Raw genomic sequence first — 72,089 nt, forward strand, 5'->3', positions numbered from 1 at the left:
AAATTGCATGAAAAAACAAGAACACCTTGACATATTTTCGTACATGCATCTAGGGTGATTTTTAAAGCATGGGTTTTGATCCAAAAATCATGAAAAACATGTATCTAAGGGGCCGCCATGATTAGGGTATGTATTAAGGGTTGTTTTATATAATTTTAAGGGCCTAAACATGCACAATAAGTTGCACAAAAAAAAAATACAGAAGCTGGAAATCCATTCACGTATATGTCGGTCTTTAGGGCTCGGTTGATGGGTGCTTGTGGCTTGGCTTGGCTGGGGCTGGACCAGGCTGGGCTAGGGGCATGTGTGGGTCAGGAGAAGAGTCCTAGCCATGCTAGGACTCGAGACCAGGGCTGGGGAGGAGTCCTAGCAAGCTAGGACTCCCACCCGAGAGGTGATCGAGGGGCTGCACATGGTGTTCAGCTTGTGCAGGGTTAAAAGGCTCGGCCACGGGGCTCTGGGCTGGGCTAGGTCCACTCTTTAGGGTCCTAGGAAGGTGCAAAGGGGGCTGGTTCAGGGTCTGGTGCGGTTGGCTAAGTCCTAGCAACAGAAACGTGGAGTTCATGGTAGGTGGGTTTCTCGGCCATAATATGCTTACTGCTGGTGGAGCTTTGGTTTTGGAGCTTTGGGGTCGAGTCCTTAGGTTCTAAGGGTGCAAGAGGGTTCCTAGAAGGGCTGGTGCGGCTTGGGTGGCTGCTGGTTCGAGAGAAAACAGAAAACGTGGGGAGGCACTATGGAAGCAGCATGCGCGCAGGTTGTGCTTCTGAATTCAGGTTGCTCGCTGCTGCGTCCAGGGGTTTGGGCTGGTCCGGGCTGAGTTTAGGAGTGGTCCAAGGTTGGTTAGGGTCAGGTTGGGTCGGTGGTTAACCAGCTGGAATTGTCCTAGTTGGCTAGGAGTCTTGGTGAAGGTTAGAAGAGACACACACACATGTGCAGAATTTTGGGGCAAGTTCCAGCAAGTTTTTGGTCAGGCCAGGGCTGGTTTTACGGGCTGGGCTTGGTTAGTAGGGTCCCTAGATGGGTTGGCTAGGTTTTGGCTCAAGGTGGCTCGGGCGTGGCTCGAGTAAATTGGGAGCTGGCTCGGTGGGTTCGTTAGTGTGTCAAAAGCGAAAATATTAAAGCTAAAATTGAATCCATGGGTCCACGGGGGTGGCTCATGACTTGGAAGGATAGAATAAATACTAAAAATGTTATGTTTAAAATTTGGGATCAAAATAATGAGTTTTGGAATTTTCGGGATTTAATCGCCGCACGAAACGTTAATTAACGAATTAATATAAACGCCTAGTTTTAAACTTTATAAAATTATGGAAAATTATATTTAAGCTCAAATAATTATTAAAAGTCTAATTTTTTAATTTGGGGAATTTTATATTAATTTTTGGTTTAATTCGGGATTAAAACGCAGTAATACGTCTTATTTAAATATTAAATTAAAAGTCCTCGATTTAAGCTAAATAAAAATATGAGAAAATTCATGTAAACTTAAATAATTATTTGGGACATGTTAGAGTCGATGAAATTAAGAATAATGTCAAAAACGGGAAATTTTACGTCTAGGGGTAAAACGGTCATTTTACACCTAAAAATTAGTTAACGTCATGGCAGTGCCCTGAATGTTGTTTTATGTGCTAATATGATTATTTCAAATGTTTATGAATTTTTATGACATGGATTTTAAATGTTTACGATTTATTATGTCAAAATGTTATTTTATATGGTTATGAGTTAATATGTTAAAATGTTTATTTTAAATGTTTGAGATTTAAATGCATATTTTAAATGTTTATGATGTTGAAATGTTTATTTAAAAAGATTTATGGATTTTTATATGTTGAAAGGTTTCTCTTAAAATATTTATGGATTTTTATGAGGAAACGATAACGTTAAAATTAAGATATGTTGCATGCTTGTTTTTGAAAAGAAAAGGATATTAAATGCATGACTTTTATAAAGTGATGATAATATGAAACGTTGAAGGAAGTGAAGTTATTGTGACTAATACGATGATATGTTGGAAATGTCGTGAGGGTTATGGTCCCAGTGGGGGCCCGACGATCGTGTTTCCTTGGATACGGATATGTATATGTATACGATAATATGTTAATACGTAAGGCCAAGGCCCAGTTGACCGGTGAGAGAGTTGCTGGTGTTCCCGCCGCCCAGTACTGTGGGTACATGTAGATGGATCCATCGCCCAACACGTAGACGTAGACGTAGACGAACACGAAAGTCACAATTAACGATCTGAATTCAACGAAAAGAAAATGAAATACGTATATGTTGATGATAATATGTATATGAATATGTTGAGGATGAAATGAATATGTTTATGAAAATTTTTATGGAAAAGGATCATGAAAATGTTGTTAAAGTTTATGCATCATGAAAAGGTTTACGAAAATGTTCATGTTTAAAGTTTATGCATCTTCATGAAAACGATATTTTAAGTACAAGTATTTTTCACTGTTGCGTGTGGTTTTATATGTATTACTTGTTATCAAGAATATGACGTGTTGAGTCTTTAGACTCACTAGGTGTGGTTGATGCAGGTGATTATGATAATAATGTTTATGGAGGTCTTGATGGTTGACCTGACTGGACTGAAGGTGCACACGACCCGAGGACCAGCGCTTCTAGCTTTCCGCAATTATGTTTATGATTTATGTTAAAGATTTTTACGATTTTTTATTTATGCTTCTAAGTGATTTTTGAGAGATTATAGTATGGGCTGTATTTCTCAAATATATAGTTGGTTATGTTTATTTTAAAATGATGTCCAAATATATTTTATGTAATTTTTGTGGTTCGGCCGATGCTAGGGGGGTTTTAAAAAAAAAATTTCTAGCAGATTTTAAGAAAAAAAAGGCAGACGTTTCAATAAGTGAATCAGAATCGGAGAAAATTCCGTCTCCCCAGGTTGTCAAGAACCCTAGAACTCAAAAGACAAATCCAATAGCTTCCCTGGAATCTATTCCTACTGAAAGGTTGAAATCATCGGACGCTCAACAACCTATTCAGGCTATTCCATTAAAAACCGTTTCAACTGAAGCTTCAGCAAATATATCAGTTACCTCAAACAACTGACCCATCAAAGAAGGAGTCAGTTAGGGTCATGTCCTCTCTAAAACAGTTCATCGCCCTATTTTCTTTGCTCCTGCTCGACCAAAGGGAATCTCTATTCAGGAGTCAGTGGAAACTACTCATTCAGGATTGAACATTCCACACATTCTTACCGACAAGAAAGGGAAGGGCAAGTTGATTGAAGAGCCCAGACCAACAAATGCAGTTCAAACCTATATCGACCTCATTTGGGAACAGGTAAATGCATTTGCCACAACCAAACTGAAAACTTATGACGCTTGGACTATGTACAGAACTCATACTTTAGCAAAACAATTGAAGAGAAAGTCCCAGCTGAAGAAGTTTATCAGGTTGGAAGAAATTGTCCTGAGGATAGTCAAAGTTGCCACTATCGTGCAGGCTTTGCAAAGAAAAAATTATTTCTTCGATCTAATGAGAGCCAAAAAGTTGGCACAACTGGTTGAAGAGCTGAAGACCAACTACATTCCTACAAATCCAACTGCCTACAATGATCGAGCAGTGCTTACTCAATTGGATTCAGATCTTACCTTTTTGCACTTACAGATAAAATTTTGGGAAAGAGATCAGGAATTGGTTATTCATGGAGGGCCTTCCGAAGAAGAAGAAGAAGAATCCACATCACCTAATAAAGAACAAGCTGAGGATATGCCTCGATCCTCTGTTGCTGATCCTCAAATGTACTCAGAAGCTGACTTGACACTCACCAATATTGATGAAATTATTCAGTCAGTAATTCAAGAATCTCAAACAGAGGAACTTGTTTCTGTATCAGTTGATCACTCAACTGATCGAGCAGTTCGAGAGGATCCCGTCTTACCTGAAGAGCTTGTTCAGCCTACTGATGTGCAAGCTCAGTCACCTGGTCAAGAAACTACTAAAAATGTAGAGGCTCAGTGTCTAAATTCTGAAAATATTCCAACTAACGAGCCAGTCCTCATTTCAACTTAATCTCCAGCAGAAGCACCAGTTCTTGATGCTCCGACTAAAGATACCACAAATTTGCCTATTCAGCCGGACAATTCAGTTGCTACTCAGGATCCATCTTCTCCTCCTCCAGATCAAATTGGAGTTGCTGAAATAATTGTTCCAGAACAGACTATTGCAGAGACAGTTATAACTGAGAGGACTTTAGTGGTCTTTAATCCAGTCTCCGAAGAACAAGCACCTGGAACTTCTGGACAATCACCACCTCATTCATCTAATGATCTTGAATTAGTTCTTGAAGAAATTCAAGATATTCAGAATAATATGCATAAAATGCTCTCTGCCATCTCCAACATTCAGCATACTCAACTCGCCCATTCTCTGAAACTGGAACATGCAGAAGTATTTAACTCAGAGAAACTGAAGGCAGTTCAAGCTACCATGACCGCTATTTCCTTTGCAATTGCTGAAATCCAAAAGAATAGAGGTATAGCTGAAAGTCTATCAGTGACTCAAGACACTATCAGCAAAAGAGTTGATGTTGTGGAGACACTCGTATCAAGAAAGATAGACTTCATGCAAACCACTGTGCTCAATGCAGTCGCAGACGTAGCCACTTCTATCAAGATTCTTTCAACCGATGTTAAGAGATTATCTGTCAAAATGGAGGCGTTTGACAAAAAGGGGGAATAGATAATCAGATCTGCAGTTTAATGGAGATCAGCTCAATGGATTTGACACAATGCAGCTACAGATTATTTCATTCAGATTATTTCATTCTTTCATTGTACGAATCTGTACACAACAGTTGATTATTTTATCTACAACGGACTTAAAGATCATATAAGCTTCATTGATCAGGTATTAGTTGTTTAGTTTTGTCAAACACCAAAAAGGGGAAAATTGTTGGAAACTTAATTTCGGATGTTTGACAAACCGATCATTTATTGGAATTAACTAATCAAATAGTCGATTTATACATCTTGCCTAACTGAAGAGTATCACGCATATTATCTAAGGCAACCGAACCCAGCTGAACTGAACTTTCGAAGAAAACCAACTGATCAGTTGGAAACTAATCAGTTGAACTTAATTGAATTCTCGAAGACAGCTGACTGATCAGTTGGAAATCGATCAGCTGATATATTCAGCCGTATGCTTCCTTCAACTAAACATGTCTCGGGAAAGAACATTCAACCGACAAAGAGACATAGCAGATTGCAACTAAATACGAAACGCCGCACTTCAATCAATACAGCTTAGAACAACGCATTTCGGCTAAAGCAATTAAGACGCCGCATTACAATAAACGAAGCAAACAATGCCCAAGGAATGATGAAATGGCAATCAACGGATACAAAGATTCGAATATATCTTAAGTTACCGTTGGAAGGAAAGATTATAAATATGACAGAAGATCAGCTGAAAAAGCAGACGCGCACAGACTCTCTATTCAAAGCTTGCTATTACTCTGTCAAAATTTTAGCTCACACTCACTTGATTTATTCGTAGCAGTGAAGGCTACAATTTGAGCTCACTAGCACTTTGTAATAATCGTTAAATTCGATAGTGCTAAGATCAGTTACGCACATAGAACATTCTGTAATACTAAGAGTTTCAGTTTTTGGCAGTGATAAGTCCAAACTGAAGTGGGCTAGTACAAATCTTGTATTCGATCAAAGTCTTTTAATGGAAATCATATCCTTGAGATATAAGGGGTGACGTAGGAGTAATTGAAATCTCCGAACATCCAGAAACAATTCCTGTGTCTTTTATTTCAGTTTTGTATTCTATCTTTCAGTCAGTTAATTTCCGCAACTACTTTAGTTTAACTGATTGTCATTGACCAACAAGATTCCGAGAATCAGTTTCTCACCAAACTGAACTCAAAACTCGAAAAGATCAGTTTTAATTGTGAGTGTTTATTCAACCTCCCTTCTAAACACTCTTGTTTCGTTAATCTATCCTATCAGAATTATTTAAATAATTTGAGATTAAGTAGTAAATAAAGTTCAATAATTAATTTCTTAATTACTAAAATATTTAATGTGTAGATAAAACTTTAAAGAATTGAATACAAGAGTTAAGAAATATTTTTCCCTTTATTTTACTTAAAATTTTCGGCCCTCTTTATTTAATTTAAAAATAGTTGTCAATCCAATTATTTAATATCTTTCCTTAACCTTTTCTTGGAGATAACCCTTCACCATTTTTAATCCTCATTTAATTAATAAATAAGCAACATTTCTCCTCCCATCATCTTATAATTTCGGCCATTGCACTATAAAGAATTTAAATTTTTGGCAACACTCCATTTTGATGTCTTTCCTTATCTCTTCATGGTAGAATAATTCCCACAATTTTAATTCCCCAATAATTAATAAATTAAGCAATATTCTCCCATGATTTGGTAGATAAAAATCGGCCCTCCCCTTATTTTAAAAGATTTAAATTAGTTTAACAACTCATTCTTTATTATCTTTCCTTAATCTTTCTTGGTAGATAATTTTTCCCCACTTTTAAATCACCAACAAATAAATTAATTAAGCTATTTTCTCCCTTGTTCCTAGACACTATGACCGACCAAGTGCACTCCTAAATTATCCCACAAATCTCTTGATATCATTATTGTTTCATTATCTCTCAAATTCAAAAGATTTCAAGACTTATTCTCTCCCTTTATCTAGCAAACTTTCCCTTCATTCCTAGCCATTTTCCTCCCTCCTAATCTCAAAATTTGAGAGCATTATACAGCAGGAAATCGTGAGTCCTAGGGAGGAAAACCGAGAGAAAATTTGTGAGAAACAAGAGGGAAGAACAAGATAGTAAAGAGCACTCCGTCTCCGCCGCACCGCGCCATCGTTTTTGTTTGTTTTTCTTTCAAAAACAAAATATCCAGGCGTGCATATACCATACCTTGCTCTTCAATCAAGTTGTATTTATATTTTTATAAACCATTATGTGAGCATGAAACAGGAAAAACGAAATATGGACAGCAACCTTTGAAAAAAAGAAATTCTGCACAAATTTTCATTCCCTTTGCGCTTCACGTTTCTGTTGTTTTTGATGGTTCAGGGTTTGGCTCGGGTCCAAGCTCCCAAGGCTGCTCCTAGGCATGTACTAGGATGTATTAGGACCATATTGGCAAATTCGTTCAAGTCCCATACCCGCTGGAAATCAGAAATGACAGCAACACCCCGAACAAGCCCCTTTAAGTCTCGATTTTTATTGTTGCTGTCAAGGGAGAAAGTTCTTGATCTTGGCTGCCCTAGGGGCCTATAGCTTTGGTTAGAACCCCTCCCTATCATGTCTAAGACGTGACCAAGTCGCCTTTCCGAGGCTTGGTCCATGGTGTAATCGGTTTTTAAATCAAAATGCCAGAACAGCCCCTCGACCCTTCCCCTTACTGCATGTGATGTTTCGGTTTTGGGAAGTGGTGTGGATCTTGGTTGGCCTCTGGCCCTTAGCCACGGTTCATACCATACCCCTTGATGTCTAGATTGTGCCAAGGTCAATCAAATGGCCACTGGGATGATCCATGACAGCAAAACAATAGCAATACCCCACGCGCGCAGGTTTGCTCTCGGCTGGGAGTATTGTCACATTTTTGGTGTGGTGCGAATTGTGGCTGGCCTAGGGCCATTAGCCATGGTTCAAACCATTCTTTAGGATGTTGGGAAGAGACTTTGGTTGGTGGTTCAAGCCCCAATGGCCAGTAGCCTCGCAAACGACGCAAAGGAAACGCAAGCATGCTGCTGTAATTTTTGACATCAAGTGTGCTGCGGTTCAGAGATGAATTTCGGGTTTTTGGTACGCTTTTAGCCTATGGCCTTGGACTGGACAGTACCCCATCAAGTTAGAAAGGCCGTGCTTTTGGCCGTTTGTAATTCGGATCAGTTTAGAGGTCGTACGAGAATTTACGGTGCAATGTGCCAAAATGACTCTCGAAAGAGCGTTTCATGTTTTTGGCCTTATTCACTAAATTTCGAGTACTGTAATTTTAGGAGCACTATTTCATCATTTTAGGAGTATTTTAATCATGAATAAATGATGGTTCGGTGTTAATTCAGGTTGGCACGGGGTCATGATTAAATACTAAGTCATTGGGCGTAATGGTCTCGTTTCTGGATTGAATTACGAAGTTTTGGTCAAGTTAGAATATTTGCATGTCACTCATGATTAGGTAAAGTTGCAGCGAGCCTGGGAGCGATCCAACCCATATGGAAAAATTAATACATGATATTTAATTACGCTATTTAATTATATTACGTGCATAAAATATTCATTTTTGAGATTCATGCGATATTGCTTGTGGCCACTTCACTGTCATGGCATTATTACTTCACCCGGTGGTCACTTATCTGTTCAGTTCAGTTCATCCCGGTGGTCACTTACCGGTCCCACCCAGTATACTGTGGCATTAGTCTGATCAGACGATTATTACTTCACCCGGTGGTCACTTACCGGTCAGTCCAGTTCAGTTCAGTGTAGTTCATGGGGCCACTTGCGTAGAACATACTCTCAGCAAAATTATGACAGGCTATTTTATTACAGAGCTCTATTGAGCAAACAGTTCACTTATGATTTCCAGTTCAGTTATGCACGTATTTATAATTATCCATGATAAGATATTTATAGTTCAGTTATGCAAGTACTATAATTCCTCATGACATGATATTTTTACTTCGCATGCAATTTTATTATTATCTATTTACTTGTTATTTACGATATATGCATGCTTAGTCTTTAGACTCACTAGACTTGATTGTTGTAGGTACTGATGATGTCGGGATCGAGGGCGGGGACCAATGAACCAGCTCGAGTCGGCAGTAGTGGGACCCGAGGACCTCATTTATCAGTTTATTTATTATTTTTGCGAAAATTCATTTTATTACAATGAATTATTTTAAGCTGTCGTTGTGAAACATTATTTACTTCCGCTGCTATTTTGAATATTAAACTTTATTTATCAGTTTATCTTATGAATGAGACATTTTAATTATTTAAAAAGAAAAATTTTAAATTTTTCCGCAAATTTTCAAACACGGATCCAGAGGCCATTATAGGTGGTATCAGAGCAATGAATCTGTAAAAGGTTGTACTACTACTGACCTCGAGAAGCTCACGAAGCCACGTCTTCGGTCTGAAAGTTTCACTTTTACGCATTTCGTTTACAGCATGAAATATTTTAACAGCATGTTTCCACAAAATATTTTATGTCAAGCTTTTATTTATGCAGTATTTATTTAAAATATAAATAAATTATGGAATTATGCATGTTAGTTACGTATGGGTTATATGTATGGAACAGTATGCCTCCTAGACACCTTGTTGAGCGAGTGAGAGATGATGAGCCTCGTCATGAGGACAGGGAGGAGCAGAGACAGGAGGGGAACGGACCTCCACCCCCTCCACCTGACATGAATGCCCAGATGCTAGCTGGGATGACTAGTTTCTTCGCACAGTTTGCGGGGAACAATGATGGAGCAGCCAGGCCGACAGGGCCCGAGGCTACTTATGAGAGATTTATGAAGATTCGTCCTAAGGAGTTTTCAAGGACCTCAGACCCCATGATTGCAGAGGGCTGGATCAAGTCCCTCGAGGTTATCTTTGAGTTTATGGAGCTTGGGGATGTAGACCGAGTTCGTTGTGCAACATATCAATTCGGAGGAGACGCCCGCTTATGGTGGGAAGGAGCATCAGTAGCCCTGGACTTGGATACACTGATTTGGACGCGCTTCACGGAGGTATTTTACTCCAAATATTTCACTGACGAGGTGTGTTCTAGGTTGATCAGGGAGTTCATGACCCTGACGCAAGGAGATCTGACGGTTACGGAGTTCATCCGTAAGTTTGAGAGGGGCTGCCATTTTGTGCCCCTGATTGCGAACAATGCCCGTGCCAAGTTGAGACACTTTCTGGATGGTTTATGGCCGATCTTGCGCCGCGATGTTAGGGTGGCAGGCCCTACTACTTTTGAAGTTGCGGTTTCCAGAGCTCTTGCTGCAGAGCAAGATCAGATTGATATAGAGAGAGACCGCCCTCCTCCACAGCAGCAGCAGCATCAGCATAAGAAGCCTTTCCACGGCCCACCCAGAAACAGAGGCCAGCAGCAGCAGCAGCAGCAAGGACGCGCAGTCCCTAAGACTTTTGAGCATCCAGTCTGTACTAAGTGCACCCGCCGCCATTCTGGAGCATGTATGTTTGGCTCAGGGCAGTGTTACAAGTGTGGTAGCCCAGACCACATACTGCCGCAATGCCCTCAGAAGAATCTGCCTACTCAGGGCAGAGTTTTTGCTCTCCATGCAGCGGAGACTAACCCGGAAACCATGCTTATGATAGGTATCTTAAAAGCTTTAAATTTATAATTGGGAGTTTATGTTTTGGGGTTAAGATTTTGAACATAGAATTGCAGTAGGATTGCATGCTCTACTCAATATTATTCCGGGAATTTAGTTAGAAGAACTTTGACATTTGCATGTTAATATGCTTAGTTTTTGTGGTTATTGGGTTCAGCTTAGTGTCCTAACCTTTCAGGGAGAATTTTTATATCCGGTTCTACTACGAAAGCCTTGATAGATTCAGGGGCTACTCATTCGTTTATTTCGGAGACCTTCGCTAATTCCCTCAAGGTCAAGACTATTGGACTAGATGTCGCATTTTCCGTAGCAATGCCTTCTGGAGAGGAGATAACAGCCACCAATGTGATCCGAGACATAGACCTTGAGCTGCATGGAAATCTTGTTTATGCGGATCTCATCTTATTGCCAATGCCAGAGTTTGACATCATTCTGGGGATGGACTGGCTATTACGGAACAGAGTGTTGATAGACTTCCAGCGGAGATATGTTCTAGTACGACCGCCTGGGATGACGCAGTTCTTATTCGAGCCAGACAGGTACTTTCCTTTACCGCGCATTAAACCCTGTGTCCAGGCTAGGAAGCTCATGCATAGAGGGTGTCGGACATTTTTAGCGACTTTTGTATCCGTTCCTGAGGCACCCAATCAGTCAGCCTCCGATGTTCCCATTGTCAGAGATTTCCTAGACGTTTTTCCTGATGACGTCTCTGGTATGCTACCCGAGAGAGAGGTGGAGTTTTCTATCGAGCTTATGCCAGGTACGGTTCCGATCTCAAAAGCACCGTACCGACTAGCACCGACAGAGATGGCAGAGCTGAAGAAGCAGATTCAGGAACTTCTCGACAAGGAGTTCATTCGCCCGAGTTTCTCACCATGGGACGCGCTAGTCTTGTTTGTGAAGAAGTAAGATGGATCCATGAGACTTTGTATTGATTAACGGGAGTTGAACATGGTTACAGTGAAGAACAAATACCCACTCCCGAGGATCGAAGATCTCTTTGACCAGTTTCAGGGAGCTTCGGTATTCTCCAAGATTGATCTGTGTTCCGGTTATCACCAGTTGAGGGTGAACGACGCTGATGTTTCCAAGACTGCCTTCAGGACTCGTTATGGCCACTACGAGGTTCTTGTGATGCCGTTCGGTTTGACGAATGCGCCAGCGATATTCATGGATATCATGAATCACGTATTTCAGCTGTATCTTGATCAGTTTGTGATAGTATTCATAGACGACATGCTCGTCTACTCTAAGAATCAAGAGGATCACAGCAGACATCTGACCACAGTGTTGCAGACCTTGCAGAAGCATAAGTTATTCGCAAAGTTCAGTAAATGCGAATTCTGGTGGGAGAAGGTGGCGTTCTTAGGCCACATTGTTTCTAGCAGTGGTATTGAGGTAGACCCAGCGAAAGTTGCAGCAGTCAGAGACTGGGTTGTGCCGCAGAATGAATCTGAGATCCGCAGTTTTCTTGGCCTAGCAGGATATTATCGGAAGTTCATTTAAGGATTCTCCTCTATCACAGTTTCACTCACATCATTGACAAAGATGAATGTGAAATTTGTGTGGAGCGATGAGTGTCAAAAGAGCTTCGATACTTTAAAGCAAGCTCTTGTCTCAGCACCAGTTTTGGCCATGTCGTCAGGGCCCGGTGAGTTTGTCTTGTATACCGATGCTTCGAAGCGCGGTTTAGGCGCAGTATTGATGCAGCATGGAAAGGCGATAGCATATGCTTCTCGTCAGTTGAAGACCCATGAGAAGAACTACCCTTCCCATGATCTAGAGTTGGCAGCCGTGGTATTTGCCTTGAAGATTTGGAGGCATTATTTATACGGAGAGAAGTGCCAGATCTTTACCGACCACAAGAGCCTCAAGTACTTCTTTACGCAGAAAGAGCTGAATATGCGTCAGAGGCGTTGGTTGGAGCTTGTGAAAGACTATGATTGTGATATTAGCTACCACCCGGGTAAAGCTAATGTAGTTGCGGATGCACTGAGCAGGAAAGTCGCAGTGATGGCTCATTTGACGATTCAGAGACCTCTTCAGTCTGATATGCAGAGGTTTGATCTAGAGACTTATCCTCGAGATAGAGTTCCCAGTCTATCTACCTTGACTATTCAGTCCTCTCTCCTAGACCGTATTCGCAGTGGTCAGTCAGCAAATGAGCAGTTGGCAAAGTAGAAGCAGAGAGATGAGGCCAAGGGCAGTGTCTTGTATTCAGTTAGTGACGGTATTGTGAGATACCGAGACAGGATATGGGTTCCTAGCAGTGATTCCATTCGAGCGGATATTCTATCAGAGGCCCATATGTCACCGTAATCTATTCACCCTGGGAGTACGAACAAGTACAAAGATCTGCAGTTATTATATTGGTGGCCAGGAATGAAGAAGGACATGAGACGTTTTGTATCCGAGTGTCTGACTTGTCAGTTAGTAAAGGCGGAACATCAGAGACCAGCAGGGTTGCTCAAGCCTCTTCTTATTCTCGAGTGGAAGTGGGAGAATGTTATCATGGACTTCGTGACCGATTTGCCGAAGTCAGTCAGAGGATCAAATGCCATATGGGTGATTGTAGATCGTCTCACCAAATCAGCGCACTTCTTGCCTATCAAGACGACTTTCCCCATGATTCAGTATGCAGAGTTGTATATCCGGGAGATAGTCCGACTTCATGGTATTCATGTTTCTATCGTGTCTGACAGAGACCCCAGATTCACTTCCTCATTTTGGAAGAGTTTGCATTCGACTATGGGTAGGAAGTTGTTGTTTAGCACAACTTTTCACCCTCAGACAGATGGGCAGTCAGAGCGAGTTATTCAGATTTTGGAAGACCTCCTCCGTGCTTGTGTTATTGATTTCTCAGGGAGTTGGGAGTCGAACTTGCCATTAGTGGAGTTCACCTATAACAACAGTTTTCAGTCATCCATAGGTATGGCTCCGTATGAAGCACTGTATGGTCGCAAGTGCAGATCACCTATTCACTGGGATGAAGTAGGGGAGAGAGCAGAGTTGGGTCCGGAGATTATTCAGCAGACAGCCGATATAGTAGTCAAGATCCGTGATAGGATGAGGACTGCTCAGAGTCGACAGAAGAGTTATGCGGATCAGAGGAGGAGAGACCTGGAGCTCACAGCCGGCGACCATGTTTTTGTGAAGGTAGCACCTATGAAAGGTGTCATGCGATTTGGGAAGAAAGGGAAGCTCAGTCCGAGATTCATTGGACCATTTGAAATCCTCGACAGGGTTGGGATGTTAGCTTATCGTGTTGCTCTTCCGCCGAATCTGGCCGGAGTACACAATGTGTTCCACGTCTCTATGCTGAGGAAATATATGGCAAATCCTTCGCATGTCTTGAATTTTGAGCCGTTGCAGCTAACTCCGAACCTGTCTTATGAAGAGAGACCAGTGCAGATCTTAGACAGACGGGAGAAGAAGCTTCGGAACAAGCTGGTTAAGCGAGTTAAAGTCAAGTGGCTTAACCATTCAGAAGAGGAAGCTACGTGGGAGTCTGAGCCAGAGATGAGGAGTTGGTACCTCGAGTTATTAGGTGAGTTTTAATTTCGAGGACGAAATTTCTTTTAAGGGGGGAAGGGTTGTAGAACCAGTAAATTAGACTACATATAAGCCATGTATAATTCTTAGTATTTAATTTAAAATGACTTTTATTGCGTGAGTATTAAATTTCTTTTCTTTAAATTTAATTATTTTTATGCAGTAGTTTAGTTGCTATCTTTTCAGTTAATTAAGTGAGGTCGGACCGGAGTTGGAGTATAGAGGTAAATTTTAATATTGAGAAAACCTTCCTAGAATTTATTTAAGATAAATAATAAGTTAAATTAATGTGAAAGAATGTTTAAGGAATTATTTAAATAATTTGAGATTAAGTAGTAAATAAAGTTCAATAATTAATTTCTTAATTTACTAAAATATTTAATGAGTAGATAAAACTCTAAAGAATTGAATACAAGATTTAAGAAATATTTTTCCCCTTTATTTAACTTAAAATTTTCGGCCCTCTTTATTTAATTTAAAAATAGTTGTCAATCCAATTATTTAATATATTTCCTTAACCTTTTCTTGGCTTCACCAATTTTAATCCTCATTTAATTAATAAATAAGCAACATTTCTCCTCCCATCATCTTATAATTTCGGCCATTGAACTATAAAGAATTTAAATTTTTGGCAACACTCCATTTTGATATCTATCCATATCTCTTCATGGTAGAATAATTCCCACAATATTAATTCCCCAATAATTAATAAATTAAGCAATATTCTCCCATGATTTGGTAGATAAAAATCGACCCTCCTCTTATTTTAAAAGATTTAAATTAGTTTAACAACTCATTCTTTATTATCTTTCTTTAATCTTTCTTGATAGATAATTTTTCCCCACTTTTAAATCACCAACAAATAAATTAATTAAGCTATTTTCTCCCTTGTTCCTAGACGCTATGACCGACCAAGTGCACTCCTAAATTATCCCACAAATCTCTTGATATCATTATTGTTTCATTATCTCTCAAATTCAAAAGATTTCAAGACTTATTCTCTCCCTTTATCTAGCAAACTTTCCCTTCATTCCTAGCCATTCCCCTCCCTCCTAATCTCAAAATTTGAGAGCATTATACAGCAGGAAATCGTGAGTCCTAGGGAGGAAAACCGAGAGAAAATTTTTGAGAAACAAGAGGGAAGAACAAGATAGTAAAGAGCACTCCGTCTCCGCCGCGCCATCGTTTTTGTTTGTTTCTCCTTTCAAAAACAAAATATCCAGTAATGCATATACCATACCTTGCTCTTCAATCAAGTTGTATTTATATTTTTATAAACCATTATGTGAGCATGAAACAGGAAAAACGAAATATGGACAGCAACCTTTGAAAAAAAGAAATTCTGCACAGATTTTCATTCCCCTTGTGCTTCACGTTTCTGTTGTTCTTTATGGTTCAGGGTTCGGCTCGTGTCCAGGCTCCCAAGGCTGCTCCTAGGCATGTACTAAGATGTATTAGGACCATATTGTCAAATTCGTTCAAGTCCCATACCCGTTGGAAATCAGAAATGACAGCAACACCCCGAACATGCCCCTTCAAGTCTCGATTTTTATTGTTGCTGTCAAGGGAGAAAGTTCTTGATCTTGGCTGCCCTAGGGGCCTATAGCTATGGTTAGAACCCCTCCCTATCATGTCTAAGACGTGACCAAGTTGCCTTTCCGAGTCTTGGTCCATGGTGTAATCGGTTTTTAAATCAAAATGCAAGAACAGCCCCTCGACCTTTCCCCTTACTGCATGTGATGTTTCGGTTTTGGGAAGTGGTGTGGATCTTGGTTGGCCTCTGGCCCTTAGCCACGGTTCATACCATACCCCTTGATGTCTAGATTGTGCCATGGTCAATCAAATGGCCACTGGGACGATCCATGACAGCAAAACAATAGCAATACCCCACGCGCGCAGGTTTGCTCTCGGCTGGGAGTATTGTCGCATTTTTGGTGTGGTTCGAATTGTGGCTGGCCTAGGGCCCTTAGCCATGGTTCAAACCATTCCTTAGGATGTTGGTAAGAGACTCTGGTTGGTGGTTCAAGCCCCAATGGCCAGTAGCCTCGCAAACGACGCAAAGGAAACGCAAGCATGCTGCTGTAATTTTTGACAGCATGTGTGCTGCGGTTCAGAGATGAATTTCGGGTTCTTGGTCAGCTTTTAGCCTATGGCCTTAGACTTGACAGTACCCCATCAAGTTAGGAAGGCTGTGTTTTTGGCCGTTTGTAATTCGGATCAGTTTAGAGGTCGTACGAGAATTTACGGTGCAATGTGCCAAAATGACTCTCGAAAGAGCGTTTCATGTTTTTGGCCTTATTCACTAAATTTCGAGTACTGTAATTTTAGGAGCACTATTTCATCATTTTAGGAGTATTTTAATCATGACTAAATGATGGTTCGGTGTTGGTTCAGGTTGGCACGGGGTCATGATTAAATACTAAGTCATTTGGCGTAATTGTCTCGTTTCTGGATTGAATTACGAAGTTTTGGTCAAGTTAGAATATTGGCATGTCACTCATGATTAGGTAAAGTTGCAGCGAGCCTGGGAGCGATCCAACCCATATGGAAAAATTAATACAGGATATTTAATTACGCTATTTAATTATATTACGTGCATAAAATATTCATTTTTGAGATTCATGCGATATTGCTTGTGGCCACTTCACTGTCATGGTATTATTACTTCACCCGGTGGTCACTTACCGGTTCAGTTCAGTTCATCCCGGTGGTCACTTACCGGTCCCACCCAGTATACTGTGGCATTAGTCTGATCAGACGATTATTACTTCACCCGGTGGTCACTTACCGGTCAGTTCAGTTCAGTTCAGTGCAGTTCATGGGGCCACTTGCGTAGAACATAATCTCAGCAAAATTATGACATGCTATTTTATTACAGAGCTCTATTGAGCAAACAGTTCACTTATGATTTCCAGTTCAGTTATGCACGTATTTATAATTATCCATGATAAGATATTAACAGTTCAATTATGCAAGTACTATAATTCCTCATGACATGATATTTTCACTTCGCATGCAATTTTATTATTATCTATTTACTTGTTATTTACGATATATGCATGCTGAGTCTTTAGACTCACTAGACTTGATTGTTGTAGGTACTGATGATGTTGGGATCGAGGGCGGGGACAAGTGAGCCAGCTCGAGTCGGCAGTAGTGGGACCCGAGGACCTCATTTATCAGTTTATTTATTATTTTTGCGAAAACTCATTTTATTACAATGAATTATTTTATGTTGTCGTTTTGAAACATTATTTACTTCCGCTGCTATTTTGAATATTAAACTTTATTTATCAGTTTATCTTATGAATGAGACATTTTAATTATTTAAAAAGAAAAATTTTAAATTTTTCCGCAAATTTTCAAACACGAATCCAGAGACCATTATATCTCAGTAGACACAACAATGTATAGAGGATTGATTGGTTCACTGCTCTATCTGACCGCCAGCCGGCCAGACATCATGTTTACGGTTTTTTTATGTGCACGGTTTCAAGCTAACCCTATGCAATCTCATTTTACTGCTACAAAACGTATTCTTAAATATATTAAAGGTACTACTAATATGGGTATTTGGTATCCCAAAGATTCAATTTTTAATCCTGCAGGTTATTCAGACGCAGACTACGCTGGTTACAAAATTAACCGGAAAAGCACAAGCGGTTAATGTCAGTTCTTGGGCGATAGAATAATATCTTGGTTTAGTAAGAAACAAACATCTATTGCCACATCCACCGCTGAAGTAGAGTACCTTGCAGCTGGAAGTTTCTGTGCTCAAATGCTAAGGATACAACAACAGCTCAAAGATTATATATGGAATTCAAACCGATGAATCTCCTATTTTCTGTGACAACACTAGTGCAATAGCTATTACATACAACCATGTATTGCACTGGACAAAACATATCGATATTAGATATCATTTCATCCGAGAACATGTCATGAAGAAAGAAATTCGTCTTGAATATGTCTCAACAGATCAACAGGCAGCAGAAATATTCACCAAATCGCTACCAGACGCTAAGTTTTCTTCCTTTCGCAATATTGTGGGCTTAATTGATTTGTCTTAATGTTGTTCGCATTTTTATATGTCAATTCTTGTTGTTAATTAGTTATTAACAAGTTTGAATGCAGAAATAACAAAGCAGTACATCAATAAATAGCAATGGACAAAATATAAATTTTATTGATAAAAACGAGTTGCCATTACATTGTTGAGTTCCCTATCTACTGCATCCTGCCATAAGGACATCCAACTGGATATCTCTTCGGAGGAAGTTCTCCTGAAGCTTTCTGAGAAGGCAATCCTTCCCAAATCCCTCTAATCCTTGATGAGCATCAGGAAGTTGACTCATTTATCTGTGAAGAGGTCTGAAGTATGAGCGACGGAGAGACGCCGCATATACTTGATTTCAATTTCCACTTGTTCACTCGTGGCAACTAGTTCCTCTTTTCGGATGGACTGCAGCTCTTGGATTTTGGTCTAGGTGGACATTGTCTTTTCAAAAAAAAAAGTCTTCAATCTCTTTCTTCCAAGCTACCTCGAATGATAGCCTCTTCTTCTCTGCAAGATCGGGTTGCTTGGAACTGATAGCTTTGTCCATAGGTTCTTGATTTTGGTTATCTGCTGAATTATTTTGCAACTAATGAGATTGATCTTATTTATAGAGAAGTTTCAAACCATGTGAAGAAATGTACAGAAGAATATGAAGAAGCTTCAGTCAACCATCTACACATGATTCATATTCCGAGGATAAACGTATTTAATGCATATATTTAGGGGGAAATATCAGTTAAATCAATAAATTAATGGGTTAAAGAAAATATGTTTTCAACTGCTTAGGTTGGCAAAAGAATAACCCATGTTTATTGAGTGACTCAACCGTTTACCTTCTAATCACATTAAAGCAACTAGTTCGGTTCTATATGAAGGGCATGTTTATCCACGTCATTTTGTAAAAATTACTCAATTCTGTAACTGCCCTAAAAGATGTGACAGTTATCTTCTTAAAATTTGAATCAAATCATTATACCGCCGTCTGAAAATTTTCAAATTTTGAAACCCTGCCACTTACAGTCCTCCACGTGGATTGATCGGTGACTCTCCGAACCAAACATACACACATTTTGAGATATTTTGCATTATCACTCTTATTCTAACACTGAAATTACTACCTTCATACTTGGTTATTCCAAGATATTTTTCTCCTCAAAAATCATCCTGCAAATTTTATCATCTCCATCACCGCAAAATTGGCTGCATCCATTGCTCATAACACTATCGCTATCAACTTCGCATATGTGCTCGCCATGACCAACAAACCAATGCAAGCTATGTTCAGAAAGCTCGAATCATCTGGCCTTCGTTTCTTTTAGGATGCTGTGAGCATAACACCGAGATCCTATTGAAGGAATTCTTCGATACTGCTTATATGGAAAACGGAGAAATAGTATGTGCCGTTCAGGGAAAGAATCTTCATATCACCCAGAAGATGTTCGCTGAATTGTTTAAAATATCAGCTGCTGGAATCATCAACTTTACCACTCTTCCAGAAGGAAACATTGAGCTTTGGAGACATGAATTCTCTATCTCTGAATCCCAGATTTCTTCTCCAACATGCCAAAAACGAGATCTGAAGATCGAATTCAGGCTGTTGGCTGATATAGTGGCGAAGGGGGGTTCTCGCCAAGGCCGGTGCATGTGACAAAATAACTTTTGAAAAATTTCTGGTCATGGCCACCATCGCATCAAATTTGAAGGTCAACTGGTCTGATGTCTTGCTCAAGACACTAGTTGTGATGATAAAGAAAGAGAACCAGTCTCAAAGCTTTGCGGTTCAAATCAGCCATCTGCTAACTAATGCAGGAGTTCAACCGATGGGTATTGTTTAAGTTGGGAAGACCAAGCTGTTCAACTGGCCAATAGTTGAAAATTTTATCAAGAAAATTCGTCCAACCGACGAGGAGATTGTCTCTATCAAAACAGAGACTGGGGTTAAATTTGTGAAGAAAAAAAAGACTGACTTGACTCCCAAATGTACTAAGAGAAAGCTGGTTCTGAAATCCAGCTCTGATGATGAGTTAAGGGATGACGTACCGGTTTCTCAAGTTTTCAAGAAGAAACGATCAGAAAAGCCCAAAACAACAAAAATCAAGATGATTAAGCATCTTTCTGCACCATTGGTTCCTCCCCCGGTCCCTGCAATCGCAGCAACAAAACGCAAATGGATCCAGATTGCTGAACCAGAAATCACATCCTCCTTCTCAGGAATCCCTCTCCTTCACCCGACAGACAAGGGAAAGAAAATTCTGATCAAGAAGCCTCCAAATACCAACTCCTTTTCATACTGTCATTGTTCTAACAAGCGAACGAGTCAATGAGATCGTTCAGAAGAAAATGGAAATGTTTGATCAATGGGTTCAATTTCGAACGGTCACAACATTCGATTCACTAATTCAAACCGGAAAGATCAAAGCAGCTGCCAAACTTGAACGGTCCATATCGGAATGGACAGAAATATCTGATATTCCAACCGCTCTGCTTCGACGAGATTTCTTGGGAATTCAGATGAAAAAAAGTGATCTCCTAGCACTGATTCAATTAAGAAGGAACAATTTTGTTCCTACTTGTCCAACCGCAAAAGATGACTTGTCTGTCATTTCTCAACTTGAGATAGACGCTCTCTCACTTTCAATGATTGTTGTTCAGACGCGGCAGGAACTTAAACTTCCTGCGGTTGAAGAAAAGGGTAAGCTAGACTCAGAACTGAACTTTGATGAAGAGCTGGGTTCTGAGATCTTCAACGTTCAAACCACAACTCATGAACAACCATCTTCATCATCTGCTTTGCTCACCAATTCTCTACCATCAGAAGTACCCGTTGAAACCACTATGACCGGTATTGTGGTCAACATCCTACCACCAGATCAAACACTTATGCCAAATGATGTTCCCATTACTGAGCAACTCTGCCACCAAGATGAACCGAACCTCATGCCAACCTCTCAAACGACTCTTGAGGAAGATGCATCTGTTCAACAGACTGACTCCATCGTGCTTCCTTCCTCAGTGCACATCGGTCTTTCCGAAGTTGAACCCATTTCTGTCGAAGAAGTTGTGCAAGCTCTATCTGATTTTCATCAAGACACAACTCACAAAGAAAAATCCTCTTCTCCAAAGTCTACTTCTGTTGATGACATCATTTACGTCATTCTTCAAGAACAGACAGTGTCTTCACCTAGTAATCCAAAGAATGACGCGGTGACTATTGCGTCTCTGCCTCCAGTCTCTCCAGTATCTGAAGCTCTTTCAAGCGCTCTAGGAGCACAAGAAGCCACAGACAAAAAGAAATCCCTGTTCCGACTGAAGAACTTAACACAGTGATTGACAATTTAGCTTCTGAACTGAACCTTAGCCCTCAAAGTCAACTGGAAAAGCTTCCTCTTCTCAACTGGTCTCATTCAAGGCTAGATTACTTTCTTCATCTGATCACTTTGAACCTGAAGAATAATTAATTGAGGAAAACTGCCAGAAAGAGATTTTGGACAGACTTACAACCATGGATCAATCGATTCTTGCTCTTAACCGCAAGCATTTTGATCTGAAAGAAGCATTTCAATCTATGAAGTCTGATTTCTCCAAGGAATTTTCTGCCATGCATACAAGTATTACCCTCCGGCAAGACAGGCATAACTCTTCACATCTCAACATGAGCACTGAGCTTTTAGGACAAATATCTCATCTTAAAGCACATGTTGATCAATGCATGGGTGCATAAGGAGCACAACTTACTGAGATCATGCAATTCCTTGTCCATGGTGATGTCAAAAAGGGGGAAAGAGAGCAGCGGAAAAAAAAAGTTTTGAGAGCAGAAGAATCACTTAGAAAAAGGGTTGCAGAGCGTGCCAAAGCAGAACAAACTAAACAAATCCAAGGACAAAAGAGAGGTTAATGTACTGTATTTGTTTAGATGTTTTTGCTTTCTGATTTTTTATCAACTGGAGCTTGTAATTTCATTCACTCAATGAAATACAACGTTTGCTTTATTAAAATTTTGCTATTATCTATAGTCTGTTGTATAAGTTCTGCAGCTGGGTTTTGTTATCTCCAAAAAAAGGGAAATTGTTAAATAAATTACCTAAGAGTTTTGGTGATTGACAAAATCAAAACAATACTTAACTGTTTTAGGAAACAACTGCAATCTTTTGTGTATAATAGGAACCAGCTCAACCACCGAGTCTTCAAACAGCTTGAATTTCAGGCCGCTTAACATTCAACCGTCTAAAGAAGAAGAAGCTAGAAAGGAACCAGGTCAACCGCTTGAATTTCGAACTGCCGAGTCTTCAACCGCTTGAATTTCAGACCGCGTAACATTCAACCATCTGAAGAAGAAGAAGCTCAAATTTCCCAACCTGCTATTCAAAGACTTTATGTCGAGTCATTAAAAGAGATATTTATTGCTCACTTAATGAAAGATATTATCTGACCAGTTCAGAACATTCAAATGATTTTGCTCTGCTACAAATCAACCATGTTCTGCACCAGCCCCAATATTGATTTGCATTTATGTCACTATCTCCGAAAAGAAAGATTACTTATATCCTACAAGTTCTGATGGTGAAAACAGTTGCTATAAAAGGATATTCACAAGTAACTCTTCAAGGAATGAGATTCAAAGTCATGCTAAGCAAAGAGAAAATTAAATGCATTGTTGAAGAACATTTAATGTATTTGCAGCTGATAGTGACACATCATTCTAAGGTTAAAGGTTAATGTTGCTCATCCTTTTTCGACCTTTGGAATGACAGATTATATAAGCAGAGCTGGATGTATGCCCACGAGATATCAACGGGATACATAATCATCAGGCTTTCACGGCGTGATTAATTCAAGTCTGCATACCTAAGAGTTTGAGCGCAATCATACTCCATCGCTGATCAAACACGCACTCAACAGAAAGATATCTGATTATTCGAGATCATTTTTGTACTACTAAAGCATATTGTTTTACTTACATCATTAACCTATTGGTTATTTGATTAATAGTGGTGTCTGGTGAACCGATGGCTTTTAAAATCCAAAAGTGTAAATTGATCACTAAGAGTTCCAAAATAGGCAGTGTGATAAGTCCTGATTGGAGTGGGCTGTTGCAAAGAATTTTGTAAATCCAAAGTCTTTTAGTGGAATCCTTCTTACAGAGGAAGAATGGGTGACGTATGAGTGTTTTCTCCGAACATCCTTAAAAAACTCCTTGCCTTTACTTAGGGGTGTCAAAATGCAATACGACCCGTCAACCCGACACGAAAAAAATCAGGTTCGGGTTGGGAGTTTTCAGGTTCGGGTTGGGTGGGTTCAGGTTAGTGCCAGGTTAGACGGGCTTCGGGTTGGGTCGGGTTGGGTAGCGGATTGACCCGAAAACTTTTTTTTGAAACTATTACCTATATTTTTATGTATTGTATGTTTGAACAAAATTTATTGTATATTTATATGATAAATTTTCATCATTTAATATTTATTTTGTATATTTTTTTAACAATTGTTTATTTGATTTAGTAAATATACTTTTAATTTTCTACAATTAAACTTTCAAATTTAAATCGAAAATTTTATTATTATGGGTTTAAATTAAAATATTATTATTATTTTTTCATTAATTTTTTTAAAAAAATTTAAAAAAATAAATAAATTCGGGTTAGGCGGGTTAAACGGGTTGAGTCGGGTTAGACGGGTTCGTGTTCGGGTTGGGGGTTTTCGGGTTGAAGGAAAAAAAAATACGGGTTGACCCGAAACCCGACCCGATTGGCACCCCAACCTTTACTTTTCACAAGCTCTTACATTTTTAACCATATATTGTTTATTAGAGTGCCAAGCGGTTGAAACTATCATTAAAAATATTGAACCGTTTTCCGCATTTTCAAGTGGTTCATATTTTTAACCGTTTGAGAAAAACTTTCAACCGCCTAACAACGGTTGAAAACACATTTAAAAAGTAAATATTTTCAAAGAGTTTATTCTCCCCCCTCTAAACTCTTTTCCGATTCCAAAACCAACTGGTACCAACACTTAAGAATCTAAGTACTTAAGCCTGGAGGTCCTGAGTTCAAGTGTTGGGGGAAGCGAAAGAAACTACTTTCCAGGAGTAGGGTATTATATGAGTGACAGTACATGGCATGGGCTCATGCTGGACCATCCTAAAGACCCATGACTAGTAGTGGTGCATGGGTATGAGCCGAGGCCCATGTTGGTTCAACCTAATGGCCTATGATCGTTACATATAACATTAACAATTATTATAAAATAATTTTTTTTTAAAGAATTTTAATTTTATATAATCTTTAAAATTTTCACATAAAATTATTTACCACAAACAATTTAATGCCAATGGGCATTAACATATATTATTATTTAAAATTGAGAGTAATTAATTTTGACGTTATGATATATTTTTAATAATCTAAAAATACGTTTAAGGGAGTTGATTATTCGGATAGAATAAAAACAAAAGATCGAAATAAAAATTTCGGTTTTTTTTATTTATTTTGAACATATATTTTTTTTAAAATATCGCTTTTTCGGTTTGGTTTAATTTGTTTGACTAAAACCGAACCAACCGTAATTTAGTTTTAATTTTTGTTTTGTCGATTTTATTTTATATTTGTTAATTATATTCTGATTTAAACTTGTTAGATTTAATCATCCATTTTAGGTTTAGTGTTTGATTTTCCTTAACCCAGTAGTCTTCGGAGTCTTTGAAGTTTATTTGAACGGCACAAGTCCTTGAAATTTGTCTTTGTATAGGAACGGGCCTGGTTCTCTATCACTATTTCAATTTAATGCTTCATAAACATAATTTTCTCTAATTAAACTTAATTATAATTCTATCCGCTCTGACCACGGCCTGAATCCCAAAATTCGCACATGATTGGAAATTTGTTTTCCTGTGGATTTTGATCTTAAACTTCGACAAATCTGATGGAACAATCATCTGATAATGATCTAGATTTGCTTCTTCAATCTCACGATGATGATGAAGAAGAAGACTCTGCTGCAACTGAAGCTGATCATCACTTGGTTACTGTCGATGAAATCCTGCTCAATCACTCCTCTCCGTCTCCACCAGCTTCACCCCGCAACGATGATTACTTCCCCCGCCGGCAGGAACAATCACAACATAGGGATGCAAATGTGTCTACTTTTAATTATTCGGCTTCTGGTGCTAGTGGCGATACCTATACAACCAAGTACATGGGTAGGGTTTTGCCACATTTGTTTGGTGGTGGGCTGATAAAATCTCATTCCAAACCTGGAGCTGCTCTGGAGGCTGCCGTAGCTGCCTCTCGCTCAATTCCCACGCCCCACGCGGTGGCCATCAAGTCGATGAGAGCTACCACCGGTGCTATGCGGAGTGTGGTTTCTGATACTTCCGCAATGGTTGCTGTCGGTGATGAATTGTTACTATCACAGTCATCTGTGGCTTCGGTAGGCACTCAGAATTGGTCTGACGCTGGGAATTATCTCGAGGGATTAGGCTTTTCCGAGTCGCAGCAAGCAGAAGACGTTGGATTGGAGGAACTTCGATCTTCTGAACATGATTCAATCTCGGAAAAAGCTGATGCTGGTGGAGGACATTCTTCTGGACAGGGTGTCAATGAAGCTGAGGTTTTAACCAACCTGAAGACTTTAGCGGAGGTGGGTGATATGGATGAAGTACATCGGATTGCAAATGAGGAGGAAGAATGTGCCACTCTGAAGTTTGAAACCCTGAATGCTCCCCCTGTTGAAAATGAAGAAGAATCAGTTTTGGATGAAGAATGTGAGGTAACTGCTGAAGTCTTTCCTTCTGATATAACTGGTGAAGATGACGTGACAGCCCAACACCTGTCCATTTTTTTGGATGTAAATATGCCATATGGTGATGAATTCAAGACTAGAGGAGAAAAATCAAGTGATTTCAGCGAAGTAGTTTCTGAACATGGGGACCGAGATTATGCTAGTTCACCAAGTGATGTTTCGGATTTACTGTCTCCACGGGACATTGAGAGGAATGATGGAGAGTTACTGAAGAACTCTCATTCTTCCATAAAGCCCCTTGATTTGGCCGAAGAAATTGAGAAGAAGCAAGCGTATACAGGTTTGCACTATGAAGAAGGTGCAGCTGCGCAACCAATGAGACTTGAGGGTGTAACAAAAGGCTCTGTTGTGTTGGGCTATTTTGATGTTAATGCTGACAATGCCGTTAGCCGGATGATATCATCTCCATATTTCCGGCGTGATCATGGATCACCTCAAGTTGTGGCAGTACATGTCAACTATATTGCAGTAGGAATGTCAAAAGGAACGATTTTTGTTGTGCCCAGCAAATATAATGCCCATCACGTTGACAACATGAATGAAAAGGTCCAGAGTACTCCTGATTTGGCTGCTTGTTTTCATCACTGGTTTGAGCCTTAACACCTAGTTTACTAGAAAAGAAGTTGATTCATTATTTAGTTTAGCACACCAAAATATGGTTATATTTATTGAATTTGCACATAAACACAGCTGTCTAATAAATTGGGTTCGCGTATTAATACTATATCGACTTATATTTCCTACTGAATGGTGAAAGTATGTATGATTTCAGATGACATTGCTTGGGTTACAAGATGATAGATCTCTTGTCTCTGTGACTGCAATGTGCTTTAATCAGAACGGAGACTTGCTCTTTGCAGGATATGGCGATGGTCATTATACTATTTGGGATGTGCAAAAGGCCTCTGCACTCAAAGTCGTAATGGAACATAGAGCACCAGTAGTCCACTTGTTATATCTGGGGCCTGAATCTCAAGTTACACGACAATTTCATGTAGTTAGTGGTGACAGCAAGGGTTTGGTCAAGTTGATTCGGTTTTCAGTGGTTCCATGGGTTAATGTGATATCATACACCAAATCAGTGGTAGAGATCTATGCTTGATTAGGAATTTTGTGGTAGGTTATGTCCACTTCCGCTAACTTGTTAACTTATTGTTTGACACAGAAACTGTTTGATGAAACAACTAGCAAAGTACTGTGTGCTTCTCCATTGCTATATGGTGAAGGCCATGGAGGTGCAATGGCCTTGTCTCAGGGTAGCAGTTCTGCTTCTACTAATAGTGGTGGCAGCACCGCTGGAGGTATAGACGATGAAGGTGTTGTGATGTTCGTCACGCATCAATCTGCTCTGGTGGTACGGGATTCTTTTGGAGGACTGCAATAATCACTGTTCCTAATGTTGTTGTGAATTTAGGCTAGTTTAAACTTATTGTATCTTGTGGTATCATATCTTGACAGGCAAAAGTCAGTCCCAGTGTGAAAGTCTATGCTCAAATTCCTAAACCTGATGGTGTCAAGGAGGGTGCCATGCCATATGCCGCGCTGAAATGTATGTCACAGTCTCCTGGTTCTTCATCCGGTATGCATGGATAAAGTGTTCATATTTTTCAGCTTTTCTTGTTGCAGAACTTTCAGCCGGAATATTTGTTTGTTTCAATCTTTCTTCTTAGAAAATACCCATGTGGAAGCATTAGATAAAGCTTTACTGCTTGCAATTGCTTGGGATCAGAAAATTCAAGTCGCTAAGCTGGTGAAGTCCGAGTTAAAGACAGTCAAGAAGTGGGACCTTGAAAGTGCAGCAATAGGTCTGGCATGGTTGGATGATCAGGTTTGTGTTTTATGACATTTTAAATCTTTCATCATACTAGATGCCTGTTAAGTACTATTGTTCTCTATCCTCTCAATGCAAGTTTCTTCAAAATTTCATCGGATTTTCACCTGTCATTCAACTAAAAAGATGACCAACAGTGATTGTAGTAAAACCCACACGATTTAGCTAAAAAACAGTATTCGAAATGTTGGGCTAAATTGAGTAGTTGTTAATGATTTTCTTTACAATTGTACTTGTTTCTCACACTTTGAATTTCATTTTTCATGCTCTCCCTTTCAGAACTTTCTCCTACCCATGCTCTTTTTACTTGAGATGCTAGTACTTCAACAGTGATCCTAGTTCTCTGGAGTTTTTTTTCTTTTTCATTTCAAATGTGAAGCCTAATTGTGTGATGACCTGGGGGTGATAATATAAGTGTGTTTTGCATTTGTTCAGATGTTGGTCGTTCTCACTTTGGCAGCTCAACTCTATTTGTTTGCAAGTGATGGAAATGAGATTCACCGGACAAGCTTTTATGTTGATGGGTTTCAATGGGATGATTTGATATCATATCATATATATTTTACAAATGCTTTTGGGAACCCTGAGAAGGCTTATCACAACAGTGTTGCCATAAGGGGAGCTACTTTATACTTTCTTGGACCAGAGCATCTTGTTGTTTCCCGCCTTCTTTCCTGGAAGGAACGAATTGAAGTTCTGCAAAAATCGGGTGACTGGATGGGTGCCTTAAACATGGCCATGACATTTTATGATGGTCAAACGCATGGTGCCATAGACCTTCCTAAAAATTTGAATGACATACAAATCTGTATCATGCCCTTCTTGGTGGAGTTAATTCAGTCATATGTTAACGGAGTATTTTCTTATTTATTGGTAATATGTGGCAACCAAGATGTACTTATGGATCCAGATGAGATAAAGGAGCAGTACACACGTGTCGGTGGTGTTGCAGTTGAATTTTGTGTCCATATTAGGAGAACTGACATCCTCTTTGATGATATTCTTTCAAAATTTGAAGAGGCGAATGCTAAAGGTTCCTAATCATTTTTCTTTTATTTTATCTCAATTATTTGATTAGGTAACATGAACTATGGGTTCTTAAGTAGTTACAATGAAGTTGCCACTATGGGTTAACTTGTTTTTATGGACTGCATCTTTGTAAATTTCAAATGAGTGTTGGTGTTTGAATTTCATTGTTTAATACTGTTGTTTGTTCCTTTAGAGATTTTTCTGGAGCTTTTGGAACCTTATATTTTGAAAGATATGCTGGGATCTCTTCCACCTGCGGTATCTTTAATTCTGCATATATCAGTTACCTTCGTACTCTTTCATATACTCACTAATCAGCTAATATTTTTGTATATTTGATAATTGGAATGCTTTTAAGATCATGCAAGCTTTGGTGGAGCATTATTGCGCGAGAGGTTGGTTGCAGAGGATTGAACAATGTGTACTCCACATGGACATGTTGTCTTTGGATTTTAATCAGGTAATATTATATAGTTATTTCACATATGCTGTTGCTTGTTTGTTTTACAAAGTGACAAATGTATCTCAACTTCTTCTAGTAGGAAATAATGGTATCAATTCTGTTCTAGTATTTCGTTTGGCTTGAATATTTTAATTGATTTTGTCCTTTTCCTCAGCTGGTTATCTTATCATTGTACTGTAGGTTGTCCGCCTATGCAGGGAACATCGATTGCATCATGCATTGATATATTTGTTTAACAAAGGTTTAGATGATTTTAGGACCCCTCTCGAAGAGTTCCTGATTGTTTTACAAAATAGCAGATTAGAAGATGCTGCTTCACTCGGGTAATTTGCTTCAATTTGTAAATTTATTGCACCCATTGTTTACGTATCGTTTTGAAGAAAATTTTGTCATTCTAAAATCTAAGACTCTTCGGTGAAAACTACTTTCTGCATTTCTTCCCTTGTTGTTATACTTTGTCTAGACATTCACGTGTAGCCTGTGGAAGCAGGTACAGGATGCTTGTTTACCTAAAATATTGCTTTCGGGGTCTTGCTTTTCCTCCAGGTTTGGTTTCAAACTTATGCTTTGAGGCCTTTATTCATTTGAACCTTGGTGGGAAGGATTTTTCAGCTAATTGAGTTCGTAATATAGAATTTTAGCTGGGGATCAAAGACGATTTATGTGGATATAAAATGATAAACCTTTTATTGAAAAAACGGAAATAAAATGACAAAGGAAAAGCCTTCGATGAGAAAATAAAGTACTGATAAGCTTATCTTTATTTTGAATAAATCTTTTTAGATATAGATTATGATAGGATAAAATTCTAGATTCGTTACAATTTAAGTCTATCTTTTCAGTCTATTTAAATGTATACAGTAATCTCAATACTTCGAACGTGAAATGAGAATTACATAGCTTTCTCTATCTCTCATATTATGTTCCATATTTTCTATATGGAATCAGTGAAGGTCGATCATGAATTTTAAGGTTGCGATGGTTGGAAGTGGATCTGGCAACACTAGATCCACGTGGTGGCAGTTCTTCTACAGTTTCCCGCGGCAACTCATTTTCATCCTCAAGCATGGCTTTGTCTTGATAATTCCCTTCAACTTACAATACATAAACTCAATGGCAGGAATTTCCTCGAGTGGGCTCAATCGGTCCGCCTTGTCATTGATGGGAAGGGCAAATTGGGCTATCTAAATGGTGAGGTCAAGGCGCTTGCCTCCAAAGCTTCAAAATACAAGCACTAGAAGTCCAAAATTCCCTAGTCACTGTCTGGCTTGTCAACTCGATGGAGCCTGTCATTGGTAAACCATTTATGTTTCTTCCTACAGTCCATGATGTCTGGGAGGCGTTTAGAGAGACATATTCAGACATGGAAAACCACGCACAATTGTATGAATTGAATACCCGTACGTGGCGGGTACAAGAGGGCCATCGGGATGTCACCTCTTACTATACTGAGTTGTTGTCTATCTGGCAAGAACTCGATCTCCTCGAGGTTGAAGAATGGGAATGCAGTGCGGATTGCACTCGATTTAAGAAAAATGTGGAACGAAGTCGAGTCTTTATCTTTCTCGCGGGGATGACGAGATCTTGATGAAGTTAGACGAAACCCACTGCCCATCATTCAAGAAGCTTTTTATTAATAAAAGCTATGTAATTCTCATTTCAGGAAGCTTTTTATTAATAAAAAGTCTTGGACGAAATCCACTGCCCATCATTCAAGAAGCTTTTTCAGAGGTTAGGCGGGAAGAGGCCCGTAGCCTGGTTATGATGGCGAAGTTGAATGAGACCAGAACCGACTCTGATGGCTCAGCCCTCGTGAGCAAAGGCAGAAACTCTACTCTGGATGATGGCAGACCCAAGATTTGGTGTGAGAAGTGCAATAAGCCATGGCATACCATTGACACTTGCTGGAAAATCCATGGTAAACCTGCCAACCTCAAGAAGAAATCTGGTGGACCAAAACAGGCTGGTCATGCTCTTCAATCAGGTAGTGGTGACTCCAGCCAGCCCCTACTGCTTCGGAATCACCTGCTTTCACTAAGGATCAGCTTTAGCTTCTTTCAAAAATGCTCCAATCCCACCTAGGCAACTCTAATTCCTCTTGCTCTGTAGCCCAAACTGGTATTTCCTCCTCAGCCAATCTAGCAAACTCGTTTTCTAATACCTCCTGGATTGTCGATTCAGGGGCCTCCTCAGCCAATCTAGCAAACTCGTTTTCTAATACCTCCTAGATTGTCGATTCAGGGGACACATATCATATGACTGGAACATCGCAGTTGTTCACCACTTATGTCCCATGTGCCAGAAACAAAAAGGTTAAAATTGCCAGTGTTACATTTGCTCTTATTGCTGGAAAAGGAATAATTGTTGTTGCTCGTCTTTAACTCTTACCAAAACTTTTTATTAATAAAAGACTATCTTTGTCTCGTTGAAAATCTTGTGCATTGGCTAAACATCATAGGTCGAGTTTTCCACCTCAACCTTACAAAGAGTCTACTCCATTTACATCGATTCATAGTGATGTTTGGTCTTCTAGGGTGATAACCTTATAAGGAAAACGTTGGTTTATCGCTTTTATTGATTCATACTCATATCACTTGGACATTTCTTTTATAAGATAAATCAGAGGTTGTGCATGTTTTCAAGAACTTTTACCAAATGGTTCAAAACCAATTTAAAGTTGGAATGTAGATTTTTTTGAAGACAAGGGGATTGTAAATCAAACTTCTTGCCCTCATACTCCACAACAAAACGGAGTATCCGCATGGAAAAAAAAACACCTTATGGAAGTTGCTCGAGCAATTAGTTTTCAAACTAATATTCCGAAGCATCTTTGGGGTGAAGCAATTCTTACTGTTGCTACTTAATAAATCGTTTGCCATAACGTATTTTGAAAATTCAATCTCCTGTTAGCATATTTCGAAAATGCTTCCCAATACTAGACTTCTCACAGAAATTCCCTTTAAAATTTTTGGTAGTCTAGTCTTTGTGCACCAACATGACCCCAACCGATCCAAACTGGATCCCAAGTCTCATCGTTGCATTTTTGTTGGGTATCCATCTAATCAACAGAGGTTTAAGTGCTTCAATCCTTTGTCACAGTGAATGTTTGTCTCTATGGATGTCACGTTTTTTGAACGACAGTCGTACTTTGACACTCATCTTCAGGGCGAGCCTAAGTTCAACGAAAATGAGTGCCGAATAAATCAGCCTTGACTTTTGAATTTGAAACTTCTGATAATTCTGTTATACCGTCTTAAACAACAGGAATGGATTAGAAACAGTTCAAAGGTCTAGTTTATACAAGGAAAGGCAAAGCATAAGAAAAAGAAGACAATATCCCACCACAAAGCCATGAATCGGATCTAGGGTCAAATCAAGAGACACACAATCTTATGTCAACAGATCCTGATGTTTCGAGTCAAGATATGCCCAAACTAACTCCATCAAATACCATTGATTTTCCTTCCTATTGCTAAAAGGAAAGGTGTTCGATCGTGTGCCATTCATCCCTTGTTAAATTTTGTAACCTATAGAAATTCATCACCCACATTTTTTGGTCTTATCTCTCAAATAAATTCTGTTAGGATTCCAAATAATGTACAGGAAGCTCTAGCGATACCTAAATGGAAGGAAGCAATCTCTGAAGAAATGAGAGCTTTGGAGAAAAACTCTACGCGGGACAAGGTTGAACTGCCAAAAAGAAGTCTACGTTAGGGTGTAAGTGGGTTTTCACTACAAAATACAATTTTGATGGCTTGTTGGAAAGTTTTAATGCTTGCTTAATTGCCAAAAGGGTTCACCCAGACATACTGAGTTGATTATTTTGTGGCTTTCTCCGCAGTGGCAGGATTGAACACTATCCAAGTGATATTATCTATTGCTGCGAATCTTGATTGGCCTCTAAATCAACTCAATGTGAAGAATGCCTTCCTAAATGGTGAGTTGGAAGAAGAAGTGTATATGGAGCCTCTTTCTGATTTTACCGATCAGTTGGGTCAAATATATTTCGGCTGAAAATATATCTGTACGGACTCAAACAATCTCCCAGAGCCTGGTTCGAAAGATTCACAAAATTCGTTAAAAGTCAAGGATACAGTCAGGGTCAGTCAGATCACGCCTTGTTCACAAAGAAATCATCCAACGATAAGATATTGGTATTAATTGTGTGCGTTGATGATATAATATTAACAGGAGAGGATATCGAGGAAATGAGAAGATTGAAGAAAAACTTGGCCAAAGAATTTGAAATCAAAGATCTGGGGCAGCTAAAGTACTTTCTTGGGATGGAAAAGCTAGATCTAAGAAAGGAATTGTGGTTTCTCAACGCAAGTATGTGCTGAATCTTCTAAAGAAAACTGGGATGGGTGGATGCAAGCCGTCAGATACTCCGATAGAGGCAAATGGTAATCAAGGAGAAATTACAGATGGTACTCAGTAGATAAAAACAGGTATCGAGTAGTTGGCTGATTGATCTATTTATCTCACACACAACCAGACATTGCCTTCAGCGTGAGCAAGGTGAATCAATTTATGAACTCACCATGTGGAAAACACCTAGAAGCTGTATATCACATTCTCAGATATTTGAAGGGAACACCAGGAAAAGGTCTGCTCTTTAAAAAAGGGTGAAAAAAGAGAAATTGAGGTATATACTGATGCAGATTGGGCAAGTTCCATGTCAAACAAAAGGTCAACCTCAGGATACTGTCCTACGTTTGAAGAGATTAACTTGGCAGAGGTATGTTTATGCCCTTCCCGTATGGGGTAATTTGGTAAACCTGGAGGAGTAAAAAACAAAGCATGGTGGATAGAAGCAGTGCAGATCTCTGGCTCAAGGGGTATGTGAGGCCCTTTGGCTTAAGAAAGTGTTAGATGATTTAAAAAGGAACGTGAAGTACCCAATGAAGCTATATTGTGATAATAAAACTGCCATTAGCATTGTGCATAACGCAATTCTGCATGATAGAACCAAGCACATTGAAGTTGACAAGCACTTCATTCATAAAGGAGAAACTTGTGGTAGGAATCATTTGTACCTCATTTGTTCCAACTAAGTTGCAGGTTTCGGATATCCTAACCGAAGGGCTTCCAAGACTACAATTTGAAGATCAAGTTAGCATGTTGGGAATGATAGATATCTTTGCACCAATTTGAGGGGGAGTGTCAATAGCTTATCTTTATTTTGAATAAATTTGTTTAGATATAGATTATGATAGGATAAAATTTCAGATTTGTTATGATTTAAGTCTATATCTTCTGCCTATTTAAATGTATACAGTAATCTGAATACTTTGAATGAGAAATGAGATTTAGATAGCTTTCTCTATCTCTCATATTATGTTCTATATTTTCTATACAAAGGTCCTATGATGCTTGTACTCAATTAAGTGCATCTAAACTACTTGATCTATTCTCATTTCTTGAAATTGATGCACTAGTTAAATTTATTGATTTTTCATGTCTTGCTAGGTGTATTTAAATATTAATAAAGTCAGAAATAAAAGTTTAGTGTTAAGACTGCCCCTGTTTTGTAGGACGTGGAAGCCTTCCTCTTACACGTCTGCCCTCCCTTAGAGAAGAGCTTCTGCAGTCTCTGTTGATGACTTCCAGTGTTCCAAATACGTGGGCTGTTACAATCTTACCGGCAAATGGGGTCTATGCCAACATACTTCATCTGTTACAATTGGATACTGAGGCGACTTTAGATGTTTTAAATTATGCATTTACAGAAGATGAACTTCCTTTATCAACCGATTCTTCCCAGGAATCAACCTATTTGTGCAAGGAACCTGGTCAAAGTCAAATATTGGTTCAGAAAACTGTTGATATTCTTGCAGGTATACTTGATGCTAGTAATTCTCAAAGAGGAAGTCCTCTCTGCTGCGATGATATGCACTCAAAGCAAATTTGGCCATCAAAGAAAGATGTAGGTCACATGTGTGATTATATAGCTTACCATGTGATGTCTGCGCGAGCAAAGGTCTCAAGAGATATCCTTGGTCTAATTTTGGAATACTTGACGTCAGATGTCGATATCTCTTATACTGCCTTGGGGAAGACTGCTGAAATCTTAAAAAGAAATGAAAAACAGCTGTTATCATTACTAGAAGTAGTGCCAGAGGCTCATTGGGATGCTTCTGGTTTGTTACATTTGTGTGAAAAGGCTCAGTTCCATCAGGTATTTTAACTCATGACCTTAATACTGCCTGACATTATTAAACTAACACAAAATGTTATGGGCCAAGTAAGGAAATTAATCTCCTTTTTCGTTTATTAACTTTTTCCTTTACCAAACTCTCTAAAATAATGTTATGCCCTTACATGGGGGTAAATAGCAGGTAAACTAGTTTATTTTTGCATATTTTAGTCTCTTAACGAAATCCATACTTTCTTACACAGGTTTGTGGCTATATCCATTCCACCAGGCATCAATACGTTGCTGCTTTGCACAGTTATATGAAAATAGCTAATGAACCTATACATGCATTCTCCTTTATCCATTATATGCTCCAACTACTCTGCACTGAAGAATATGATACTTTTGAATCAGCTGTTATTTCTAGCATTCCAGTTCTTCTTAAACTGAGCAGGTAATGATTTTAGGGGCAGAGCTTCAAGTTAGTTTCTTATTTTAATTTTTAACTGATGAAAACAAAGGATTGATATTCCTTTTCTATTTCCTGATTGTTGTTTTCTCTTGATGTTTTACAGAGAAGGAGCATATTTCCTGATCACCGACCAACTTTCTGGAAAGTTTCAACAAATTTTGTCTGACCTGCACTCTCAACAGGAAAGCCTTTTCCTCTACTTGAAGACAGTTGTTGAAATTCAAACAACTGGTTCCCTCAACCTCTCTTGTCTAAAAAAGGCTGATGTTTCAGATATTCCTAATGCTAGAAGAGCTCATAAGAAGTCGATGGATGTTGAAGCTTATCTAGTTGCAATATCAAACTCCCTTAATCATATGCGTAACAATGAAGTTCATGTTACTGATGAAATGACTGAGTTGTACTTTGAGGTAAAAGTTTCAGGAACCCATCACTGGGCTCTTTGGAGTCTAGCATTCATACACGTTTGTTGGTTTTAGAAGATGAAAGATAAGTCATATTTATTTGATTTGTCATGGTAACACAACATATGAAGAAAAAATTTGTCTTTATGCCCCCCAATTACAAAGAGTTAGGTGAAAATTGCGGTCTTAAAGCAAGTAAATGAAAGTTTATGCTAAAGATACTGCTTATTTTTTTATTATGTTGTATGGGTGAAAATGCTTTTTTTCTGTCTAACTTCTATTGGGGATAATAATTGTCGTATTTGGAAAACGATTGAAATATGGCGTTGGGTTGTTATATAAGTTAAGAGGATTTGAGTTGTTTTGTTACCACAAATTATAGCTTTTGGTAAAACAATTGCTAGCTAGATCATACATTTGGTCTCGAAGTCCAAATAATGTGTTTGATTTCTATGAGTATTGAATTGCAAGGTGGTGCAATTATGGGAGGGGGTTGTTGGGAGTAATAAGCTATCGAAATATAGTGTTTGGGTTGCTTCGCGGTTTAGAAGATCTAAGTTGCACCATACAACTATAGTTCGTAAAACAACAAGCGTCGTTCCTAGTTTTTTTAAAGGAACAAGCACAAAAAAACTCTTTTAGTGATAGATAATTATTGTTGTTCAACAATTCTCCTCCCTAATTGCGCCAAGTCACAACTTTCTGTGAACAAAACCTGCATTTTTTCCTTATTCCCTTCTCCTTCTCTCTTTTTTTCTTGCTTGTTGTCTTTCCTTTGTCTCTTATACTTGTATTTCTTCTTTATGATGAAGATACAAAATTGATATTGTTAACCTTTTTATTCTTCTTCATGTTATTTTTGTGGGAGTTTGTTGTCATATTATGAAAATTTCTTGCTTTTTCCGTATGATTGCAGATGTCCATAAATTTCTATGGTTGATTTATAATATTGGTTTATTATGCTACAATTTATTATTTTTTGCTGGTATTTTCTGAAGTATGTGGTAGTTAGTCAAAATGGAAGAATTTAATGCGATATCCTGAAATTGTGGCGTCCATGTAGTTTAGTTGTTTAAAGTAACAATAACTTGGTCAAATCTTTGAACGATTTTTTTAAATGTTTTATAAGCTTTCTAGCAACAATGTCATATTTTTTAAAATTATTTATTTGTTTGTACCTAACATTTGTTGACAATTATTACCCTTATTGATGTATAAAGTACTGCTATACTTACCCGAATCCATAGTGGTACATTGGTATGCTGGATGTGTTGTCAATAACCACCTTTTATTGGAAAAGTTGGAAGGAATATGAATGATAAACTTGTATAATATTGTCGAAAATTACAACTTACATCACTCCGCATATTGAATATATAAAATACATCTGAAGTTACAAGTCGTATCATAACCCCCTTCATATGTCAATGTAAAAGTGGTGTGCCTCGGGCCATTCAAACACGAATAAAAAATTTTTAAAAAATAATGAAACATGTTATGTGTAATAAAACATGTTACCTTGATTAGATGTTTGTCTCCTTGAGGCACCTTGGTTATAAGAAGTACGGGTTTTGCCCCAAGTCTTGAGTACCTCTTTTCTCTTTCTCCCGACTCTGTATTTGCCAGCCAACCTCTATGCCCGCACCTTATTTTATTTACATATTTGTGAACTTTTTGCTTGTAAAGTTTACTTGGGGATCGTCATCCTCAAAGACTATTTTGCTGTTCATTTATTTCTCCCATCCTAATTTTTTTGCCTTTCCCTCAATTTAAATTTGCTCCACTTTTTTTTTAATAAAAATTTGCTCCTGTTAGCAGGGCGCGAATGTAGGTATCAGTCACTTGACTCTTATTTATTTATTCTCTTTGCAGTAACGATTGAATTTTCTCCTATTAATTTTGCAGCTGTTATGTCAATATGAACGTGAATCTGTTCTCAAATTCTTGGAAACTTCTGAAAGCTATAGAGTGGAAAATTGTTTGCGATTGTGCCAGGAATATGGAATAGTTGATGCAGCTTCATTCTTATTAGAAAGGGTTGGGGAAGTTGGAAGTGCTCTTCTGCTTATTCTTTCTAATCTTCATGACAGAATTGTCAAACTTGATGCTGTAATTCAAAAGGGATGCTTTGATAGTAAACTGGATGATCTCAATCCCATTATGAAGAAGAAAGATGTAAGTGCAATGTAATCTTGTTCCACATTAATTCGACAAGCGATTGTGGAGTGATATATAAGTTCTAGGGATTCTTGCTTCTATTATATTATTGTTTTGGGAGGTCTACCGGGAGATTAGATATATAACATCCGACTCCGTTAATCCATTTTCATTAGATTTTTTACCTTATCTAATTTTTTTCTTTGAAAATTAACCTCCATTTAAAATGTTCCACGTCACTTTGCCAAATTACCCTTATTCGATGGCCTTATCTAATTTTCTCAGTGACCTAGCGATCGGAAACATTGGTCTAGGAATCCTTGACTGCTACACCCCAGTAATTGGAAACACTGGTCTAAAATTCCATGACCGCGAACACCGTAAAGCCACTGTTGTCCTCAGACCTGCAGTTGCATAACCTCAACTTACTTCATCCTGCAGCTCTCCACCACTGGTTTTCCTCAACTTAGTCGGTTGATTCCCACCCACACGCCACCATACAAATTCTTTTGTGTCTTCTCCTCTGTTTCCTTACCCACCATCACACAACCACTCTTAATGTTTTGGTCGTTGATAGTTCGCACAATGTTGACTGCTACTGAGGTGCCAACGGTCCAATTCAAGAACCCTGTGAAAATTGAAATGGGCACTGTTTCTCTTCCATTTCTTTCTTTCTCAATTCTTGCACTTCTTTAGCGGAAATGGGGGCGGTGGTTGTTTCTACTGCCAGTGCCTTATAAAAGCTTGGGTTATGCAAAATGGCAAGGGTTGATCAACGAAGGAATGACTGTTATTTGGTTTTAGAGAAAAGTTTAAATGGAAGAAGACGAAGATTTTTATAAATTAAGGATTAGAATGTCTATTTATTTAATCTATTAAACAAGGGCAGAAAAGTTCATTAGATGGTTTAAAAATATGGGGGTTATATATCTAAATTGTGTTAGTGGGAAGGTTATTTTCTTAAAACTTCCCGGTTCTACTTTCTTGGACTTTTAACTTTAATATCAGAGTCCTTGTTGATAATCAACGTAGATTAAAAAAAGGCCCAGGGCTTATAGGCTGGTTCAATGTGCATGAGCCAAATACTGGTAGGTGGGTGAAAGCAATTCAAAGTGGATCGTCGTGGCATTACTTCTCAATTGGCGCACAATGTTATGATCCCATATTGGTTGCTCAAGCAATTATGGACTAGCATAAAATCATGAGATAGTTTTCCATTGTTTAACTGGTCTTTTTGTTTTCGGTTCTTCTGTAGGGCTTATAACCTAAAACATGTAATTCAGTTTCTTCATTAATGCCTCCTCTCTGAATATTGTAAATGCTTAAATTCCTGTTGCAGGTCGCTGATATATTTGATCTTGTGCGATCTTGTATTGGATTATGCCAAAGAAACAGTCCCCGCTTGGAACCTGATGAGTCTGAGCAGCTTTGGTTTCAGTTGCTTGATTCGTGAGCCAATTGTTCTCATATATATGATTGTTTCTTACATGAGGCTTAAAGGATTGATTCAAGTCATTTTATTTGTCATTGATGCAGAGGAGTTTAATTGCTTTCCGGTTTACAGTAAAAAAATTTAATTGCTTATCAGGCGACTGTAGCTGAAAACTGAACATCAGTGGACCTGCATGTCTTTTTTTTTTCTGTTCATCTTTAAGTCTTGAATATACTGTACTAATTAGTTATTTGGGCAGCAGAAAAAATTGTGCAAGTATTTTGACAAGTTACCGTTCCATTGTCTGAGCCTTAACTTGAGTTTGTTACTTTAACCTTAACTTGAGTTTGTTACTTTAGATATTTCTATATTACCAAGTGACCTCTTGAATGTGACCATTAGGTACAGAATCTATTGTTGGATGATGAAGTTGTAGTCTTGGCAATTAAACATCACTTCTGCCAGATTTATCCTGGACATTCTAACCTGTGTTCCATACTTATCAGTACTGTCATTTATGACGTGCCAAATTTGGATTTATTTAGTGCTTTGACCTTAAATATGCCACATTTTCTGATGAAGGTGCAAAGACGTCAATGTGACATGCAGTCAGCACTTTATTTAATTGTTTTTGCCCCTTAATTTTGTAAAGAAATGTCACGTCAGTTTTATTTAATGATATTGCCAGGTATACGTTTTTTACTGGGACATCATCCATGTTAATCACTTTTTAAAAATCTTTACTGTGTGGTGATTCCTGACCACCTGTGATTACTTATATTGGAAGAACCACCATCAGTTTTCTATTATTTTATATGAAAATTGAAACAAACATGGAGGATACTGCGATTATTCTCTACATAAGGGCAGCATGTTTCAGATGCATGCTACATCCAATAGAACATGCTAATTTCTACTGTACAAATATGTTAGAAGGATAGTTGTACAAATTTCTATGCATGGCATAGTTTCTTGTAAAGGTGTCTTATCTAATTAGATTTATAATGTTCTTCGACCAGAGTTGCGTGCATTGAACATATGATGAATACATTATTGACTCATAGTTAATTTTTTGGTCTTCTTTTCTTTTTAAACCAATTCTAATTCTGTCATCTTTTTCGGTTACAGGTTTTTTGATTTCTTGTCAGATTCAAGTAATGCTAGAATAGATTCGGGGAGAGAAGTGCTCAAGTACTCTCTTGATGGATCATACAGTCAGGTGGAAGATGAAGATGAGTGGAAAGCTAAACGGAAAATCTCCAGGCCTTGTAAAAGTCACATAAAGAGGAAATTGTTTACCATATTCATTAAAGAAATTGTCGAGGGAATGATTGGTTATGTTAAGCTTCCAAGGATCATGTTGAAGCTTCTTTCTGATAATGGCAATCAGGAATTTGGTGATTTTAAACTTACAATACTTGGGATGCTAGGAACATATGATTTTGAGAGAAGAATTCTGGTGGGTCTTCTTTTTCTTGTGTACTTTTGCTTTATTTATGTTTTTGACATATAATGATGGTATTTTATCATACAACTGATGCAATATAATCGTGATTGGTTTTATTTCATAGACGATTTACCCTTTAAGCATTGTTTAATTGGTTGAATATCAATGCAGAACATTCTGAGTTGTAATTTTTCCTTTTTAGTTTTTGGTTAACTTTTTGTGAGTTAAAACAATTGGGCAGCTTATTTCCTGTTAAGATACGTTCTTTGCACTTGTAAGTCTTTTTTGGTTCTTTTGCATACGAGGTGGTAGTTTGTGTATAAGCTTGCTAGACTGACAAAAAATTGCTGTGTATAATAGCAATTTGATTGATCTTGCATTGCATCATTGTTATGCTGTGTAATTTTTACATGTTCAGTGTCATTTCTGTTTGACTTTTGACCTCATAAAAAATTTTGGTAATTACCAATTTAACTGTTTTCTCTATTAAATAGGACATTGCAAACAGTTTGATCCAGGATGATACATACTATACCATGAGTTTACTGAGGAAGGGGGCTTCTCATGGTTATGCCCCTCGGAACTTTGTCTGCTGTATCTGTAACTCCCTTCTTGCCAAAAACTCTGATTCTCACGTTCAAGTATTCAGTTGTGGTCATGCAATGCATGTACACTGTGAACCTGAGGAAAATGAGGAGTCATTTAGGGGAACCTCTACTGGATGTCCTATTTGTAGTTCTAGGAAGAAATCTACTCCAGGGGCAATTGGAAAATCTGTGTTTGACGATAATGGCTTAGTAAGCAAGTTCTCATTAAGGGCACAACAAGCATCTGGGACGCAAACATTGCATCCTCATGATCAACACGATATCTTTGAGAACTCATTTTTTTCTCATACTGCTTCGAGGGTATGTTTTTACATCTGCTCGATAATCTTTTGCTGTTATAATTATTTACACATGTTCATTCAATCAATTTTTGCCATCCCTGAACTTGGTTGCGACAGTTTGAACTCTTGAATAATCTTCAGAAAGACCAGAAATTAGTTCAGCTTGAAAACACAGTTCAGTTGAGGCTAGCACCACCTGCTATTTACCATGAAAAGTTGAAGAAAAAAACAGAAATTTCAGGCAGAGAAAGCACCAGCCGTGTTTCAACCACAGAAAAATCAACTAGGCAATCAAGGGATAAAAAACTGAAGGGATTATCATTACGATCCACCCTGAAAACCAATATATTCAGTGAGTAGTTTTATCCAAGGGATTCTTACATACATCTTATTCTCATGGGAAATTGAGACTAGATATATAATTGATAATTTTATTTGTTATTTTGAAGGGAATGGAAATATTCGTGAGAAGTGAAGCAATCATTCCTTGTACGCCTATATGGCCATGCTGCTACTATCTATCTGGTTGAGACATTTTGTAGAAATAATATAGCTGTTTTTCCCCCCTTTTCCCTTTTAGTGATTTTCAACATCTGATGTAATATATGATTTACTATTGATATACGTATCTCTTGTAAAAAGAACACAAGTATAAATAACAAAATTCAAGGAAAACCTGTCCATTTTTATATAACCGGATTGTAGACTATTTTTTTACGAATTTTTGACACTATTCAACAGCTGTGCTTAAATTTGTTATAATTCCATTAATAGTTTTTAAAAGATGACAAATTTGTTGCCTTTTGTAAGGAGTTATAAACTAGATATAGTGGCATTAGAATGAACAACAAAGTATGAGTATTATATCGAGTATGAGATCAGCTTTACTCAAATTTAGCATGTGTGCATGGCGTGTTATGATATTCAATTCTCATAGTAGTTTCTGATGTTGTGGGCAGGCAACCAGAGAATAGCCAACAAATTAAGCGCTGATGGCATAGATAAAGTTGATATGACTTGCCGGCATGTGACAGACTACATTATAACAAATCTCATTTGCCATTTTGACAGCTCTTGTCCAGATGAATCGCTTGATATTTATCATGGAGTTCAAATATTTGAGATGCACAATGCAGCAGCGTGTGTTCATGAACTTCTCTATCTTACAACCAAAATGAACTCAAGCGTGTGTTCATGAACTTTCTATCTTACAACCAAAATTAACTCAGTGAATATAATCGAGCATATACAGGTCGCTTAACAGGATAATTATTGGCTCTATATCTTCTTCTACCTCAATCTGACATTAGAAATATGTTGGAGATCATAGGTTTTTATGAATAAATGTTGTTTATTATTTGTAATTATTGACTATTCAGTTTCCTTCTTCTTGGAATATTTCTAGGAGTGATCGCTTTTATCCCTTTTATGAAGCCGTGATAAGGCTTTGCTCTAGGTATAAATCATTGTATCATGAGTTGAAGTGTTTATGATATTTCGTTTTATCCTACTTACTTTTATTCCAAATATTTAACTGACATTCATGTCAGTATGGCAATTTGCAGGCAATGAGAGGAATACTTCAATAAGCTGTGATACATAGTACTGAGCTTGACAAAGCTAATCAAGGATTCTCCAATGGTACAAAGGGACCGTGTTGTTTTCTTGTCACATCTTATTGGATACTGAACTTGTTTAGTTTTCCATTTCTTTGGGATGAAGAGGTGCAGGGCAAGTATACCGTATTTGGGATATTGCTTCAAGAGAATTGCTTTCTGGATAACCCTCGTTGATTCCTTGAATGCTTATGTATAACAGGAAAATTTTGTTGTGCATTGATAGTGGAATATATTATGAACCTCATAACAAGGTCTCGAAGAATGGGGTTTGATTTTAAATCTGCAGCTACTGTCAAGTTCAATATCAGACAGTATATTTAGTATTATTCCTTGTTGCCCAAAAATTCTTGACCTCCCTCTACCGGTGGGTTATAGCCCTTGGATGGCTTCAAAAATTTCGTACGATCCAACGATGGAGGACCCTGGGGCAGCATACAATCTGCCTGGGGGGCATTTAGTTATCTAAAAATGAGTTTAGTTCAGGTTGTTCTCATTTCATCATTAGCTATCCCCCGTTACTTTTTTGTTGTTCGATTCTGTAGTCGTCGATCTTTTTTGTTGTTCGATTCTGTATAAAGCAGGCCCGTCGTCGATCATTTCATAAATAAAAACACTACAATTTCCTCTCCACTCCTCGTTTTCCCATCAAACTTTAACCATTATGATGTGTGATAACAATCAACATAAGCTCCAATCCATAGCAACGATCGCCTCAAACCACAACCGTCAAGCAACGCCCCATCGCTCTCGGCCAACATGCCCTCTAATAAACCACGAGTTTCATTTTTTGCAATAACTCGACCGATTTAGTCGGACTCTCATCTTCACCAATACATGGTGATACTCGTCACGGCATGAGTTGTTTCGAACAACATTCTTAAAACTGTGTCTCGGGCTCCATGGATTGATGCATTCAACTTTATTGATTCATTGATCATATAGTTTATAAAATTCACAAATGAATAATAATAACAATAAATAGTAACAAATTCACATGGAAAATGAATTTGGTATAAATTTTAAATAAATAATATAAATAGAAAGAAGTTAGCATGGATATTGACCTTGTATCATTTTCTCTATTATTTTTTATCCTCCTGTGTCAACTTTGTGGCGGAAAATATTGCATCTTTCGCTTTCTCTCCTGTTACAATTTGTGTTGTTATTACTATCCCCGAGATTTTATAACACGGAACCGATGTGCCTGTGCCACAAATATTAGGTCGAAATCCCAAAATTCACCCGAGATATCCGCGAATACCCAAGGATTCCTGAGGCTAAAACAGTAATTTCACATGGTCCGATCTCCATGTATATGTACGTATTCTCCACCTTTTCTTCGATCTATAGATAGTGCAAATGGCTTTGCAGTTTTACAGTGCGACTGCGTTGAGTTCATTGGTTCAAAATTCGGTGTCCCACAAGGTTATTTCGGGCCAACCTGTGGTCTGCGTCGCAGGTGATTGCCGCCGGATGGTGACGAGGACAGAGAAGCGGCTGAGAGTGGGCTCACGGGTCAAGGCGAGCTTGGACGCCGCCGCCGCGGTGGCGGAGGTGGGCAGAGTGACTGAGGTCAATGTGCATACCTTCTGGCCCATCGTGAAAGCAGCTGGTACTAAGGTTGTGGTCGTCGATATGTACACTCAGTGGTGAGTTTTATCATAATTATCCCTGTTTTATACGTGCGTTGATCCTTCATATTATCGTTGATTTATAGTTGTTTATATCTCGACGATTCTTGTGAAATTTTGTTGATTTCAATAGAATGTTAATTTCACGTGGGAATCGCTAGGGTGGTTGTGAATGGATCAAACGAGGTTCCATGAAGCAGCAGTGTGAAACGAAAATTGGAGCCCCCTGTGAATGCATTTTTCCGTAGCCCTCCAAACATTGCACCTAAGATGAAATTTTAAGTCTATAAACCCAAAATAGTACACTGGAAAAAATGTGTCTTGCTATGTTTTTTTTATAAAACAAGGAATCTGAATTAAGTAGTTGCAACTTGCAACCATCTTTGATAAGGATCGACAAGTTTCCACTTTGTTTGTGTCTGGACGTTTTTATGAACTTGCAGTTTTGAGTAATAAAAAAAGGCCCCAATCCGGGGAAGGAATTCAATAGTTAATGTTTGCTTCATTTAGTCAGATATCAAGATCCACCACTTCTTACGGATGTGATCCATTTAGTGATGCATAAACTAGAGTATTTATGTCATGATTTGATATGCATTTTCGTAGTGATTGTTCACAATTTCGTGGACTACATTGTATATGAATCGAATTCACGTGTGCTGATTCAATACAACGGTAGCAATAGGAAGGGCAAGGAACCTTTTTCGTTTCAGTTCAGCCATCGGGTGAAGTTCTTCCCTTTTTTTGTCACTGAATATGTTTAGTGTGGATTTTTTCTTGGTTTGTCTATATCTTTCTGACTGGATTGTTGAACTCATCCAGTATCATAGGTGTTTGGCATTCTTGAATCCATTATTTCTTGCAGTCTTAGGATATAACAGTTTCCAGTCTCATTTCATAGCTTTGGAAGTTCCACGGAACTTCAGGAGATCTGGAGTTTATACTATGAATTTAGAGGAATCCGATATTTGTGACAACCGGTTATATATCTCAAGAATTGAACAGTGTTCATTCTTGGATCGTGGGTTGTTTTTTCAAAAAACAATTACGATATTTAAGGCGCCAACATTGTCATTTTCTTCAAACTTATTGCATCTGCATCAGGTTGAGATCTAATGCTTTAACTGCTTCAGTATATGCTAAATTTTGGGCGCATTTGTCAAAACCTTTAGATTTGTTTTCCAACATGCAGGTGCGGTCCATGTAAGGTGATGGCGCCAAAATTTCAACAATTGTCTGAATCGTATGACGATGTTATCTTCTTAAAGCTCGACTGCAACCAAGATAACAAGGTGCGTGCAATCCCATTTCTTACTCTAAATCTATGCAACTCAAGGTTGATATTTTATAATGATCTGTCAACAGCCTCTGGCAAAAGAACTAGGGATTAAAGTGGTTCCTACATTCAAGATATTGAAGGATAGCAAGATTGTAAAAGAAGTTACCGGAGCCAAATACGATGACTTAGTCGTCGCCATCGAGAATGCAAGGAGCAGCTAGAACTATTATTAGCTTGTTTGTAACTTTGTTAAGTAGATGAACTGTTTAATTCATTGAAAAATGATTACAAATTCGTGCATATATTAATTAAAAGATGGTGAATGATGCAAAAATATTCCAGTTGTGCAAATGTTTTTGGGATAACGTGTTGATGCTTGCATGGCGACACGTATAAAAGATAATTTGATCTTGAATGCCCATTCACCTTTAATTGTGTATATAAAAAACACGAAGGTTTTATCCATTTTAAAAAAAATTAATAAGAATTCCTCCCCTTTATCCTTGTTGCACAAAGCCATTGTCTTGGGATCTCAAGATCGTCTCCTGTAACAGTTGGAACATGCCAACTGCCCTGTTCTGACTCCTGCAATTCATTTGCACACAATTCCTAGAGCTTCAGACATGAAACTAACAGGTATAGAGATCCTTTACTCATTAACTCACCTGGATGACAATTGAATATGGTGGTGGCATATGCAGGCTCAGGCCATTGATAGAAGGTTTTACCCGGACCTGTCATTCATCCGCACAATACAACCATTTCAATCTCATATGTTCATGACAATCCAGTTTAGCTAATGTAACGCGTATGTTAGCATCGATCAAGAGTGTTACTGCAGCATAAACTGAAGTAATAGGTGATCAGAAGTTAAAGCTAGCTTTCTATAATTGTATTAAAGACGGAACAGTTGAAAAAATTGCATATATAAGAGAATGCCTGCTGCTACGTTCTGGTTGGCGTTGGGAAGATGGGGCAACAATTTAGAAGAAATCATTTGTATACAAGTAACAATCCCTAGCAACCTGCAGCATTAAAGAAGTTCGAATGAATCAAATGAAAGAAACGTAACAAATACCTGATGTTTTTCTTTCCATCTAGGAAAGAAGCTACTGCCTAAAAGTTGAAACAAGTGGTCTCTCATCTCATCATTTGTCACCAGCAAACACTTTGAACTTACAGCAGCATACAACCAATACCTAGGGAACGAAGAGAAAAACAGATAACAAACCTGTACTGCGGAGACCTCAGTAACAGCTAAATATCTGGAATTGTACGTGATCTCAAAGTACACGTAGGGTGCACTAAGACAAGAAAAGTAAGAACAAATAAATGAGATCGGAAAGCATTGAAAAAATGAGAGAAAAATTGAAATTTGTTACAACAGATAAATAAAATTTTGTGTAGCGTGTTGTAGATACATGGCCACTAATATAATAATGAAAAGAGTCTCCCATATTATGCCGTTTATACTCCTCTACCTGATTCCTTTCACTTTTTATAGCATAGTTCTTTTGACTGAACTGAATGTCTCACCAAACAGATCTTGTGTGTGGATCATTTTTATTTGAAGAATGAAACAAGAAACTTTGTCCAATGATTATCTCGACCTAATAGATATTAACCTGTGACATCATACGCGAAATCGGGCCTCGTCCAGAGCATTATAACGTCAGCAGATATTTCTTTATTGTTTTCATTGAGTCACATATGAAAAGAGAAACAACAAAACTGAGTTCGGGTAAACCACTATTTGAAATCAATCAATATGCGTGGTCGTGGAACTCCCAGAATTTCACTCCAACAAATAACGATATGAGCAAGATGTATATCTAACAACTTCAGTCACTACAATGGAATTGAAATAACCAATTTTCCTCGTAAAATTATTCATTAATATCATTCATATATAGCAACAACAAAACCTTGTAAAACATTGTAGTTCATCAATATCATTAACATGTAGGCATTAGACCCAAATGAGCTATATCGGCTACATGGATCTCTCTAATAAGCATAACTGAAAAGCATTATTTTCAACTCAGTTGATGGCTGGATTATTCGCAACTAGCATATGTAGGCATTAGACCCAAATGAGCTATATCGGCTACATGGATCTCTCTACTAAGCATAACTGAAAAGCATTATTTTCAATTAGTTGACGGCTGGACTATTCGCAACTAGCATACAGGAACTGTATGAAGAAAAGAACACCAAAAATTGTGATTCAGAGTTCAGAGAAACTGATTATTAAATAATACCAATCATCATTTGAACCGAGAGGTGTTGCATAGAGTGCTCCAGCTCTTTTCCAACTTTCCAATAACCTTTTGTTGTTAGGGTGCTGAGCAGGACCGCCAGTCACTCTACTCTGGTGTAAAATAACAAGGGGCAATTTCTTTGAAGGGCTGAGTTGCCATATTTCTTTCACAACTCTATTGATCTATGACAAAAGGCCACTGTGAGTCATTCACACACATGAAAGACGAAAAACACCCAAGTCTTATAACCTTCATTTCTAATTGTCTATTACAAAGGACAGGCGATAAAATGAGTCAAAATTCATCTTTACCTGAGAAAAAGTGAAAACATGTTGATTAGTAGCAAGGCCCAAATTTGCACCATCAACTACAGCATCGAATGGACCATGTCGTTGAAGCCACTCCTGTACCAGTACCCAAGCTCTTTGTTGTTAAATGCTTAGCCTAAGTTAAATATTGCACCTTTTCCAGCATAACAATGAAGTTGTCAGATTACATCATTAATAACAACAGGTGATGCCCATGACATCTTATTTCAATTTAAATTATTATTTATTATAAACAAAAAATTGCCTGCCATGATTATAGGAGCAACACCATATCCCATAGAATTTACAATCCAAACACTGAGAAGTTATCCTCGTTTCTTTTTAAACTCAGTACCATTTCAAAATGTCATCAAGCAAAGTTGCAGCAGTCATAAAAGGTTATGAGACTTGGTCAATAATCTCATCTAGTGTTGGAAGTCATAACCATTGGAATATACACATCATCAAAATTTAAAACCTATAGTAAGTAGAACACTAAACCTTGGACAATGACGACTAAGCAAAACTGGAATTTATGTAATACACTAATAGTCCAGTTAATATGATTTGACGGCTAATTGCTAAGAAAATTGCAATATGAAGGATCGTGTGCTTCAAACACAATATTCTCCACGAGCTGCAATAGCTCGTGTTCTAAGAATGTGTACACCGATGAATTAAATCGAGTTTGGTTTTCAAACCAAGCGGAAAGCACTCGAAATAATCATTCGTTAAGGAAACTGATATATTTTATATCATGTGCAACTGAATAACTGAACATTACATGAGATCAGTTCTGGCATCTATCAGTTCAGTTATGGATAGAACTGAACTGATATCGACTGAACTGATCAAATCAGTTAAGAACAAAACGAGCAGTGAAACAGATAAAGAACACAAGATATGTTTATGGATGTTCGGAGACTTCAAGTGCTCCTACGTTACCCCTTCTACCTCCTCGGGTAGGATCCACTAGAAGACTTTGATTTATACAACTACTTGTACAAACCCACTCAGCTTAGGACTTACCCACTGCCTAACTGAACTCCTAGTCTAGACTGAAGGCAGCACCTTCCAGCCAACACTTCTTTAAAGTCTATGTGTCAAAGACTACATACACAAGTTTAATGTCTTTGTGCAACACTGTAATTTGGGTGGTGGTGTGTGTGCGTGTGTGAGAACTGAACAATGATAACAACCTGAAGGTGTTCTCACACACTGAGGGAAATGAAGATTCTAATCTAAGCTGATATATCTAAGGAGTGTTCCCTCAGCTGGACAAAATGCTTCTTGAAAGCTGATAAGCAATATGAGTGCCCACTCTCTTTTTCTTCCACACTTCTTCTCTTTTTACTCTATGTTATAATCGAGTCTTCACTGATCTTTTATTTATAAGAGAGAAGTCTTGAACGTAAAGTGAGACTCAATTATTGTATCTGTTGCATTTGAATTCGTTCATTGAGATCTGCATTGTGCTGCCCGACAACCCTTCTGGAACATTTTGGCTTTGAGTGTTGAAGCAACGTTCATTATTGTCCTTTGACTGAACAAAAGCTTTTGTACCTTTGCGCACAGCTGGATTCCATTAAGTAAGCTTGTCGTGATCTGCAACTGATTGCTCCTAATTGATGTTCTGAACCGGTCAGTTGAACTGGTCTTGTTCTGATGAGATGAAATTAGTTGGCTCGTTAGCTGAACTGATTTCATTGATTCAGTCTAACTGGTCAGCTGGGATCTTAATCAGTTGAACTCTTCATCAGCTGGCCGGGCTTCTGAAGGTCTTCTGCTGAACTACCTATCAGCTGGACATTCAGTTGAACTGTTCTACGATGCATCAGTTGAATTGGTTCAGTTCATGTGATCAGTTGGTTCTTTCAGTTAGCATCATTGACAGCTAAATAATTGATAATTTCAGTTTCAGCTTTCTGCGCACTTAGGTAGATTTATTAGTAACAAATTAACAAGTTTTGTTAACATCAAAATCAAGCAAAGATTACGAACATGAAATGTTCCAACACAATATATCAAATCCTATAATTTTCAGGATGAAGAATGCTAAATTTTCCACACACAGCACAAATTACAGAAGGTCTTAACCGTGGAAACCAAATGCTAAGTCAATACCTGAAATTGAACAAAGTCTTTTCTTGCTTCCTTTTGGCAAGCCAAATCAGCCAAACACTTTGCAAATTTATCGGTCTCCCTTGGATCAATATCAATACAATCTAGCTTTTGCCCACATGACTGACAAACCCCGGTATTGGACATAGAGGTCCTCACCAATCTCCATTTTCCTGTCCCCAACCACCCTTGACCATGCCATCCACCACCTCCCTCCACAATCCCTTTCTTCACTCTCTCTGAATCCCACTTTTCCAACCCAATTTCCGCAGCCCTCTTGGACCCAAACCAATCCTCCACCACCACAGTGGTATCCTCTGATACCTGTCTCACAGCCGCCCTCAACCTATGCAGCATTTCATACACTTTCTCTTCCCTCTCAGCCGCAGAACTAACTTTCAATAGTGCTGAAAGCTCGGACTCTTCAGCCAAAACCATGTTATCCATCATATGGGAATCCACCTCGTATGCCTCATCAGCCATCCCCTTCTTACAAAACCCAAACAGAGCTGGCCCATAAGACCTCAACTTTGGGACAATACCATTTGCCTTCATTTTCTTAACTAAATTGAAAGCCCGCTCAGGATCATTTTTTGCAGCTGCCAATCTTGAAGCATTAGTAAACGTTGCTTCATTCGGCACCACCTTATCAATGCCCATCCGTTCAAGAATCTCAAACCCTCTTTCCAACGTTAAAACATCCCGTCCATCCTCCCCAATACCATCACTTTTTGTTGAACATAAATAAAGTAAGACATTGTAATGATACACATTCAGCTGAACATTGTGGATTATCGCCTCATCGTAAAGGCGAAGGGCTTCTGCTAAGTTAACGCTCTTGGAACACTGATCCAGTTTCACACGCAGAATCATCTCTGGGGACTCTCGAAAAACCTTTTTCCGGGACCTCCGAGCGCCCGAATCTCTAGGGACTAGGACAAGTGTTTCAGCTGATGTGGTGGAAAAATGGGTTCTTTTTCTCGCCATCAAAAAGGGATATTTTGGTTGGGTTTTGGCAGTAAACGAAACAGGTATCAGGGGACAGTAGTGGAACAGATAATTGATGCTTCTGGGGTGGAAGCAGAGTGAACTAGAGTTTTTGGAGAAAAATAAAAGAAGAGGAGACGCTTTAGCTGATAAAGAAGTCATGCGAAGGAGCATTCCTGGTGGAATTTGACGATATTTGAGGTGCAAGTCCTTGACCATCCACTCCCACAACGCAAACTACGTGTTTGATGGATGTTCTCTTCGCATCCACGACATGGAAAACACTGTGATACAATCAACCTCGGAATAGAGAATGAGAAACTTTGAAGCCGAAACTAAGTAAGATTCGCGGGTCAATTAAAAAAAAGCGATTGAAACATAAAAGATTTAAAAATTAAGGGCTCTGACTTTTTTTTAAAAAAAAGAAGGAGTTGACTCTTGATTATTACATTAACTGTAATTAAAATTTTTAACTTAATTAATTTTTTTTTCTTTTTCTTCTCGGTCGACACAAAATTTATTTTGAGAAAAAATATCAATCCACCCAGAAAAAATAGTCGACCAAAATTAAGTTAATTTTCTTGGTCGACCAAGAAATTTCTTGGTCGACCAAACCATCTTCTTGGTCGACCAACATAATTTTGGTTGACCAAGAAGAAATTGTATGTTTTTTTTTGTTATTTTTATTATTAATGTTTGTCTATTCTAAGTATCTTATTCTCTTAATTTTTGTTGAATTTTGTAGGATATACCTTTGGGTCGACCCAAAAGCAAAGCAACAAGGGTCGACCAAAAAAAAACAAGGTCTACTTTGTGTCGACCTAGCTAAATATGTGATTCATATGTTAAAACATGTAAATATTATATAACATAATTGTGAAATTGTTATTCATATGTTAAAAACATGTACATAATTGTGATTCATATATTAAAACATGTAACATAGTTGTGAAATTGTGATTCATATGTTAAAACAACATGTAACATAATTGGTTGTGAAATTATGATTCATATGTTAAAACATGTAACATAGTTGTGAAATTGTAATTCATATATTAAAACATGTAACATAGTTGTGAAATTGTGATTCATATGTTAAAACACACATGTAACATAGTTGGTTATAAAATTGTGATTCATATGTTAAAACATGTAACATAGTTGTGAAATTGTGATTCATATGTTAAANTAGAAAAAAAATCGACACAAAAACAACCTTGATGGTGGTCGACCACCTCCAAGCAATTGTTTGAAATGGTCGACCAAGACCACTTCCAAGCAAAGCAATTGGTCGACCAAGACCAAAATTTTGGAGTTGGTCGACCAAAAGACCGACCAAGACCAAGACCAAAATTTTGGTCTTGGTCGACCAAGAGACCAGGACCAAAAATTTTGGTCTCTTGGTCTTGGTCCACCAAAAGACCAAGAGACCAAGGTCTCTTGGTCGACCAAGAGACCAAAATGTCTTGGTCGACCAAGAGACCAATTTTGGTCTCTTGGTCGACCAAGACCAAAATTTTGGTCTTGGTCAAGTTGCTTGGAAGTGGTCGACCAAGACCACTTTCAAGCAATTTCAAGATTTTGGTCGACCAAGACAAAAATTTTGTGTTCTTGGTCGACAAAAATTTTGGTCGATTTTTAAGTGTGGGTTGATTTTTTTTTCAAGTAAATTGACAAATCTCAATAAATCGAAATAAATGTGAAAGATAAATTGTCTTGAGAAGAAGTCGACGGAAAAAAGATTCAGATTTGGAGTCGACTGAAATGAGAATGAATGCAGTATTAAGAGTTTTTAAATCACATTTAATAATATATTTATGTTTAAACATAAGGATATTTATGTAAATTGACTTATGGATCCTTTTTTTTAAATAAATCACGTTTGGATCTCTTTTCCCTAAATTTCCCTAAGATTCGCTTATACATTCACAGCAAACATCGGCAACTGCTGAAGTTTAGTCACGGAAAAATTTATTAAAAAAAAAAAATTTGAATGTAATTTATTTTTTTATCATTTGTTTAAAAACTAATTTTTTCATTAGTGTATTTTAATTTTATATATAATAAAATTTATAATTTAATTAAATAAAAAAACTTACTCGACTCAATTTTTCCATCTTTTCCGACTCAATCATAGATCTCATTTCGTTCCTTGTCTTCACAAAAAATCCTTTTCTTCTCAACCTTCCATCCTCTTATTTTTTGGCTAACAATTAACCACGAGTCTATAAGTTATTCCTCTGCAACAAATTCAATAAGAAAACTACGTATTGTTAATAAATTTATTTTGAGATATGAAATTTATTGGGTCTCGTCAGTGTTCACGACCCATGGTGAAGATATGAAATTTATTGGGTCTCGTCAGTGTTCACGACCCAGGGTGAAGCTCTTCACCATGGGTCGTGAAGCACTGCTTTCACGACCCACGGCTTCACGACCCAGGGGTCGTGTGCTTCACGACCCAAAGTGCTTCACAACCCAAGTTGGGTTGACCACCCAAAGTTTGGGTCGTGAAACACCAAGTGCTTAGCACAGTTTGGTGGTGAAGCACAAGTGCTTCACAACCCAAGACCCAGGGTTGTGGGCTTCACGACCTACCCGGTGTCGTGACGTGAAGACTTCACGACCCCTTCACGACCCGTCACGACTCATTAATTTTAAATTTTTATAATTAATAAAAAAATTTTGAATGCAAGTTAACTTTAGGATCAAGATACGTTGAAATCTGTAAGAAGATTGTATCATTTTTAAATGAAAAAGAGATAAAATATTTGGTACAGTATACTCAATTTGGTAATTTAATTTTATGTGCTAAGAGCACCCACCCACCACCTCATCAAAAATCGTGGGATCCACATGCCACATACACATTACATTAACACATCTATTCTCCCATATTGATTTTAACATTCACACTCATTATTTGTAGGTCCCGCTGTCCACTCATTCATCTTATTCTTATTTTACATTAAATAAATTCAATTTCAAATTTTTTAAGAAATTTAAATTATTATTATTTTATATTAATAATAATTTGTTTTTATATATTCAGTACGTAAAATAATTTAATTTTATGAGTGTCAATTTACTTAAAATTAAAAATTTATTATAAACCTAAAATAAAATGGTACAACATTTAATAATAAATAACACTTGCATAAAAATAAAAGAAAATAAATTAAATTTAACAGAAGATGCAAAATCCTAATTCAAGGATTGTTGTAGTATTGTGACCAAATATGTTCAACTAAGTCGGCAAGAAGTTGGTGATGCACATGAGTGTCACGTATTTCGGAATTTGTTCGGAGATATTCATGAAATCCTCGGTTTGAGCCCTGGACGGGTTGTGCGGGTTCGTCACCTTCATCGTTGTATCAATTTGTCACGTGAACCCCCTCATCTTCGACAATCATGTTATGTAAAATAATGCATGCTAACATAATATATTTTAACTTTTTTCTGTACCAATAACGAGTTGGACCTCTGACAATTGCCCATCGAGCTTGAAGCACCCCAAATGCTTGTTCAACATCTTTTCTTGCAGACTCTTGTCTTTCCTTAAAAAGCCTCCTCTTTGGTCCTCCGGGCAAGGAAAAGCCTTAACGAAAGTGGCCCATTCCGGATATATTCCATCTGTTAAATAATACCCCTTCGTATATTGAGTCTCGTTGACCATGAAATTAATCTCTGGTGCATTTCCTTGCAAGACGTTATTGAATATGGGAGATTCGTACAACACGTTAAGATCATTACGTGAACCGGCGACACCAAAGAATGCATGCCATATCCACAAGTCTTGAGACGCGACCGCTTCAAGCACGATTGTCGGTGACCCATGGCCTCTTGTAAACTGGCCTTTCCATCATGCATTTGAAGAAGACGTTGAACATCATAAGCATTTGGCCTTCTCAAATATCGATCACTAAATAGTTCAACCACATATCCGCAGAACTTGAAAAGACACTTGATGGCAGTTGTTTCACCCATGCGTAGGTACTCGTCAAGATGGTCGGCCGGGACTCCATACTCCAATTGACGAATTGCAACCGTGCATTTTTGTAGTGGTGACAAGCCTTTTCTTCTCGCAGCATCGTCCCTTTGCTGAAAATACGGTGAACGATCCTCAAGTGCATTCACTATTCGAAAGAATAACTCTCTTCGCATGCGAAATCGTCTTCGAAATATTTGATCTGGATACACCGGGTTTGTGGAGAAATAATCATTGAAGAGCCTCGCATCCCCGGCTTCACGATTTCTTTGGATGAACCTTCTTCTTCGCCGCATCACGTTATTACTTTGATATGCTTCAACTATTTGTCGACTTTGTTGAAGTATCAATGACATTAGCTCTTTCCCCGGATCATAATCTTCGTCATCAACTTCAACTTGGACTTCGTTTTCGCTTGTCGAGCTAGAGGTTGAACTACTGGAATATTGAGACATTTTGGAGTAAACAAATTCAAGTGTATCTGTTTGCCAAATGGTATGTTTGTAGAATGAAAAATTGTATAGCACAAGGTGTCTATTTATATTGAAATTTGCAATGGCTATATTCCAACGGCTACTTTACAACGGCTATATTCCAACGGCTATTTTGCAATGGCTATATTCACCAAAGGATACTTTAAACCAATACATTAAATAACATTAAATAAGTAACAACGTTTAGCGACGGTTTGTGAAAATCCGTCGCAAATACCGACGGTTAAATGTCCAATTTTTTTGGGCGTTCATAAAATATAAAATATAATTAAAATAATTCAAAACACGTGAGGCCCGCGTGTCAGTAAATCGGCGACGGTTTCTATAAAACCGTCGCTAAGTGTGCAATTTTTTAGAAAAAATAAACTGATGTATGAACGCCCCACACCCTCTCTCATGTAAGTGGGCGTTATAACGCCCACTCACATTGGAGAGTGGGTGTTAAAGAGGTGTTATAACACCCCTTTAACACCTACTGTGGGTGCCCTAAGGATTATAACAATTTATTATAAAATTTTAGTATAATTATAAAATTTGTTAATGTTTATATACAATAAACATTAATTTCATATGCTTTGATATACATTCATTACATTAAAGTGAAAATGTAATGAAATTTGTTATGAATTTTAGTGGAATTATAAAACTTGTTAAGATTTTTAGTCGAGTATAAATTCAACCCACATTGTTAGAATAAGAGATACATTCTTCTAATTGTTATGAATTTTTTAACTAACATACTTAAATTATAACATATAACTAATGTTTACACAAATAAATTTTTTATATATATTTATATTCTAATCATATATAAAGTTAATTATATATTATAAAATGATCAAAACTCAAAAATATCAAAAATTTCCTACCCACTCGACCCATCTCGACCCAAACTCGACCCAAACCCTAAACCCTAAACAAAACTTCTAACATTATCACTCGACCCACTCGTCCCAAAATTGAAACAATTTACCACCCGCGCGACCCAAATTTAAAAATCTACTACACACATTACAATCTTGTCCACTCGACCCACACCAAAATTAAAAATTCACCACAAACACATTACATATTAATAAAATCAAATCGATTGTCTTTAAAGTCAAACAAATTACATATCGTTCAATCTTATCTCCTACCAAATTCTCCTACAGATGGAAATCTGTTTTGTTTTTTCCTTCGACTGTAAATACTCACATTAACTCCACTCACAAAAATTCTAAAAAAAAAAAACAATCAGAACTAAACTGAAACAAATCTAGCAATACAGAACATTCGACTATATACTTACTTCTCTACAAATCTTCAAATTTTCAAATGATTTTTGATTATTTTGTCGTGAAGAACACATAAATAACGGGAATAAATGAAAACTCAAATCGAGGAGGGATATATCAATTAAAAAATATTTTTTTAATTGATAAAATCTAACTAACTAATTAATGACCTAATAAATGAACTCACCTAATTAACAGCATTCAACTCCCTTTTTTCGATTTAAAAAAGTCAAAATCCCTTTTATTTAATTAAATTTAAAATGAGTCGTATATTTTTTATTGTCCCCTGCAGTTTCTGTTCCATATGCCGCCGAAGGGGAAATTTTGGGAAAAAGGATTGGGTTCTAACTTATTTAAAAAAAAAATCCATAAGTTAATTTACATAAATGTCCCTATGTTTAAGTGTAAATATACCATTAACTTAAACTTTTAATATTAATATTATCCATCTCATTCAATCGACTCCAAACTAGATTTCTCTTCCGTCGACCTCCTTCCATTTCTTTTCCGATCGTATTTCCTAGGGGTGTTCATTAAACGGTTTACACCGAAAAAACCGACCGGACCATAAATTTCGGTTTTTTCGGTTCGGTTTAAACGGTTTTTCGGTCGGTTATGATTTTGATTTTTTGTACTTTCGGTTTTTCAGTTCGGTTATCGGTTTTTGAAATTTTAAAACCGAAAAAATCGAACCGATCATTTAAAATATAATAAATAATAAAATAATTAATATACCTAATTTCATTAGGTTTACTATTTTACCACCTTATCTTTCTTCTAAACTTTTCACCTTCCACTCCAATTTCTCTCTAGCCGACTCTGCTACAGTGCTACCATATCAAATATTAAAGTTATTAACTTCTTTGTTGTCTTCTTCTTAAAATATTGAAACACAGGTATGGAGTTTTTTTTCAATCATTTTAAAATAGTAAATGAAGGATACCCATTTACCCATTGACAATGTTTTTTATTGTTCTGCACTAAATAATTTTTTTTTCTATTTAGTCTCATTAATTATTCTACCTCTCAAATTAAAAAATTCTACTTGCACACACTTTTTTCGGGAGAGATTGAGAAAATATGGATTGTTATTTGGCTCTATCTTGATTGACTTCTGTAAGGCCCGAGATTTTATCATTTTAATCCGAGATTATTTAATTTATGAATTTTGGAATGTTGAGTCATATTCCATGGTTTCACAATTCTATAGGATTGAAATTGAATTAAAAAGAGTGGTGAGGACCAAATTGCAAATAGTGAAGATTTCAGGGGCTAAAGTGCAATTAATGAAAGTTGAGTGGGACACTTGTCTTGCCATGCATGGAACCATGTATATAATGTATTTCCTTCAGATTTCCAGCAAGAGAGAAGACCGAGAGTTCATAGCTAAATTCCTCAAGCTTCATTTTGGTTTCAAAATTTGATTGTGCAGTACCCGGTTATCAGAATTTTGATCTGAACATATTTCCGTGTTCCTCTTGTCAAGGGCTACACAAGGATGTAAGTTTCATCGATTTCTAACATGATTTGAAATTCATGTATTAGAGGAATTATGATTTGATATATATTATGTGTTCTGGGAATACTAGACTTCGTAGAATCGAAGTCAGATCGGAGAACAGATTGAGTTTGGAATTTTTATGATTTTCTGATTTTATCGATTGAAATTGAACAGATTTGGATTATTGATTGATTATAGATTGTAGCGGATATGGGTTATGATTTGTAATTGATATCTGTTGATATGGTATTGACGGGGATATCGGGATTGTGCCGTTATGCCGTTGATTTTGAATTAGATTTAAATTGATCAGGTTCAGTATTGAATTGGGAATGGAATGTTGATATTATTATTCTTGATATGCCATTTCAGATTGACAGAGACAGTCTTGAATTCAGAACTTCCAATTTTTCAGACCGAGACTACGAAAGAAAGGTATAAGTCAATGTGGTACCGGGAGAACGACTCGAGTATGATATACTTGAGTTTCCCTAAATCACATACTTATTGTTATTGTGTGTATTGATTTGAATTGATATGCTTGTTCTATTGATTTATAGAAAGCATGTATTAGACGAGTATTAGACGAGTGATCTTGTGATAGTAGTGCCGAATAGTGATGGAATCGTCACTGGCACATTGCACATTGTCACAGGATAGTATATTGATGAAAATGCCATAGTCTGTGACGGATAGGTCAAGACACCGGATGTTTGGTTATATCGAAGTGGATAGAATTGGAGTTTCTTCTATTACTGATATTCGATATGGAATGCCAACGTCTGGAAACCGGGATCCCTAGACTAGGAATGAGTCTAGTCTGAGACATGGAGTCATGAGTTGATTGACGATTTTATATTGGTTATGTTTCAGATTTTGATACATGTTACTGATATCTGTTACATGCTTTTACATTGTTTATATGATTGCATGTTTCGTTGATTTATACTGGGATATATTTCTCACCGGAGTTATCCGGCTGTTGTCGTGTTTGTGTGTGTGCATGGCAATAGGTGGGACAAGATCAGGGTCGAGGAGATGAAGAGAGATCGTGATTAGAGTGGAGACTACGGACTTTGATTAGAGATAGGGTTTGGACACTTGATATTTAGTTGTTAAACCTTAGTTTGAATGATTGTATATAGTACAAGACTTGTACTTTAATACTGACATGTATATTAGATTGAATACCATTACGTTCCGCAATTTAAAAGAAAAAAATTTAGACCCTGTTGATTATAATTGATTGAATTGTCCCAATGATGATTAAGAACATGATTAGCGTCCGGGTCCCCACAACTTCATTGGAGAATAGGTAAATTAATATTTTCTTAAAAATCATAACATTTAAAATAATATTTAACTTTAAAGTTTTGTTTTTTAGATGATTTTGAAGGTTTCTTATATCTTCCTTATAAAATTTTTATATTAATATCTTAATAGATGGCCGAAGAAGGTGGTAAACTTGATATTTTAATTTTCCTACACATGAGGATTTTTGTTGCAAAAGTTGATGGATCCAATGTTGGAATTATAAATTATCAACATATCCAATTTCCAAATTGCTTATAATTGTCATAGCTATATTTTTATTATTTTATTTTGATGTTTGTGAGATACTTAACAAATTGGTTACAATAATTATAGCTATGCCTATTTTTGATTACTTTATTTTGGTTTTTGTAAAATAATCAAAACCAATTTGATTGTGATTTTTTATTATATTTTTTTAAAATTTATAACGTACAACTTCATTTATAACTAAATTTATTACACAAACCGTAATAACCGACCGTAATAACTAAACTGTAATACAAAAAAACCAAACCGGACCGAATTAAAATGGTTTGGTTTAGGATTAGGTATTCGAAAAACCGTAAACCGGAAAACCGAACCGAAGTTTTTTAAAATCGAACCAAACCGACCGTTGCACACCCCTAGTATTTGCCTTCCCGACAATTCTTGACGTAGATCCGTCCGATCTAAACAAACTCAATCGGACAAATGATTGACAAAATCTGATAATATAAACGTTTATTTCGATTTATTGCTTCTGTTTATTCGACTTATTTGAAAAAAAAAAAGTCGACCAAATTTTGGGTAGACCTGAGTCTTAGTCGACCCAAGCAAAATTAGACAAAATTATGATCTTTTGCTTGGATCAACCAAAGCTTGGTCGATCCAAACAAAAGACCAAGCTTTGGTCGATCCAAGCAAAAGACCAATTTTGGTGTCGATCAAGCTTGGTTGACCAAAATTTTGGTCTACCCACTTTGGTCGACCAAATGATGGATAGACCAAAATAACTTTGGTGTCGACCAAGCTTGATCGACCAAAGTGGTGACCAAGTTTGGTCGACACCAAAGTTTGGTCGACCCAAACAATACTTTGGTCAACTCAAGCAAAATGTTGGGTAGACTCTACCCAAAATTTTGGTCTACCCAACATCGATCAAGTTTGGGTTGACTCAGTGCTTGTTTTTGTATTTGATTGGACATTGTATTGATCTTTTTTATTTCGATTTAAGTATTTATGGTGGAATCTGGTCAGTTTTTTGGTCGACCAGGGGTGATTTCTGGGTTGATTCTGGGTCAACCATGATGATTTCTGGGTCGACCAATGTTGCTTTTGGGTCGATCATTTTTCTAACACATGAATCCATAGATTTGACAAATATGACCGATAATTATTTAATTTTGACGGATAATTACACAATTTTGATTAATGTTGCATATTTTTAACATACAAATCACATCATTTCACAAGTATGTTCTATAATGTTATATGATTATGTTACATGTTATGGCATACGAGTCACAATTTCACAACTATGTTGCATGTGTTTTGACATATGAGCCACAATTTCATAATTATGTTATATGTTAACATATGAATCACAATTTCACAATTATGTTTTAATATATGAATCACAATTTCACAACTATGTTACATGTTTTAACATATGAATCATAATTTCAATAATTTCACAATTATGTTATATGTTTTAACATATGAATCACAATTTCACAAATATGTTACATGTTTTAACATATGAATCACAATTTTACAACCAACCATGTTACATGTTGTTTTAACATATAAATCACAATTTCACAACTATGTTACATGTTTTAATATATGAATCACAATTATGTTACATGTTTCTAACATATAAATAACAATTTCAGAAAGTTGATGCAACATAGGAGAACTCTCTAGCTTTAATCTCGGTAATTTTTGGCGTGCCTCAAATTCAGACCTTAGCTCATTGTATCATTTGTTCTGTAAGACCTGTTCGAAATGCTTAAAAAATTGCATTATGTCTAAGTCGGGCTTAATACACATCTTGATATCAAAATTGATGCTCTCACTAAGTTGTGTGCTCCTCATACCAAGCGTAAAAGCCTTCTTCGTGTAACAAGCTGCCCATTTCTCTTTTATACTGTAAGTGGATTGTAGCCATGTGTTTTCATGAATATTATATTGTGCTAGTAGGACAATCCATGCCTCCTCAAACTGGGTCTCATCACCAATACCATACATGCACCTCTTAAAATCAGTTAAGAAATGAGAACCATCCTTCATCAAGTTTCCCAAGTGCTTGATGCCATTTTGCATTAAGTGCCATGTGCACAATCCATGGAATATATCAGGCATCACCTCTTTCAAATCCTTTGCCATAGCTTGATCTTGGTCTGTGAAGATAGTGAGAGGTCATTTTTGCTTGTGTGCTTCTAAAAATGTTTCAAACAACCATTTAAATGATGCTGCAGTCTCATCATACAAAAGTGCTGCACCTAAAATCACCGCTCCTCTATGATGATTGAAATCTGAGAAGATAGCAAGTGGTCGGTGTGCACGGTTCGTACAATATGTGGTATCGAGTGACACAACATCACCAAAGTACTCATAGTCAATTAGCATAATTGCATCGGCCCAAAAAACATTAGTTATCTGTTCCTCCACATCCATCTGATTAGCATGATAAAATGATGGATTTTTAGATAATTGTTGTTGAAAATATTGCATCAGACAACCAACTTCTCCATATACCATATTTCTTTGTCTTTTGGATCGAATATAGTTTTTAGCGTCCAACATGGTATAACCGAGACCATCTCTTCCTCCTGCATGTCCACTCATCAATTGAAAAGTTGATTTCTGTTTAAGTCCAACATCGACTGCCAAATCAATCTCATAGGCCTGAACTTCTGTAACATTACGTTGGAAAGCCAACATGTGAACTGTCTCTTGAAGATGAAGCGGGTGATTATGCTCTTCGATAAATTCAGTAACTTTATACTTACCATCATCAAATGTCACTCCCAATCTTACTTTACAATTTGTTCGAGTCTCAACCCGAGGATTGAGTGTCAAAGAATCTCTTTTGTCTTGTTTACGAACGCCCTCCTTGCAACAAACATATTTATACGAAGTTACAAAGCCAGTGTTCTTGTTCTTGTTAAAATAATGCTTCCTAACTCCAAATCCAGTTTTTCCACCATATTCAACCCAATACTTCCAAGTCTCATCTAAGCTGTCAAATTTCATACCAATCTTAGGTTTTAATTCAATATCTGAACTACAATCCATCAAGAAACTCTGCTGATCAATTAGATTTTTGTCTTTATGCATAAACAATATTACAAAACAAATCTTGGTTGAGCTGAGCGCTTCTACAGATATGAATAAATCCAATTAACATATGCTTGAAAAATGGTGCGAAATAATTTTTAACATCTTATGCAAAAATGAGAAATTAAAAAATATAAAATCGATTTTGTTGCAAGTTAAATATTTGAACTTGAATCCACAACTTGAATGTATAAGAACTATGCAAAAATATAGTGACATGTATTTATAATAATTTAGCATAATGATTAATATGCATAAAACTGCAAGACTGCCACCTCACAGCAAGACACAAATCTCTACCTGCTCAAACATAAATAAAGTGAATATAAAGATCATTCTACGTTTTTCTAAGTTAAGTATTCATAAAAGGTTGCCAATTGCATCAATCTTACTTTAGTGCGGGTCAACTCATACTGTTTGCTTCCACTTTCTCTGGTTTTCTTTTCAAATGTTACATGACATTCGTGTAACTTTGACAAAGATTAAGCAACACAAATTTTCCCATTAACATAAACATCGAAGATCATCCAAGTTTTAGGCACAATAATTCATTTCCTCAGTAAAATGATCCATAAAAAAAAACTATCAAAACAAATGCAACTGATACAACACAAAATTAAAACGTAAAAAATTTAAAACCTACATTATCTACTTTGACCAAAAAAGCTGAGACAACATCTAGAAAAAATTGCAAACTCAAACAAAAATAAAAATTGGAAACTAACCCTTGACGAAACCAGAACTTGCATTGGAACCGGAAAACCTTTTAATTCTTACAATATTTTGAAGCCTGTCAGTAGTGTCAAGTGCGGAATCTTACAGGATGTATCGGCACAGTTGTTTGTGGAGGGAGTTGATGGCGGTTTGTGGAGGGGACAAACGAAACAATGTGAAATGGAGGAAAACGAAGTGAAAAAAGAGGGAAATTTGGGCTCATGGGAAACGAAGTGAAATGGAGAGAAAAAGGATGGAAATTTGGGCTCATGTTTTTCCAAGTCCAATTGAAACAAAAAAAAAGATGCTACGTCGTTTCATTGCACAGTACATAGTGCTGTTGGACCATGCACAGCAGAAGATCTGGTCCCCATGCATGTGTATTAGGAGAGAAGGATGAGTTGTCTTGGTTGTGTAAAAAGCTAAAACCACTTTTAGCATGTCAAGCCTTGGACATTGAAAAAGTAGTCTCTAACCCTTCACCTCCCATGCATGCAATTCTATTTGGGTTTGTAACAATTATAAAGCCCATTGACTTTTAATATCTCAAACACATTTGAGATTAATTAAATCTTACTTGAATTCATTCAAGCCCACTAGTTAAATAATTATTCCAATTGCGCTCTAAAGACCCAATGTTATTCAATTAATTCAACACTTGAATTAATTTAATTATTTGGACTCTACTAGGTCCAATAGTATTTAATTAATTCAACACTTGAATTAATTTAATTTAGTCCATAATAATAATGTTTATGAAAATCACAATTTTCAAATACATTATTTATTTGATCAACTTTTAATTTGTTTTAATTTAGGAACACTTTCACAAATTAAAAGTTACAATTCCCTCATAGAAGTCATACTTCTATTTTTCCTTACGCTTATAAACTCCTTTATAAGTCGTTCAACACATTGAACTATTTTACTTCTCAACGAGATCTAGAAAGTTAGCACTTGTGTGGTCCTCAATGGTTCATTGATACAACTTGCCGTGGTTCACATCTCCATGTGATTCGGACTAAACATGTCCTTATATGAGCATACCACAATTGCTTCATTCTTGCTTATCAACTCCTTGATAATAAGAACGTCAGAACTCAAGTCTGATAGTACCCAACCAATCATGTTAAACGCTTAGCAGCATCGCTTACATGATTCCCTAGGTATCAAATGATAGTGCCTGCAAGAACCATTCAATTATGGTCAGCATACAGTACGGTCCCTTCATCTCATATATCCCGACCGAATCGACAACTATTGGTATATCGAGAGCTGTCAATGAATCGATACTATGCGTCATGTTGTAGTTGCAGCGATGGTGTAATCTATGAAACCCTTTTCATAATTACCACCAACACTCTGATCAGATATTTCATACTACATGCACATAGGATATCCATACCCGAAGGTAAGCGGTGAATCCCCGACTACAATGCATCGACTACTATATGTTTCGGCAGAACACCCAACCTTGCCACCTGATGACCCCTTAAGAGTCGGTAAACAAGTCAAAGTGCAATGCTAGCATATAGAGTCTCGATGTTGTCCCGGATCATAAGGACTAATGGTGTACAACCATAAACTAGGATGTTTCCACTCGATAAGTGAGGATCACTTGAAAAGTCCTTTATGGAGGGTTGTTTAGTGCACTCTATCAGGAGCACCTATCTGCATGTTCGGACATCACAATATCCCCTACCAATGAAACATGGTACTCACATCGCAGATACTAGTCTCAAACTAGAGCGGCCTATATCCTTCTTAACGGCGGCTGAATCGACTAGGAACTGTTTAGAATATACAATATTCCAAATATGAGTTTCATGATACTCATCATATGAGCATCTCATATTCTTTCTACTATTTGTATATTCAAGGACTTTATCTATGCAACTAGCATGTGTATACAGATAAAGATGTGTTAAAACAATAATTTCAAATATTATTAAAATAAAGATTGTTTATACATAGAGTTTCAACATGAACCCTCGGCCAACACTTGGCTCGACGGGCACCTACTCTAACAATCTCTCACTTGCACTAGAGCCAACTACCCATATGCTTCAAACCCATCGATTCGCGATGCTTCTTGAATAATGGTCCAAGTAAAGGCTTAGTTAGCGGATCAACAACATTATCTGCGGAGCCGACTTTGTCAATCGACACTTCTCCTCTTTCCACAATCTCTCGGAGGATGTGGTACTTTCTCAATACATGTTTGGACTTTCGATGAGACCTTGTCTCCTTTGCTTGAGCTATAGCTCCCGTGTTGTCACATAACACCGGGACAGGAGCAACTCCATTAGGAATGACGCCCAACTCTTGGACGAAATTCCTTAGCCAAACAGCATCCTTTGCTGCAGCTGATGCAGCAATGTATTCGGCCTCAGTGGTGGAATCCGCAGTACTGTCTTGCTTAGAACTCTTCCAAGAGACAGCAGCACCATTGACCATGAATACAAACCCAGAGGTTGACTTCGAGTCATCAATATCGCTTTGGAAGCTAGAGTCGGTATAACCTTCCAATTTCAGTTCTCCACCCCCATAGACCAAGAACAACTTATTGGTCCTTCTCAAATACTTGAGGATGTCTTTCACAGCTTTCCAGTGTGGACGACCAGGGTTCGATTGATATCTACTCACTACACTTAGTGCGAAAGCCACGTCAAAACGTGTAGATATCATTCCATACATGATGCTACCAATCGCCGATGCATAAGAAATGCTTGTCATCGCCGCTATCTCCACATCAGTCTTGGGAGACATAGACTTGGATAGGGACACGCCATGACACATTGGTAGATGTCCTCTCTTGGACTCATCCATCGAGAACCGCTTCATGATGATATCAATGTATGTGGACTGGGTGAGACCAAGAAATCTTCTTGATCTATATCTATAGATCTGTATTCCCAATACGAAAGATGCTTCACCCAAGTCCTGCATCGAGAACTTACTTGCTAACTATACTTTAGTTGATTGCAACATCCCTACATCATTCCCAATGAGTAGAATGTCATCAACATAAAGCACCAAGAATGTCACAGCACTCCCACTGACCTTCTTATACACACAGGGTGTAACGACCTCGATTTTTTTTTCCTAATCTTAAATCATAAATCATAAATTCTGAATTCCTAAATAAAATAATTCAACACAATCGTTGATCATAAAATTTAACAATTGAAATCTCAAGTGTATAAAATAAATCATTAACATAATCTTTAAATCATTTATCTATCTAGCTAGTGCGGAACATAAATGGCCCTTGGGTGTGTACTGCTGCACTCGATCCACTCAATCGTCACCGCCTCCAAAATCATCAAATCCTACATCATACAAACCTAGTGAGTTTAATGACTCAGCACGTTCTAAACATGGATAGCAAATAATACATATACACTCACATGCATTTAAAAATCATATTTTTATTTAAAATAGCTTATGAAAATAAATAAACCAATTTAAAATCTTTTAAAAATCATTTAAGCATAATTAAATCATAAATAGAAAATTATTTTAAAATAACTTTAAGCATAAATAAATCTTTTAAAAATCATTTAAAATAAGCTTTAAGCATAAATAAATCATTTTAAAAATAGCTTTAATCCTCATCGTAAATCATATATCATAAAATCATTTTTATCATAAGCTTTCAATCATATATCATTTTTGGGTGAAGTTTGATCCTTGAAACTGACTAGCTTTTATCCTTTGGTCGACTGAAGTCTTAGCTCCACATGGTCCATGGGGGTGTGCACTAGGCTCCACCGTGGAAATACGTTCGCCGGGGCTCCCTCGGAGGCCTTCTCCCATAGACGGGCTCCCTCTGGGGCCTTTTCCCACGTATGGGCTCCCTCTGGGGCCTTCTCCCGTAAATGGGCTCCCTCTGGGGCCTTTTCCCCTCACGTTATCCCCACAAAATCATATATCATAAATCATATCTTTTGTCACAGTCAATTCACATCCCTCAAAAATATTTGTTTTTTTTTTAAAAATCATGAAATAGCACAACTTTCCAAAAATAGCATTTTAAACAGTAAAAATTGCACAGCTTTACCAAAAATCATAAAATAACATATTATCATCAAAATAATCATTTTAAATCATAAAATATCATTTAACATGCATTATGATCCTTCGGGACGCTACCAAGCGTTTTCGTATTTTCTTAAATGTAAAAAGACCGTTTTGCCCCTGGACGTACAAATTCTCGAATTTATCTTTTTCGCACTTTTAATGACATGGGCTTATTCTAAATAATTATTTAAGCTTACACGAATTTTCTCATATTTTTATTTGACTTAAATCGATGACTTTTAAGTTAATCTTTAAATAAGACATATTAACGCGTTTTAATCTCGATTTAAACCAAACATTAATATAAAATTCCCAAATTAAAAACTTAGACTTTTAATAATTATTTAAGATTAAACCTAATTTTTCATAATTTTATAAAGTTTAAAACTAGGCTTTTCAATTAATTCGTTAATTAACGCTTCGTGCGACGATTAAATCGCGAAAAATTCCAAAACTCATTATTTTGATCCCAAATTTTAAACATAACATTTTTAGTATTTATTCTACCCTTCCAAGTCATGAGCCACACCCGTGGACCCATGGATTCAATTTTAGTTCTTTAATTTCTGAAATCGATACATAATCGAACACACCGAGCCATCTCCCAAAATACTCGAGCCACGCCCGAGCCACCTCGAGCCAAACCCGAGCCAACCCACCTAAGCACCCTCCAGACCAAGCCCAGCCCAAGGAACCAGCCCCTAGCTCGCTCAAAAACCTACTGAACCTTGCTACAGAATCTGCTCACATGAAGCTTCTCGCTCAAGGACTCCTAGTGTCGTTGGGACTCTACCAGCCGAGCCACCACCGAGCCCAGCCCTTACTAACCCTCCCTGGACCACCCCTAGACTCAACCCAGACCAGCCCCAGCCCTTGAACCAGCGCACTAGCCACCTGAAGGAGACAGCAGCCTGCGTGTGTAACTTTGCTGCCATGCGCTTCCCTCCTGTTTGCTCGAGCCACAGCGCACACCCTTGCACCAAGCCCTTGCCCGACTCCTGCCCATCGTCCTAAGACCCTACTGGACCAGCCTGGCTCACGCCTAGGCCAGCCACGAGCCCCCTTCTCCCGAACCAAATCTGCGCAAGCCTTGGGGGAGAGTCCCACTTCACGTGGACTCTACCCCAGCCCATGGCTCGAGCTCTAGCCCTCCTAGGACTTCTCCTAGGAACTAACCATGACCCTAGCCAAGCCCCAACCAGCCTGGCCGAGCCCCAGCCTCCATGCACAGTAACCCACCCTCTTGAATCAAGCCATGCATGAATTGTACAAAAAGCTCCTCGGTTTTTTTTTTCCTTTTTTTTTCTTCTCAAAATAAATCCTACGGTTCCAGCTTTATTTCCTCAATTATATTGGCATATTTTGGATATAAATCATTCATATTTTATCATGTTTTAATCATAATCAATCATATTTTATCATGTATTGGCAGCGTGTTCGTTGGAATCAAAAACGATTTCAAAACAAGCGTAAAATCGTAAAAACGTCGAAAATACGTATTATACCGTAAAATAATCGAATACCTATTTTATTCAAGCATAAATAATTAAAACACACATATTATGATTTGTATGATGTTTTAAAAGAGTTTAGGAACGTGCCTTTGCGTTAAAAACGTTCGAATATTCGATAATCGTTGCGGGGAAGTCGGTGGGCGATCGGAGCGGCGTTTCGATTGTTTCTTTTGCATAAAAGTGGCGTGAATCGATAGTTCTACTCATGAAGATGGATCGATGATTGTTGGATCGAAGGAATCAAGTCAAAAAATTCAAAATCATAGCTTAGAAACTCTCGGCTGCTTGTGTGTGTAATTAGTGTGTGTTTTAGGTGTCCTTCACGTGGATGGTGTATGGGTGTGTGAGTTGCCAACTAATAAATACTTAAACATAATTTAGGTTTAAACAAACTCTAATAAATAATTTAAACATTAATTAGATAATTAAGTTGACCCCAAGTTTTATTTAAAAATTAAATACCAAGATCAAGATAAACTCAAATTTAAAAAGGTTGATATTTCTATCTTCGAAATTTGCCATAAAAAAATTCTTAGATTTCACTTAAATAATAATTAAATAAATTGATTAAGGCCTAAAAATCATCATAAATATTTCACCAAAATTTCAAGAATTAAATCCTTAATTTCAACAATTAATATTTTAAAACACCAAAAATCTTATAAATTGCCTAATAATTAAATTAGACCTCAAAATACTAAAATTCGTAAATCATTTAAATTACTAATTTTCTTGGCTTAAAATAAATATAACATTCAACTTTTTTTTTGCACCTTAATCGCCTCCGATCTCCGTCCCCCGGTCTGACTTCAAATATCCGGGCATAAAATCCTTAATTTAATGAATTCATGTAAAATTGTGCAATTAATCATTTAATCATGCAATCATACCTTTAATCGTATAAAAATATCATGCTATCATTTAAAAGCAATTAAATAAAATAATTTAAGCAATTAAAACAATTTTGCATGCATGTGGTTTACGTAGACTAATTTTTCGGACGTTACACAGGGTTCTTCAGGATTCTTAGTAAAACCAAATTCTTTGATTGTACTGTCGAATCTGAGGTTCCAACTCCTAGATGCTTGTTTTAGACCATAAATAGATCTCTGAAGTTTGCAAACCATATGCTCACTTCCGATAGATGTAAACCCTTCAGGTTGAGATATGTAAATCTCTTCTTTAATATCCCCATTAAGAAAGGCTGTCTTGACATCCATCTGCTATATCTCATAGTCATATCATGCAGCTATGGCTAGCAATATCCTTATAGACTTGAACATTACAACTGGAGAAAAAGTTTCCTCAAAGTCAACTCCTTGTCTTTGAGTATATCCTTTTGCCACCAATCGCGCCTTGAAGGTCAATACCTTCCCATCCGCCCCAAGTTTCCTTTTGTAAATCCATTTACACCCTATGAGAACAGTTCTCTCAGGTGGATCCACAAGATTCCACACTTGGTTCGAATGTATGAAATTCATCTCAGATTCCATAGCTTCAAGCCATTTGGATGAATCGGCATCAGATAACGCTTTCTTGAAGGTCCTTGGATCACATCCATGGTTAGGCTCATCATGGCCCTCTTCAAGAAGCAGACCATATCTCATAGGTGGTCTCGAGATTCTC

At 37.4% G+C, this 72,089-nt stretch overlaps 5 protein-coding genes across 11 annotated transcripts; 2 read left to right on the forward strand and 3 right to left on the reverse strand.

The window, feature by feature from the left end:
* Window positions 1-24,803: 24,803 nt before the first annotated feature.
* On the forward strand, window positions 24,804-44,087 carry LOC140983003 (uncharacterized). Of its 4 annotated transcripts, none has more exons than XR_012176373.1 (21): window positions 24,804-26,337; window positions 26,564-26,875; window positions 26,957-27,145; window positions 27,250-27,370; window positions 27,462-27,619; window positions 28,058-28,655; window positions 28,845-28,909; window positions 29,010-29,111; window positions 29,295-29,437; window positions 29,605-29,660; window positions 34,649-35,292; window positions 35,514-35,704; window positions 35,826-36,132; window positions 38,032-38,301; window positions 39,623-39,732; window positions 40,844-41,174; window positions 41,657-42,070; window positions 42,169-42,403; window positions 42,501-42,576; window positions 43,011-43,507; window positions 43,602-44,087. XR_012176373.1 is itself a non-coding variant. In XM_073449848.1 (19 exons), the coding sequence occupies exons 1-19, from the start codon at window positions 24,913-24,915 to the stop codon at window positions 42,524-42,526; spliced, it is 5,697 nt and encodes a 1,898-aa protein (XP_073305949.1). In that variant the 5' UTR covers window positions 24,804-24,912; the 3' UTR covers window positions 42,527-42,766. The 4 variants fall into 4 exon arrangements, 1 of the variants encoding a protein (XP_073305949.1); XR_012176371.1 differs by having other exon boundaries at window positions 43,617-44,086; XR_012176372.1 differs by lacking the exon at window positions 43,602-44,087 and having other exon boundaries at window positions 43,011-43,559.
* A 910-nt stretch (window positions 44,088-44,997) lies between these two features.
* On the forward strand, window positions 44,998-46,916 carry LOC140983006 (thioredoxin F1, chloroplastic-like). Its single transcript, XM_073449853.1, has 3 exons — window positions 44,998-45,319; window positions 46,494-46,593; window positions 46,667-46,916. The coding sequence occupies exons 1-3, from the start codon at window positions 45,030-45,032 to the stop codon at window positions 46,799-46,801; spliced, it is 525 nt and encodes a 174-aa protein (XP_073305954.1). The 5' UTR covers window positions 44,998-45,029; the 3' UTR covers window positions 46,802-46,916.
* A 57-nt stretch (window positions 46,917-46,973) lies between these two features.
* On the reverse strand, window positions 46,974-52,601 carry LOC140983004 (proteinaceous RNase P 1, chloroplastic/mitochondrial-like). 4 transcript variants are annotated; one of them, XM_073449850.1, is made up of 6 exons: window positions 51,274-52,601; window positions 49,153-49,245; window positions 48,842-49,023; window positions 47,659-47,779; window positions 47,246-47,314; window positions 46,974-47,165 (listed from the first exon to the last, which is right to left on the reverse strand). In XM_073449850.1, exons 1-6 carry the CDS (start codon window positions 52,474-52,476, stop codon window positions 47,058-47,060), a joined length of 1,776 nt encoding a protein of 591 aa, XP_073305951.1. In that variant the 5' UTR covers window positions 52,477-52,601; the 3' UTR covers window positions 46,974-47,057. The 4 variants fall into 4 exon arrangements, with proteins under 4 accessions (XP_073305951.1, XP_073305950.1, XP_073305952.1 ...); XM_073449849.1 differs by having other exon boundaries at window positions 47,659-47,884; XM_073449851.1 differs by lacking the exons at window positions 46,974-47,165; window positions 47,246-47,314; window positions 47,659-47,779 and adding exons at window positions 47,321-47,605; window positions 47,812-47,884.
* A 10,189-nt stretch (window positions 52,602-62,790) lies between these two features.
* Window positions 62,791-63,198, reverse strand: LOC140982097 (protein FAR-RED ELONGATED HYPOCOTYL 3-like). The gene has a single exon (XM_073448511.1). The coding sequence runs from the start codon at window positions 63,196-63,198 to the stop codon at window positions 62,791-62,793; it is 408 nt and encodes a 135-aa protein (XP_073304612.1).
* Window positions 63,199-63,231: 33 nt separating this feature from the next.
* On the reverse strand, window positions 63,232-64,110 carry LOC140982098 (protein FAR1-RELATED SEQUENCE 5-like). The gene has a single exon (XM_073448512.1). It carries the CDS (start codon window positions 64,108-64,110, stop codon window positions 63,232-63,234), a length of 879 nt encoding a protein of 292 aa, XP_073304613.1.
* Between the last annotated feature and the right edge of the window lie 7,979 nt (window positions 64,111-72,089).

The sequence above is a fragment of the Primulina huaijiensis genome, chromosome 8, assembly GCF_012295235.1.
Source record: "Primulina huaijiensis isolate GDHJ02 chromosome 8, ASM1229523v2, whole genome shotgun sequence".
Classification (NCBI taxonomy): domain Eukaryota; kingdom Viridiplantae; phylum Streptophyta; class Magnoliopsida; order Lamiales; family Gesneriaceae; genus Primulina; species Primulina huaijiensis.

Coding starts and splice junctions, on each gene's coding strand:
- LOC140983003 (XM_073449848.1), top strand. CDS start 24,913: ATGGAACAATCATCTGATAATGATCTAGATTTGCTTCTTCAATCTCAC. Junction 28,910..29,009: donor TGGGATCTCTTCCACCTGCG/GTATCTTTAATT, acceptor AATGCTTTTAAG/ATCATGCAAGCTTTGGTGGA. Junction 35,705..35,825: donor GTTCTTCTTAAACTGAGCAG/GTAATGATTTTA, acceptor GATGTTTTACAG/AGAAGGAGCATATTTCCTGA.
- LOC140982098 (XM_073448512.1), bottom strand. CDS start 64,110: ATGGATTGTAGTTCAGATATTGAATTAAAACCTAAGATTGGTATGAAA.
- LOC140982097 (XM_073448511.1), bottom strand. CDS start 63,198: ATGGCAAAGGATTTGAAAGAGGTGATGCCTGATATATTCCATGGATTG.
- LOC140983004 (XM_073449849.1), bottom strand. CDS start 52,476: ATGGTCAAGGACTTGCACCTCAAATATCGTCAAATTCCACCAGGAATG. Junction 49,246..51,273: donor AAGACTTTGTTCAATTTCAG/GTATTGACTTAG, acceptor GTACTGGTACAG/GAGTGGCTTCAACGACATGG. Junction 47,885..48,841: donor CTCGGTTCAAATGATGATTG/GTATTATTTAAT, acceptor TTCTTGTCTTAG/TGCACCCTACGTGTACTTTG.
- LOC140983006 (XM_073449853.1), top strand. CDS start 45,030: ATGGCTTTGCAGTTTTACAGTGCGACTGCGTTGAGTTCATTGGTTCAA. Junction 45,320..46,493: donor GTCGATATGTACACTCAGTG/GTGAGTTTTATC, acceptor TCCAACATGCAG/GTGCGGTCCATGTAAGGTGA. Junction 46,594..46,666: donor ACTGCAACCAAGATAACAAG/GTGCGTGCAATC, acceptor ATCTGTCAACAG/CCTCTGGCAAAAGAACTAGG.